We start from the raw sequence: 58,396 nt of genomic DNA, 5'->3' as shown, positions 1-58,396 counted from the left end.
AGTTGGGAACTGGAGGGTCACCGGTTCAAGTCCCAGTGCAGACCAAATATGGAAGTTGGTCTGGTAGCTGGAGAGGTGCCAGATCGCTTCCTGAGCACTGCCGAGGTGCCCTTGAGCAAGGCACCAAACCCCCTACCCACCACCAGCTCAGGAGCGCCTGTCAGGGGTGGCTCCGTCACTCTGACATCTCTCCATTTAGTGCATGTCCATAGGATCTTGTTTGTGCATGTGTGTTGCATGATTTACAGAGTGTAAAAACAGAATTTCCCCTTGCGGGATCAATAAAGTAAATCTTAATCTAAATTGAACTTTTAGGCATTTTCACAGTTCTTAGATCAAAACTGTTGAAATAAGCAAAGTATTCATCAAAGTAGCCTTTGCCTACTTGCAGATCTGAATATTTTTTTTAAATAGCTTTGCCTACTTGAAACGGTTGTAGTTGTATGTGTAGGCCTAAAAACTGCATTTCTGGGGAAAAAAATATAAAACTTTATTTTTTTAATAAAAATGCCAAGGCAGAAAACCACTACAAGATCTATTTTGACAATTCACCCTTTGAAAAATGTCGATTCTACATCTGGTGCTCATAAGGCGGAATTTCCCGGAGGCACTCGAACGCAACATCTGTAGCCTCCATCTGCACGCTCAGTGAACTCATCCCGCCAGCAGAGCGCGTCCCTGCGCCTCACGCTGCAAACGGGGGATGCCTCCTTCCTCTAGAGCTCAAACCCACTCCCCGTTTTCCGTAAAAACTGTGACAAGGAAAAGCCCTGTTGTATTTCTTTGAAACACTGTCACAAAGCTCATGCTCTGCGAGCTCTCTCCACCTCCTCCACCACTCACAGGACTCCTCCAGGATGCTGAAGAACAAGCCTTCTATCGGGCACAAAGTGGCAGGCTGCTGGATTTTCCTCTCGCTCTGTAAGTGCTCACTTTACTTTCTAATCTTCCAAGTCACGGCAGCTGCGTGTCGGGGGACAACCCAAACAGTAAACAGTTTGTGTCGTTTGTCAAAATGGGAAGCTTTGTGTGGAGAACGAAGCGACGGTGTTAGCGCCGAAAACAGTGGTTGGAAGAGAGGAACTGCGAGTGTGATTTTCAAGTGTTTGAGAAGTGCGGAGCCATGATTCCTCTCAACTTCCTGAGGAGTTGGACGGCGATTTGTAATTACTGCCTGCCATGTGAGTTTATGCAGACCAATGACTGTACGTTTGCAAGAGAGTGAGTCACGTTAAAGGGTTCTCAAGCTTCTATTTAGTGTTGAAATGTGTTTTGACGGCGTTAAGTCGCTTCATCCTGACACATCAGCGTTAAGGGGCAAGCCTGATGACAAATGCATGTAAAGCCGAACCTATACAGTATGCACAAAGACAGTCTCCTCTAGGTCTTTATGTGCACCGTGAATTTAGCAACACAAATAGAGGATTAAACGACAGCTACTGTAGCCTATTTGATATTGGTTATTACTTTGTTTTGTTGCCGGAGGGGGTAAAAAATAATTTACACACTGTTGCATGGCTGTTGAGAGTGTTATTGTAGCCTACTTTTGACATCAATCTGCTGAAGGGATATTACATTTTTCCTCCCATTCCTGAAGTTGGTGGCTCAATTTGACAAATGACTATAATTGAGTTTAACCTCAATCATTAAAGGCGAATTGAATTTCCCTCCAATAAGATCATAATATAGATAATATATAGATAATATATAGACTATATACAGTGGTCTCTGGTGCATGCTCATGGTGATGCTTTGCACAGTGCAAACACAGATTATATTCAGTGGTGTGTCACTTGTCCATGAACGGGTGTGCGGGCTCACAATTGTGTCTGCAGCTGTGGACAGAAAAACTGTCAGAGACGAATAATGCACAATCCCAGTTTAGCATGTGGACGTCCTCCTGAGCAGAATGAGAACAATTCACAGCGCAGGACACTCTGCCTGCCCTGACACGACTGAAAATTGTTCAATATCTGGAAGGAGAAAAAAAAAAGACCGGAGTGCACAAGTGTCTCAATTATTTTAGTATTGCTAGAAAGAGACTGGGTAAATGGAAATAAATAATAAAGCACTGATGGGTTTAAGACCACACGTAAAAATGTTAGAGGCTAACTATCTATGAATGTCAATGCTGCAAGAAGCTTCTGGTCACACTCATTTGTTTTTCATTAGACTGGACCTAGATAATCAGTCTCTCTCCTATTCATAGTTGCTTATTTACATTTATTTTCTACCTACCTCTGATCATGCTTACGGTGTGTAGAAAACAGCTTACTGATACAGACAAATATGTTTTCACATTGTACATCTTGCTCTCAATTTAGGACTACCTTCAGTCTTCTTTCATGGTTGCAAGATAACAAACAGAGGCTTGTCTTGGATTGGATAAGCTTGATGTGTTTTATTTAAATTAACCTTAAGAGGCAGCTTATTTGACATATACTTCAGGACTACTTCTCAAGGTGTCTGGGTAGTTTTTTTTTTTTTTTTTGCGGCCAGGGTCACTGCTGTAATCCAGTGGTAGATCCTGAGCATGGACGAGAGCTTTGTCTGAGTGTTTGGCTCAGAGTCAAGAACATTTAGTCAGGCTTCAGACTCTGACAAGGCTGCCTGTCTGCTCCCCCCCCCCTGTATGTAATATTCATGGACCTAACATCAAGGCTCAGCTGAGGTCTGGAGAGTGTCCAGTCTGGTGACATTAGGGAGCCACCTCCGCTGTTTTTCAATGATGTCGTCCATGAAGCTTCAACGGACTGTCACAGGAGCGGTTTGCAGTTCAGTCAGGGTGAGGAGCTTCACCTCCACGTTTCAGGCTGTACAGCTCTCTCTCTCTCTCTGTGCCCACAGAGGCTGAATTTCAATTGTGGCAGGTGTTTAAGTTAAGGTGTGCATTTGATTCGAAAAAGAGATACTACAATGATGTGAAACATTCTGGAGGGAGAAAGAGAGGAACTCTCTCAGGAAATGTGGAGTAGATTTGAACACTTACTGGTTAAAAAAAAATCGCATGCTGTTAGTATGTGGGAGTAAGTGAATTTCTAAAACACTGTCATTCTGGAATGGTAATTTAATGACATTTCAATGACATTTTTATTTTACAAAATAAACATCTCAAAGGTTTTTTCTGCTAATGAATTTTTGTATTATCTTTTTCGGCTTATGCTTTGATTTGGATCGGATAGAGTGACAGTCACTGGAGTAGCGGGGAGAGAGAGTAGGATTGACATGCACTAAACACCTGCGACGAGGACTGTAGTCTCTGAACGTGGGCTGCCTGCTCTGCCAACTGAGCCAAAACAGCACCCCTTGAAATTTTAATTTAAGCTGAGCAACAGTAACAAAGCACAAAATAAGCTTTCCCATCCCCCTCACCATGGTACTTAAATTCAGGTGACTGTGGTTGTCCTCCGTGGCTGCAAAAAGGACTGTGAGATTGATACGGGGGATGATAAGAAGAGAGCTCAGCCACAGATGTCTTTTTTTTTTTTCTGACTCTCAGCTGTGGTCTCGATTGGATGACCACTGAAGGAATGAGATCTCCACATGGAGTTTTTTTCTCTGCAGGCTGCACTGCTCTCGCCGCGGGTGAGAGTGCGAAAAGGTCTGTGAGAGGATTTCAGGTTCCAGCTGCTGCTTCGGAGGATCCCACATACTTAGAGGAGTGGGCTGAAGTGGATCAGGCACCTGGTAAAGATGCCATCATAAGAGGCCAAACCCCTTCAGATCCAGGATCTGATGCAGAGATTACTGAACATGTCTGGCTGCTCGGGGAGTTCTTAAAGGAAAGATGAGAAGACCTGCAGGGAGAAATTGTTCTTTACCGTACTGGATGAGCAGCTTTTGGCTGAAGGACTAATGAATGCAGGTCTTAGTCCTGATGAATCATAATAAAAACGTTATACAAGTACAGCAAACCCAAACCGCTTAAAGTCAACAAAGTTACATCAGCCAGTGTGATGCCAGTAAGTTCCCTTATTGATTTAAAAGGCTTTCGGTCTTAGAAGTGTCAACAGTTAATGAAAATATATTTCTTTAAGTTCTCAGAACCCAAGGTGACTTCTTTATTTCACATAATCACACGTTTCTGTAATTCTATTTCCATCATATAAGACAGAGAAAAACAGCCAATCACTTCTGTGCAGCTTAAGAAAATGTTCATTATTTGGATGAAGAGATTAAAATAAAATAAAAAAAAGTTGAAGTTGTTTTTAATTCGATTGGACAATTAAAAATCCTATCTTACTCTCACTGGTTTGTCCAAGGTAGCCAATCCCTGATTTAACAACATCAAGTTGTTTTATTAATATTTAATAAAACAGCACCTCTCCATACATCTGAGGGTGTTTCACATTAAGCTTCCTAAATTAAAGATATGATGTTAGACATATTTAATTAAAAAAATAGCACCAAGAGAGTTTAACCAGAGGCTTTAACAGGCTAAGCATTTCCAGTTTGGGTTATGGATGGCTGCTGGCTGTGCATGAGTTGGAACAGAAAGTTCAAATTTATTGTGACATTATGTCTGATGAAACCTGATTCTTTTTTTTTTTTTTTTTTTTTTTACTTTGAAACAGTTTTCTCGCAATCCTCAAAGGGGGAGTTACTCATGGGAAGAAGCAGACGGCATGGCAACACAAATTGATGTCAGAGCGGGTCTGCATGGGTTCAAAATGTTTCTCATTGAGATTGTATGACTTCAACTCTTGAACGCAATGTACCAGACAAAACCTGTGAGGGGTCATAACCGGATGAATTGGAGGTCTCGGTCAGTTTTTCTAGTGTCTGAGTCTGAGCTGTCGTCCTCTCAACAAACCACATTGCCTTACAAAAATGTCTACGTGAAACTATTTTAAATAACCCAGAATAAGTTCATTGACATTGTGTTTTTTCTTTCATTTAATACCTGAGTTTTAAAGAAAAGTCTTCCCTTTTTCATATATGCCAGGCCTGCACAACACACATGCATTCTATGATGGGTAATGACATTGTTTGGTAATGTGATGATGATCTAACATGCCAAAATGAAAAACAAGTAAATGATGTATACGAACTAAAAAGATATGTTTCCTATGTAATCTTGCTGATGACATGTTTTTACACAGTACTTGTGTTTGTAACATATTCATTCCAAATCACAAAAGTCCTGTTTGCTTTCACCACAAGGTCTTCAACAGAAATCATGCAAGCTAACATCGTCGCCAAACAATTTAAACCAATTAATCCGATGCAAAGCTCATGTTTCACGGTATTGACTGGATGGTTTGAATGGATAATCTGTTTATTCAGGGCTGGATCTGAATGTTACATTTATTTATTTTTATTTTCAAAGCCTCAGCCTTCAATGATGTGTTTCAAGGACATATTCATATTTCTACGACAAAGAATGTGATTTATCTCACGGTCGTGCTTTCCCACTTTTTCTCGTAACATTAGCAAAGGACTTATTTCATCCTACACAAACAAAATGAAATCAATCTCAGTTTGCTTTTTGGCTGCAGGCACAATCTACGCAAGAAAATGGTCAGTAAGCTGCAAGCTACTGCTAACCTCAGACTATTTTTCCTGCACCCAATTTGTGTAAATACAAGGATTTTACTTTACCTGATTTAAGTGCAGCAGACAGAGAGAAAACATGACAAACCCATGGCGTACCTGTTGAATTGAAGTCCCTTTTAACGTTCCCTTTATCTCTACTTTGATTTGCCAACTCTAGAGAAAACATTCAAGTCTCTTTGGCCTGCCGAATGTTTGACGAGTCCTTACCTGCCACTCTTCACCAATTTGTGCCATGCAGGTTGTGTTGTTTTTTTCGAACTGGAGCGCTGGGATTTTCAATCGGTGGCTTCTGAAGAGGTTGATGAGAGGTGAATCCAGGTTTAATGGCCCTTAGCGTGGGGATGTTTTTGTATTGGTCACAGAAGAGTTTCCTGGATGGCAGCCCAGCTATAAATATCAGCACTGTAAAGCTAATGTGGTTTCAGATTTTATTGTTTTTGCCAGATTAGATAACTTTGTTTTTGGGGACCAGCTGCAGTTTAAACCCTTCACTATTCAGCCTCTGTGGAGCCTTTTGCAGTCTCATTTTACTTAGAGCACTCTTGCATACACATGATGATTATCAGAGCTCTTTAGAGCTGACACAGACTGCTAATTAGCATTCAAGTTAATAATACACCTGCACACATAGCCGCCTTTGTTAGTGTGATTTACTCACTTCAAAGTACCTTCTTGTTTTTCTCTAGTTTCCTCTCACTTCCCGTGCAGCCATTGAAGGTAGATTGACATAGAAAGTAAAGACAGATATCAACCAGATGGCAAAAAGGGGAATAATGCTTCACTACTTTGAATCCATTAATATTATTTTAATTATACACAAGCAGTACGAAAAGAACCCTTAGCAGAGCCTTTTTGTGCTTCTTGTAAAGTTTCTTCTTTGTAGTCTGCTTCTTTGAATTCAGCTAAGACACCATCCTGATTCCCGTCTGTTGTTGCACAGTGTTTCCTGGCTAATTGGATTGGACGTCTGCTTTGATTACTATGACAATGTACATTTAGATGCTTGTTGAAAAGCTTTCAGCATGAAGAGTGATTTCCTTAGTCTCTGAAAATCAAAGAAAGCAAGTTCCCCTCAGTGCTGCTCAATTGAAAACATGGTTGGAAACAACAGACTTGATTATGCAGACAGAAGAAGTGATGAGATGAAGGTGCTCCCATCAGCACTCCTGACATAATGGAGGGAGTCGCTCCCCCCAACACACTCCCCTCCGTATGCCGCTGCCTTTCCCTCTCCAGGGTGAGCCATGAAAGGATGGTGGAGGTTTGAGCAGATGTAGCAGATGTAGCAGGAAGTATCTTGAACTTGAATTTATTCCTGAAGGAAGCTTGTTTCCAGCCAAATGTTGCATTTTTAATAACGACAGAAGCTAGGATGCCAGATGACAATGTAGTCACTCTGCTCGCTCCATGGAGCTCATGATTTTCTGGATGAGAAGATGTCGAGTATTTGAACTTCTTCACATGGCATTCAGGATTCAAGCACATGGGGTTATTTTATCAAAAAGGCATTGTATTGAGAATAATCTAATTTCCCACATTGTACTATTAAAGATTGCTCTTTTCTCTATCACCCAGCATGCTTCTCTTTGGTGTCATGTTGTTCTGCAGAATAGCTCTTTTCTCTCTCATTTACTTTCTGTTACTGGAAGGTTATTCTGGGCTGTCCCCGTCACACGAAAGTTCATAAACTGTAAATGGCACTAAACGGTGTCTTCTTCCAGCGAGACCAGAACTTTGAACCAAGGAAACGAAAATGGTGGTGAACAAACAACAACACAAACTCATGACATTTACCATCTAGACTACAGACGAACACGACCAGCCAACTAAAAGATTAAATATTGTCACCCTCGCTAGTCTGAGAAAATATTCCTATCAGGGGTAAAACACATTATTCTTGTTTGGCTAGTTAGAATGCAGCCACCCACCACTAGCTGGGCTGTTGCCATTGGCTGTGGCCCCAGCTATTGGGTCTTCTCTTCTGTCTCTACTGCCCAGATGTTAACATGCACAGTGAACAGATCGCATCTCGTTGCAGCAGTGCGGTTGGGATTAGTATTTTCATCATGAAAGTGGAGCTAAAGTTGTGTGAAAGCTGTGTCAGGTTGAAATGGTAAATTGACCAGAGCAATGTGTAACCAGCACAGGAGGAATTACAGACACTAACAAATTATTTGAATCATAAGATAAGAACCTGAGTCAGTTCTTAATTGTGTTTTTAGCTGCATGATTGTTCACACAGTTTCCAATTTCGAGGCAGTCGCTTGAAAACTGGCTTGCCTACTTTGTTTTTTATTGCTTTTATGATCAAATAATGAGGTTCATTATGTTGTTTCTTTTTTTCTCAGTTGAGGCTTCACTCCAGGCTTTACACACTGGAATGTGTTAAAGTTGGCTCAGATCTTTGAATAATTTAAGAAGAGACTTCCCCTGAAATGGATGGAATTCATATCTGACCATATTACTGCAGGTTCAGCCAGGAAAACAAAAACCCAGAGAGGGGCTCCATCAGATGAAATATATACCTGTTATATTGGACTTTTCACACTATATGGCATGAATTTGATCCGGCTTGTTCTAGAAATACATATGCTGCTTTTAGGTTTAATCAACACTCAGTGGCCTTTCAATGATTGCTGCAGAAGACGAAATGTAACCCTTTCTTGCTTCTTTCTCCCTAATACATTTAGTATTTTTTTAGCTGACTGATGCAGGAGGGCAGGTGGCCTGATTTAATTTGAATTATACATTTATTCTCAGCGACACTGCTGTTTTGATGTATTGATTTGAATTCCAGGGAATCTCTGTGTGAAGATTTTCTTGTCTCTGAATCGATGGCAAAGTAATTGGATAGGAGCTCTTCTGGCTCTAATTACGAACCCTGAATGATGAGTGGTGCTCTCAAAGATAAAATATAGACTGAGCCCAATGGAAAAAAGGCTCCATACAATATTGTCTTTTTTCTTTCCTTTCATATATAATAACTTGGAGAAGTTGTGTTTGTTGGCCTCACATGTGTATGACAGCTCTAAGAGTTGACCCAGCCAGAAGAAAAACAGTGATGGTTTATGTTTCAGTTGAACAGGATTCATTTCTGTTTGTGATCATTATCTAAATTAGTATCACTTTTCTCTTTCTTTTCTTACAGTCCATGTAAACTTCTCTGCCGGCAGCTCAGGAAAAGGCTCCCAGGTAAGAAAACAGTTCATATACATGTGTCTCTGTGTTTTATGTAAATGAGTCTAAACCCTTGTACTGCTGCTGGTTTCTTAACAGTTAGAACAAACTGTTCATTTCCCGGTCTCCTCACCTCCTAGCAAAGATTTAATTAGCTGTCCGGCTGAAAATAACAATCATGTTTACTCTGTTCATTGATTGTTGGCCTCCAGGTTGAAAAAGTTTAATTTGCTCTCCAGTACAAATCCATTAAGTGTTCACTCAAGTACAGTAAAGATTTTCTTGCCATTGCATTTTGTGAGTGTGCAGTTGCTGTGTGATAAATAATTAACATGTTCAGTTGCTCTACTTCTTGCTGGTGTGAGGAGATGTTGACAGTAAGGCTCCTGGCAGAGGTGCTTAGTATCACAGAAACTGGAAATTACTGTCACACTTGATCCTTGTGTCAACAGCTTTTTAGCCTGCAGGGGAAGTTTCGCCCCTTTGCTTTGACACATTTTTTATTTTCCTCCCGATTTCAGAAATTGTTATCGGATAAACCTCAATGAGGAAAACAAACAAGTCACATTTATCTTGAAACAATTGGTCCCCTGAGGCTTACACAGACATCGGCCTTTATTGAATGAAAGAAGTTTGCCTGAGTCTGGTTTTTTTTTAACTTAAATTAATTGTTCCACACTCAGTGCCCCTTTTAAGAAAAGACACTCAGTCAAAGCCTTTTTAACTGTTAAAAAACCATTAGGGACAGCTGCCTGTCGGAGTGATAAAGGACACATATAAATGAACTCCATTGAGGGGAGAACATTTCCCCACAACAATGGAAAAAATAATCAAGAGGAAAAAGTCACGTCTAATGTGCTGGGGAAAAAAAGACATTCTAAAAGCTTGGACAAGCTTTATGCAGTCTTTGTTTGTGGGAAATGTTACAATACATCTATTCTTAGACTTTAATCTCTCAGGAAAATATCTTTTTCTGTCCTCTCCTTATTCTTGACCCCGACATGGAGCTGCGTTTGAGAGCTCGTCAGGCGGTTCTGTCTTTGTTACGAGGGACGTTTGTCTCCTTGCTTTACACAAAATGCAATGTTGACTGGTGTCAAAGCCAGGGAGCACAGAGAAATGGGTTTTACACCTCGTACCATTTGTTCTTTTCAGTAATATTTGTTGTGCGTTGTCGTCGTCATAAAGCACACCTGCTCAGTGGAAACCAGGTTGCTGCCTCCTCTTTCGACCTCCTGAGCTTCAGAACAACATGAACAAATTAGAAAAGAATACTAATATGTAGGTCATGGAGTCGCTCCAGTTTAGTTATAGAAAGTCATGGAAGTCGTATAAGGGCTGTGGCAGAAGGGCTGGCAGACATTTACATACTGAATACAATCAATTGTAACACTGATGGTCATGAACACTGTTGATTCCTTCCCAAAAATCCTCATCAAAAACTGAAGCAAAACCAGCAAATAATCAATTATGCCTCTGTCTACAGATGATTACTGAAAAGTTGTGGTTTAATATTTGTGTGATTTTAGTTCATGTAACTTAAAACTGGTTTTTTTTTGTATTATTCAAACAATTCTAAGATTTTCTCAAGATCACAGTAAAATATTAAAGCTGCCAGCTCTGAGAGTTTCTATATTTTTTCCATGATATTTTGGTGCAGAATGTTTGTAAGATCTCTTTCTTGAACAAAAACTGAAAAAACAGACAGCTTTGGTTAAAGGAAAATCTTTGTAGGTTATTTTAAATGAAAGGGCTGACAGTCTGGCATGTAAGCCAGTGAAATCGTTATTTTAGATCCCTGTTTGATCAGAGCTCGTTCACAGGATACTTTTGGAGAGTGGTCAGAAGAAAAGATCTGAGTCTGGGAAAAAAATCAAAGGATTCCCCATCTGACCTCAAACAGCCGGGCTTATCCAGACACAATTGAAATCTGGTTTAATCTGCAGAATCTTCCATTGTGTTTGAAATATATTGTAACAAATCAATCTCAAATTGCAACTAGCAGCAGACAAATAGCATACATTTACAGTAGCATGTATATAATAGAATAGATGAATACATTTCCATTGTGAACCCGCACCTGACTTACACTGGAAGAAAGGTCTTTTTCTGCTTACATTTTCATGCTTGATTTGAAAAGTTATGACTCTGCTTTGATCAATATTGCAGCATGAAGCATTGCTGCAAAGGCTTATGATATGTAAAGTAGGAAACATTGTAGGAGTAAACATTAAAGGGTAATTTTCAATGGTCGGGTTTGCTTGTGAAACTAGTCTTAGTGTCTCCCTCCTCGTTTGTTTGAAGACGGCCTGAAGCCTCCGTTGACTGGCATCAATTTGAACTTAGAATGACTTTGAGAAGTTGGCGAAGGCAAGCACGGGAGCCGTGATTATATGCCGCTTCAGGGCTTCATAAACAGCCCAAACAACAAGTGTAGAACAAGTTTGCTAATGTAGGCAGAAGTCGCATGCACTCAGTGAGTGAGAGTGAGAGGATGCATGAGGAATACAGTGTGAGACATTTTTTACTACCTGTTCAGGGTCTTCCAAAGCCAATGAAAAACTTCTCAAGTGCAGACAATTCCTGTCACTTTCCGCCAACCAGGAAACTTCTCAAGTTTCACGAGGACACTTAAAAATAAATTACAGGGCCCAACTTTATTCTGAAAAGATGGGTTCACCTTCAGTTGTTGTTGCTGAAAGAGTCGTAGGACATTCACGAGAACGGCCCATCAGTACAGCAGAAGTAATCTCAAGTTCAGAGTCATTGACTTTGTTTTTAAGGCTAAATGATGTTTCACAATTTTACACAACACAAACACTTTGTCAGGTTAATCCTCAGTCTGTGCACAATAAAACAAGGTGTGCTCCAAAGAGTAACAGTAGTAAGTAGACTTGAATCCAAAATATGCCAACTTTGGGTGGTGTAATTACTGTACAGATTTAAATCTATCAAACTTTTAATCTAACATTTGATATATTTATATTGAGAAAAATTAAATCTCTAGTCTACAGTGTGTCTTTGTAAAATGTCCTTTTAAGAGACAAACACTTTGTGTCGCTTGACTCCTTCGTCCTTCCACGTCTGTCCCATTCTGGTAAATACAAAACCCTCATCTACGCTACAAGGAACTTTATTTCATCCATTTGATTTCATTCCATGTCTTAGGAGCCAATCTCCTCTCGTTCTACCTGGTTTACCTGTCCGTTCTGCTCTTGTGGAAGTTCTTTTGGCAATCACATGCTCTGCAGAGAAAAACCAGAGAGAGAAAGTACAAAAGTTTGGCATAATGTCTCTCCCGTAAATGAATGTGATGAGGCCTCCCCTGTTTAATTTAGGCCTTGAATATAATGTGATCTTTCTCTCTTGACCGGCAGGCAGAGACATAAAACCCAGAGGCAATAAATCAAGTTAGGATCTTAATTTAAACTCTCATCTGTAATGCATAAATGGTTCTCAGCACTGCCAAAAAGATGCTTCTCACTTTTGTCAGTATACTTGTTTGAAAAATCTCAAAAGAAGATTAGTGAGCGTGAGTGATGATGAAGGTCACTGCTTGACCTTCTCTGCAGCGTGAACCTGAAGGTCACATCACAATAGAACTGTCTAAGATTTTGAGACCTGGTACACATCATCAAATTTATTTTGTTTCAGGATCAATTTTTCAGCACAACCCTGTGATACTCGTTAATACCTGAGAAAAACATTGAGTGCATGGTAAAAAGATGATCTATCTATCATCATGGACAAATACCAAACCATATTTGTTTACTTGTGTAATTTAATTTTGTATTTAAATTTAACTTTTTTCTTAAGAAACAGCTTTTTAAGCAATGACTTCTATTACCACCTTGTTAACACTGCTGAACTGTGTGCTGAATAATTAACCTAACTTTCTTTAGTGTTTGTAAATATTTGTATTTATTTATATAAAACATGAATATGATACTGGTTTGGACTGCACATAGCACGTTGCAGCAAAAGAGCAATCCTTTGACTTCCCATTCAGAGTAGAAAGAGGCCATTTTTCCAAAGAGAAACTGTCCAGAAAGCAAGAGCTTTAGAGTGTTTTTTCCTGGTGTGACCAGTCTTTCCTTTTCAATGTGTCATGGCTGAAATCTTGACAAAAACATCTATCAGCCATCTCATGTAAAGGCCAGAGAGCTCGCTGTGGCCCTAAATAACTTGCACAGTAGGGCTTGACAGAAACGGTTGCCCTGTTGCCAGGGGCGACCAGATTTGGACCGCTGTCAACAATTTTGTTTGGTCTGGTCTGGCCGGTTGGCAAAGGTTTTCCCTGTGCTTAAAACAACTGAATCTGATTGGCTGCTGACTGAGCGAGGGTGCCCCTGATGAACTGTTCACTGTGTGAGAAAAGATAAAACTCATGATGGAAAATATGAAAGAGTAACTCAAACTTTGATGTTAACTTAGCAAACGAGGGAAAGGTAAAAAAAAGAAAAAAGTTGACCTGGGGAAAATTAAATCAGTTGTAAGCATACAATCACTGTTTTCTGTAAGCATGGTTTAAAGCATGTTTAGACTCACAGGACATACAAAAGAGAGCAACAGAAGCACATTAAAATAGAAAGAAATGCAGCAGCTGAAACCAAACAAAAACTAACCAAAACTGAAATTATTCCATTCTGAAGAAAATGTTTGTCAGAGTGCTCTCTGGTTTCAAACTGCTCTGGCCTGAGAGAAATGCTAAGCTGTAGATGAAAACAGGCTTGTAGGAGTTCATTATACAGCCTATTGTAATTTACCCTGCTAATTATATTGCATAGCAAATGTGAAATGTAAATGCAGTGACATTAGTAGCTTTCTCTTATTTACCGTCTGCATCATTAATGAAGCTGAGCCACTTGTTCTTAATCAAATCCTTTTTAATATATCTTCTTCTTTGTGAGTCTGTAACACAAAGGGGCACGCGACATAACCGCCAAATGCTATCCGGCACCCCATTCTGACAGCAGTTTTATGCCTGTTGCTTCCAGTTAGATCAGCCTTTAAAGTAACCTTTACCAGATGTAATGCTTTACTGCATGTTCAAAAAATACAGTTAGCCTAGCCATTGTTAAAGTTGTTGTGTTGCTTCTCTACATTTTACTGACTTTAAGACCTCTTCAGAGATTTCAGGCAGACTCAGAGAGAACGCTATTTAAAGGCTTTATGTGCGATTTTTCACACTTACATGTAATAGAACTCAAGTATATCCTCTGAAAATAACTGTGAGCCATGACTGTCTACAATGAGTGTAACACCCGAGTCCAACTGTCTGTGATGCTTTCAGAGTTTTCAGAGTCCTATCTTCACTTTGTTTACATCGCCGGGACGGCCAGCCGACTCCTCCCATTGCATATAAAAGTTGTTTAATTGAGGGACTAGAGAAAAGAAGAATAACATACTGTACTCACTGATTAACTGTGTTTCTAGATCACGCTCATTTCAGGTAAATTTACATGCAGTGTGAAGATACGAGCATAATAAAGATCGCTAGCATTAGCATGCTAGCACAACAATGCAGCGCAAGTTGTTTTGGTTTCATGCTGGTGCTCAAGGGCAACATCTGCTGGATCAAAAAAATCGCATATAAAGCCTTTTAAAGAAAATTGTCGATATTTCTCTGTCAATAACTGTTTACACTATCATTATTTCCCATGGTTGTGCTTTATTCTGATTTTTAACAAGTTTACGTCTCGATGTTTGCACGGAACATGAGAGACATCCTTATTTATATCCCTCTATGACCAGATTTTTGGTGATCTGTGGTAGTTGTGTATTCTCTTCGAACTACATAAACAAGGTCCGGACTAAATAGAGGTGGGGGAAAAATCGATACAGCATAGTATCGCGATATTTTGTGTGCCAATATTATATCGTCAAATGGCAGACAAGTATCGATATTTTAAATTTGGTATTTTTTTTATGTGCTTTTTACATTTGTAGCTGCTGAAGGGGTTGCACATTTCACTTTGAACAAGTTGCATAGTAAATCATTCATGTTCAAGTTGGATTGGACTGAAACACCAACAGTTCAGATTGTGAGGTGCAACAGACTAAGATTTTTTTCTTATTTGACAAACCAGTTATTGATTCAGTTTAGTGTAGTGGACATAATATGCAGTATACGTATTGTATCGCAAATCTCAGCAAATCGCAAAATGTTTAAAATAGCAATAGAATCGTATCGTGTCTCGACTCTGGTGATATCCACCCCTAGGACTGAATGTTGGACTCAGTTTCATCTTAGCAGTTTAGGAGAGAAGCAGCAGATAAACTGTATGCATGTTGTTGAGATTCAGCTGGTTTTTGTTCACCTGCATCTCAGATCTAAGAACTGTTGTTTTGAAAGTTACCGAGGAAAACCTGCCACATGAATCTTTGTAAATATAGTAGGTAACACACAACAACTCGACAGGCTAATCAACAAGTTATTTATATGGACGTGGCTTATACGATCAGAAACAGAGGTCCAAAGGTAAACAAAATCTGAGGGGTAATGTGTTTTCACGAGGCTCTCAATCACTTCATAAAAGCAACATCACCGCCATGGGAAAATTGTTGGTATCATGAAAGGGAAGTTAATAGTTTAACCTGTCTGTTTTGAGTCTTTATACCCTGCAGGCTGACTGTTATCAACAGGTTTTCTTCTCCTAACCTCTAATTAAAGTCAACAAAACCTGACAAGAGCAGCCTGTCGATGTTCTTAGGCAGCAGACGTTTGAAGTCATTAAGTCATACACTTCAAGAGCTCTAGTTTGTGGGAGGAAAATAACTAAGAATGACGTGTTAATCTGTCACTACCTTTGGCACACTGAGGATTACAAAAGGCTCTTTAATTTTAAGAGCAGACAATTAATCTGAAAGCAGTGTCAATGTGAGGCTCACAATTTGCTCTTAACCGAGAAATGATGGTATTCTTTAGTCAATGTGAATTAAAAGTGAATACACGTGTAAGAGTGATGAAATTCTCAGGTGTTTAAGGTGCAGCATCCTTGTAGTCAGACATTTCCTGCAAACATCACACATCTAAAAATCCACAAAATCTCCAACCTTGAATCGCTCTTTCCATCAGTGAACGGACGGCTAATGTGAGCAGACGGGTCACACACATCAGTGGAGCATCTGTGCCCTCGGGGATGCAGAGCTGGAGCAGGGGGCAGGAGCTCTGCGGTGGATTTATGTGAAGCTCTTCCAAATCAAGAAGGGCAGGGATCATGGAGTTGTGGGTGTCCTCCATTACATAACGATCGCATTTAGACGGTTGAGCCTAGTTTTCAGAGAGTTTTAACCTCAGCCAGCTGTGCTTTCTGCTGTTGTTCTGAGGTTAAACTACACCAGATACAATCTTCCTGTCCTTCTGCATCATTGCTGTGCTGCTGCAGATCAAAAGCACTCGTGGGTTTCTGAAGCGAAGCCGTTCAGATGGACAGTGTGCACTCATAGCTTTCCTTTTTAACACCTATGGGTGCATGATTTCAGCTCCAAATGGTTGACAGCCTGCTGTCAGGTGGGATTAAGATCGTTACCTGCCTGCAGAAGCCTAGAAGGCCAAAAACCAGCCGGGTTCTGTGAGCTGAGAATAATGAATCTCTCCATAATGACGAAGACGATCTTAGAACTGATCTGAGTTCACTCTACCATAGAATACGAGATCATTTACTAGAGAAAGATTTGCAGCCTTGGTGCCAATCAACAGCAGGTTTTTTTTTTTTAATTGGAGCTGGTTCAGGTTTTAAAAAGATAAGAATCTCTTACTTCACGAATCTTAGTCTCACTTTGACCCAAAAATACCCCAAGGTGACAAAGATTTTGCATTTCAAAGGACAACACTAAAATAAAGTGCAATTGGCATTTTTATTTTAAACAATTAATTGTATACGAAATATGTTGAGGAATTGATTTTTTTCCTCCTACCAACAAAAAAGCTCTTTGTATGTACTGCACTGTCATCCATTTACAAACAAACCAGAAAACTAAAACAAAAAAAGTCTACTAGTTTTTGGAGATTGAGTTAGATTTAAATTGATTTAAGATGAATTAAATGTTTTCTTTAGATTTTTCATGTCAACTTGATTATTTTAAATGGAGAGTCCTTCTCTACAATAAAGCAGGGGTAATTACTACAACCAGGTAGCTGAAAGGTTACAATTTGAAAATAACATTGCATTAAAGAGGGGTGGTGTGATGTTCAGGAGCAGGTAAGCGGAAGCCTTTTGATTCAACATGTCCAGGTTTAGTTTAACACCTACAAACTTGAGGGCTAATAAGACAACAAACACATACGCAGATGTGTGTTCTAGAATAGGAACACTTATTTTGTCCTTAACATTAATAAGTCGTCTACAGTACCAAAATAAAAAGTGCACCTGCATGTAATATGAGAGGATGTTGTGGAAATATTCAGTCTGGTTGTACCTTTTTTTTTTTTGCCCCGTGTTTTCTGCAAGAGTAAAAAAAAAGGGGGGGTCGGGGACTGTGTTGCTACCCCTGCAGTGCAAACCAGCAGTCTAATTAAAATGAATGAAGGGAGTCTGTACAACAACAACTCTTACAAAAGACCTTGTGAAATACACTGAACATTACAAATTGATGCCTGACAGTGCTGGAGTATTTACACTTGAAGTGCATTTACAGATTTCTCATTAGAGCCTCATTAAGTCTTGAAGCATTAGGTCTCTTTTGAGGTCATGTAAAATCACGTAGCAGACACGCATGCACACATTACAAACAGTTCTCACACACAATCAATTTAATGAGCAACATTTCACCGTCCATTTAGCTCATTACACAGGAGGTTTTGATTTATTTTGTTTGACAGTGTCAGTGCAGTGATTTTCTGTTTCCTGTCTGCTGAGACTTGAGTTGTTGCCGGAGGAGACGGAGCGAAAAAACTTTGCACCTGCCAATCGTCCTACACAGTGCCTGTTTTCATCTGCGGGAGCTCCTACAGATGATTATTTGTGTTCTCCCTTTTGACGAGTTTCCACTTTATACTAACCTATTTTTATATAATCTACCTTTTCAAAGATTCCATATGAGTAATTATCTGATATCGAGTCAGATTCTCCTGGGTTGAGAGATGCATGTTTTTTTTCCTCCTGGAGGTGCTTTCTGTCTTCAGCTACGGAAATGATTTGAGAGGAGTCGTGTGTGATAAGATGCGACAGAAACCTTTTGGGCATGACTAATGCTACTGAGTCCAATTAAGCTGATGTCTTGTACCCACTGAATTAAATCACCCTGATATGATCTTGTCTGCCTGTGCATATATTTGCCTCCAACTCTGATCACCTGAAAAATAGAAGAAGACAGAGAGCTTCAGATATCCAGAAGCGAACGCTCTGCATCTCGTTACAATCGTGGAAACTGTCTGCTATTATTTCTGCATCTGAAGATGTGTTGTTGTCAGAATGCTGGAATCAGGATTTGATGAATAAAATAAGAAAGATGGAAAAAGCAGGAAATGTGCCCTACAAAAAAATAATTGATGTGTAGTTGTGACAGCAGCAGGAAACTGTTCGCTTGCTGGAATTGTACCAAATTAAAAATTTGTTCTCTTTTTATGGAAATCCCTCTAAATGTGCAGATATAGATGGTTACGTAGAGACTGGTTCAAACAAACTGACGCCAAACTACGACGAGTCCCTGTCACCACTGCACCACGCCCACTGAGACTGAATTTATGACTTAGTTAAGCTCTTTGAAGGCTGCAACAGCTTGCCAGTAAAATGATTGTTACTCTTAGCGGAAGTCATACATCAAAACAGGCCTGGCTTTGTCATTATCTATTAATACTCTGCTGCTCTGGTGCCCTGGAAACAGCCACAACTCGCACATCCTCGCCTCCTCCCGAGACTGAAAGATTCCCCGTGGAAGATGGAGGTAAAAGGCAGCTCTTCAAAGTTTGCTCAGCTTGCGATTGATTTACTCATCCCTCCGTGGTCTGCCGCGCGCTCTGACAGCTCTGGAGGTGGAACAGTGTTGAACGCCTTAATTGAGCCGAAATGTGCTGAGCTTTAGATGCTGCAGGCACAAAACCCACACAATTAGGAAGGACTAATGACGTGGGGTATCACCCATTATTTCTCCAAATACCCTGCAGGGCTTTCCATATTTAGCATCACTAAGTCTTAATCAGCCATAAGGAAGAGGAAATGGAGTATTTGACAGAAAGTGGGCATCTTCACACGTGCCATTCTTTGACAGATTCTTCATCATTTGTTAAGACACAAAGAGTGGATGTAGAGTATGTAGGTCATACTTAAAGACGTGTTTGAACATTTTCTTTGTTTCTGTAATTATTTAAACTTTTCTCTGTCTTTCCAGAGCCAAGATGATATGCACGTCATCCACAACAATCAACTGGGTAAGTCTTTAATATTAAGTCTTCATTTACAATACAGCCCAAGTAAGAAAAAAATAACTAAGAAAAAAAGCCCCATTCAGTGGGAATAACCTGTGTGCTTGAGTTGATGAAGAAACACTGAATCAAGAGGTAATAGGTGGAGCCCCCCCTCCCCTCCCCTTTCAGGATGTAATCTAAAAAGACTCTTCTCTTTGACATCTGTAGTCATATCTGTTGTATCTGCTGCTTGTACCTGTTTTCAAAGCTGCCTTGTAGTGTGTCTCATGGTTTGTACTCATGTTGTTTGATTCTTCTTCATCTGTTTCACTGGAACTAATTAGAAATGTTGGACGACATTCAACCAGCTGAACTATTACTGAGTATTTTACAGTTAAGACGAAGTGTAGGCTCGAGGGTTTGAGATCCATTATCCCTCGATGAAATCATCAATATTACATTTGAAAAAAAAAAAGAGAAAAATGTCAGACTGTGTGAAACTATTTAGTATGATGACTATAATAAAAGGAATTTAGTCCGAGGTCTGCCTCGGAAATTGAATCTTCAGAGTGGCTTGGACCTTTTCATAAATATGGTATCATCTCTATATCGATTTGACAGCAACCAGGAATTTCATGAGTGGAGCAAATAAGAAGATCTCGTGCATGCCTTTCACGCTTCAGAGCGCTCACACAATCACCGACTGAGAGTGATTTTTTTTTTTTTTTTTTTTTTTCGGGAGCCTGCAGAGGAGTTTGGAGCCTGTTTTCTGGACCTCTGCCTGTTGTTCATTCAACTGGGTCACCGTGGACACAAAGACACACAAAAGCAACTTCATAATGCTCTCATTTGGCACCTCAGCACAGAGAGGAAATACAAACAGACAGCTATCTGAAAAATAGAGCCTCGCTATCTGGCACCAACACAGTGTTTCCCTTTGTGACACCAGAGACGCTGCTCCCTCCTGCAGAGAGTGTTGTTTGTGGGCACGAACTCAAAGGATGAACAGAGGAAAGTCAGACTAATGTTGTTTTAACAATACAGCAGACATGAAACGGTGTTACTGGTTTGTTTTTAAAGTGCTGGTGCCCTTTTGAGAAACTATTGCAAGTGATCTCCACTGTGTGTCTTTAGAGGGGAATAAAGAACGTCTAAATACAATGACGTCTCACTGAAGGCTGAATGAAATGAGACATTTCACATTTAAAAACAAATACCAGCATGATTCCTCCGGCTGTTGTGCTGCATGTAGCGTTTTTAAAATGCAACATCTCTGAACCAGTTTGAGAAAAGCCTCAGGAGAGGAACACATTAATACCGGCCTTATTTCAAATAAACATATACTGAGTTTTTTACATGATGAATTAAAAAAAAATATGTGCAGATGAAAATGTTCTTCATCAGCTCAGGGCCACATGTTTCTTGGAATAAAAAACAACAACACAACATTGCACCTACGTTCATAGAAATATGTTTGAGTGAGATTCTACATAAATTAACTTTTTGATATTCAAGCACAAAATGTCTCCGTATTCTTCTGTCACTTCTTACTCCCTTTCAAGCTTCTGCTACTTCCTGTGATTCTTCTTCTGCTGCTTCTTTCTTGTTCCTCTTGTAAAGCTTCTTTTACCTCCTTTGTACCTTCTCCTTTATTCCCTACAACAGATTCTTCTCCTTCCTCTTGTATAGCTACGTTTACTCTCCTCTCCTCCTTTTTCTTATTTTTATTTTTTTCTTCTCCTTCTCCTTCTTCTTTTTCCTCTTCCTCTTCTTCTTGGCACCTTATTCAAGGATTCTAAACATCCTTATATTCTGCATTATCAATGAAGAAAATGAAAATAACAATATTAAGCTTGTAAGATATTTTGTTGTGGTTCAATCAGTTTAGTCAGTTCACTTCATTTTCAGACTCTCGGTCTTAAGTATAAAAATGATTGCAAAGATGATGTTTAATATGCACGGTGTAACAGTGGAGGAGTAACCCCAATGAATGATAATGCATGAAAAAAAAATGTAATCCCAACAAGTTTAGAAATAAAAGAAGGTTCAAGTTCTAACTCTCTTCTCCTGCTTTAGGTTTCACATGCTGTACATGCATGTGCAATATATCCAAGTGATGCATTTGGAAAAGAGTAGCCCTTAATAAATTGGAAACTGTCTATAAAGTATTACGCTTAGTGACACTTTATGATGTCTTGTCTGCCAAGCTCAGCTTTTTTTGCATTCATAATGTTCTTATGTAATGTTTGAAAGAGGCAGGATTAAATAAAGTCCAGTTGGCCGTTCACCCCCGAGCTCACTCATGGATTACTTATTTTATTATTATGCAGGTTTTATGTAGTGCGTACCTTTTAAATCAATTCAGCCTATTTAACAGACTTTTACTTTTTTAACAGTCAGTGTAGGCAGGTTTCTATCTGACAGTAACAGTCAGCTGCTTCTTTAGTTCTTAATCTGAGTTTTTCTATCATGGTTTAAAGTCTTGTATTAGTCAGATTGTGAATGAGGTAAACCAAATGTTAAAATCAGAGTCTAATGCGACTTAATTGTCTGCATCTTATTCATGTAGATTCATGTGAACGGCTGCTACTTGCAGGTATGGGTGAACATGAATCTTCATTAAGAGATTTTAAAGAATGATTTAAAATCTCATGGCTTGATATCCAAAGTTTAATGAGAATAACACCTTTTGCTGCATTACATAGGGGTGTAGTTCTGCTTTTGCCTCTTTTTTTTCTGCAGTTTCTTTTGGTCATTGCAGTACCTATCTTCATTTCTTATGACTATTGATTTTTTTTGCTCAAATGGAGGAGTTAAAAACCTTTCCTCTTTGACTTCAGGAGACTAGCACCCAGATGTTTATCTTTGATATAGTTGAACAATAAATAACCTGGAAGTTTAGCTCTCTTTCAGGGGAAGAAGAAGAAAAATGTTCTGGCTAATGTTGCCAAAACCTGTTTCTGTTATAAAGTTGAATTTTCCTTTTCAATAGATGTTGTGTAAAAGTTGAGGGTCAAGGGCAACTCGGTAACACAAACGCTGAACCAAAATGCTTGAGATCAGAAAAGTTGTGCCAAAATTGTAATCAGCCTATCTGAATTTTGAAGCACAGCACTGCAGCTCCACTGTCTCCTCTGCAGATGTATTATATTCATGCAGTGGCTCCGAGCCAGCGTTTTCAGACCAGAGGGGACATGCTTTGTATCTTCAAGGAGGAACATTGTTCAGGAGATGCTGCCTGAACTCCTCTAACATTCCCTGTGTATTTATTTTCTTCCTTTTATTTTTATTTTACCGTCTCACGTGCTTGGCTGCATGCCGACTCCATTGTCTCTGCCTTTTCTTCTTCTTCTTCTGTTTATTATTCTGCACAGGGCTGATGACTTTACAACGCACATCAATCCTCCAAAATTTCATAAATGTTGCTTGGGTTTATTGCTGTATTGGGGTGTGGAATCATGCAAATTTTTTCAAAAGTTCTGCTTTTCAGAAATTATGGAGGAAAAAAAGGGATTATCAAATGATGTCTCGTTCATGTTTTAGAGTACTATTATGGATAATGAATGGGTTTCATAAGCAAAACCAGGACTACATCCTGCGTTAATTGCCTTAGCTTCCTGAATTATTGATGCTAAGTGAGGTTTAAGAGTTGAGTTTGGCACTCATTAGTCCTCAGCGGAGTGTCCGCAGAGTCGTGAACTCCAGAGAACCTTTTAATGAGTGTGATTATCGCAGGTTGGAGACCCTTTTTTTCCCCAACCTTTAGGCCGTAGGATTGTTTTGTATGAGGGCTTTTGCTTCATTACTTTGAGAGAATTCTAATTAACAAAATGTTAAAAGAACAGAAGGGTTACTTTCTGTCTGGTGGCTATTCCCCTTGTTCCCACCTCTCTTTCTCACACTCACTTCTTTCTTTTTTTTGCAACTGTGGTGCATCTCCCTCTCTCTCTTTGTGTTTTCTTCCTATTTTTCTCTTTCTTACCTCGTCTATTTCCCTTTGTGTTGTACTGTGAGATATTTACGACACTGACCTTTTCAGCCGTAAGCTGAAAGTTAAATACACCAGGCTCTTGATTGATCTTGTGTGAGGCAATTAAAAGTTTGTATTAATATGAAAAGAAGGCAGAAAATCGATTTCACTTTCTGCATGACACATAGTCCTGTGATGATTGCCTAGGGAAGGTAGATTATTTTTATACAGCTAAATCGAACTCTCAACAGCCTCAAAAGTTGGCTATATATTGAATTTTGGCTCCCAGATTGAATATCTCCGGCTATCTGCGGATTGGCTATTAAATCCTGGCGCTGTGTGGTGTGACGGTCATGGTTAGTTTGGTTGGGAAACTGCAACCAATTCTCTCTGGTGCAGTGTGTCTCTCCGACGCTCAGATTTGGATGCTAAGGAAGAGAGAGATGGAGGGGAATTTTTAGGAGACGGGTGATTCTGTGCCATCTCGTCTCGGGGACTCCAATGATGTGAGTCACTGGAGTGTGGAAGGTTTTACACGAGCACAATCAGCTGCTGGATGGGGAGTTAGGCAGGCCGACGTTGGAAATGAGCTATTGACATCCTCTGTCATCTCTGAATATGTGCTGGCAATGAAGAGCTCGGGATCCGTGGTGACAGTTTCATTGTTTCCACAACTGCCCCTAATGGTTGCTCTTGCAGAGTCTTTTCCCTCTTGGCGTTTGCAGACATTTGTCATTGAAATTGGACTATTGATCTAATCCTTTAGCGTATTCTTTTTCTTTCAGAATTTTGAGCTAGATTTTAAGCCGTGCTCTCAAAAACTTTCCCCAAGCCTGCAGTTGTGATCTGTCCGTTGCTCTGCTCTGGATGTGTGTTTATTTATAACTGAGGGGCAGCGGGTACTCTGGGCTTAAATGAGGCGTTCCTGTGACAGCTCTGGTGACGACACACACCTGCTCTGTGACACTGATGGAGATGACAGAGCTGCAGGAGTGCCTACAGGTCAGTGTGCTCTCAGAGCCTCTGCCACTTGGCAACGTCTGCCTTCCTGCTCCAAGGAAGTGTCACTATTGATTTGTGTCAATGAGCTGACAAGGCTGCAGGGCCCGGCCACTACGAGAGAGAGCACACAATCTATATTCAAGAGCAGATATTTAATTCATCCTGTTGTATCCATGCACTCACCTAGAAGTCAAGATGTACTGATACCATTTTTTTTTAATTCCAAAGAAGGATTCTGATATCAAGACTTAGGTTTAAGCAGATACATTGTACCCATAAGACCAGTGCAAAAATATATATTTGAATAGTTTTAATATGTAATCCATACAGGGTTATCACTCTAAAGCAGGGGTGTCCAAACTTTTTTTCTTGCGTGCCAAAATTGTCATGTTAGAATCGCTCCCGGGCCACAGGTTGTTTTTTTTATTAAATATAGTTTTAAAAATAGTAAGGCTTTGTAGATCAGAATCAAAAGGCTCGCTAAAGAAACCCTTTAATAAAAGGAAATCAAATATTTTGATTTCTTCGTTCTACTTTATTTGTTTTGTTCTCAGAATCAAGCCTGGTGGTTCATGTTTTTGGAAAAGCTTTCTGCATTTAGCTCAGGTCATTAAATGGTTAAACAACAGTCCGCTAGTTTGTAAAAACTTTACATACGTTTTTTTTCATAGTCTACAAAATAATGTGGAAAATAGTAAAAGCTGTAGATTTAAAAAAAAAAAAAAAAACAACAACATACATGTTACTGAACATTTTCTATTTTAGGAATATTGTTCAGCCCTTGTTAACATGAAAAATAAAAATAAGATAATGTGCCGATCTTAATCAAGACCTCAAAATCTTCTGATTCTTCATTTGAAGTCAAAATCCCCTCAAGGGCCGCAAATGGCCCTCGGGCCGCACTTTGGACACCCCTGCTCTAAAGCTATGTTTGTTGAACAGACTGACTCACTCCTGGTCCTTATTCAGTTTGCTTTTACACTACACTTCGTCAAGCACACTAAAACCTGTCAAATGTTATGCACTGTAGCATTGGTTTACTTCTCTTGTTTGGTTTGGATACCATTCTCAAATACGGCAAACCGAACTCTCAAGCGGACCAGAGTTTGGTTCTTTGGTCAGCACCAGAGTTCCTTGAACCTTCAAACCACTTTAAACCAAACAAACTATCCGACAAAGCGCTCCAGAGTTAGCTTCAAATGGACCGAACAGCTCAGGTGTGGTCGAGCCTAAGAAACAAGCTAAGCTAACATTAGTCTGTCGCTGCGGCCCACCAGGTAAGACATGGCTTCTACCGCTGCAAGCTACGGAGAAGTTGCTGGTCTCAGTTCCCACCTATGTGTGTTTTAATCAGCTTTAAGACCAGTGAATCCAACCTGAGAAAGAAAGAAAAACCCAGAGAGGAGGAGATGGTGGATAAATGCTTTTAGAAGAGCCGCTGTCCTTTGAGAGAACAAAAGAACGGACTTCTCTTTGTCCTGCCATAATATAATCCTGTTAACTTAAGCAGAATATTACAGCATTTTATATTACATTACTGCCTAAGAACACTGACTGAAAGTGACAGCTGATTCTGAAGCTCTTCATCCTCTATTCTTTAATCAGACTGATCCTCTGATCTTTAAATGCAGAGAGGAAGAAGAAGTGAGTTCACACAACACTCAAAGCCTTCATAAAGAGTTTGCTCTTAGACCAGATGGGGTTATCCTTTTAAAAGAGTTTCTCCATGCATTGAGGAGAGCATCAGATCAGAGGAAAAAGGAGGCACAATTCTCCTGTGTCTCATTTCATCCAATATCTTTCAAGGCCTTCTTCTTCTTCTTCTTCTTTTTTTCTTCGTGGTGGTCTCTGTGGAATACTGAACGAGTGAAGAAAGATAAACGGATACCAGTCTCATGCTTTCTAGTTGTTCCATCAGCCTGGCAAAATAAAAATCATCTGCTCCGAGGTGACCGGGTCTTTGCCTTCATCTCCCCTGGAACTTTCAATCTATTTCATTCATAACTTATTATTATGAGTAGAGAGGCCTCCTTGGATAATTTCACTTAACCACTAAAAAAAAAAAAAACGCTTTCTGCCATCTTTGGCACCAGGGTGCTGCTTCACATCTCTGCCCTGCTATTAAATAGATAAAGTGATTGCACCCTTTCACCTCTGGGAGAACTGGTAATAAGTTGAGTTACTACTGCTGGTACTTATAGGCCCTATTCTGTTTCTAGGCGTGATATTTACACCACTGTGATGTTTGGCCTTCAACCTGAATGTCACTGTGACGTAATGGGGGGGGGGGAATGAAGTGATCCCTCTGCTGTCGAGGTGTTACAGAGGCTAGACAGTATCAACGGAGCCAGCGGGGGAGCGCAGGGTTGTGTGTGTGCATTTCCTGCTGGGCCATGCTTCCACAACGCCGAAATGCAATTTGAATTCACAGACTGGCACAAGAATATTACTGCATTGCAGAATCGGTATGAATTTACGAAGAGGTAATGATGGCTGAGCTTGGTTACAGCCCTTTTTTACGGAAATCAGTCTGAAAAGGGCTATAGTAGTCTCTGTGAAAACAGCTAAGCAAACATTAAAGCTGCTACAGTTAAAGTAGTTTTGAGTGGTATTTGAATAGTCTCAATTTAAAACTGATGCCTCTATATTACCTGCAAAAGTAAACAAGACCATCAGCAAGAAGTTTGCCTTTTTCTATGTAATTATGATTTATTTTATTATAGAGGTAACAGGTGGATACAATTGAAGAACCGTGTAAGTGAGAAGCTGGTTTAGCTTTGTGGTTAGAGTTGCCGCCCCATGTATAGAGGATATAGTCCTCGTCACAGCGGCTGTAGGTTTGAATCCAACCTCGGCCTTTTGCTGCATGTCTACTCCCTCTCCTCCCAATATTTCCCATCTCTCTTCAGCTGTCCTATCCGATAAAGACACAAATGGCCCCAACAAAAAACAAGTAATAGGTCAACAGAACAACGGAACAGCAAACGCAAACGTCAGGTTGACAAAAAGGAAAAGACAGTGACGTAACAAAAGGGGGGAAAAAAATTGTGTACTTGGTTTTGGCTCTTAGTCAGATGACATTAACAAATACACTTAACAGGAGTTACTGTATGCCCAAGCACCACTCAGCATAGCAACTAAGAAGCAATCATCTTTACCTCTTGGAACATCCACTCACCCAAATAAACTTTAATGTCCAAGCAATGTGAGTATAATCTGCATCCAAAACTAACCCATCGACTTAAAAGCACAGTCGGAGCTGTTTTAAATATTCAACCCGCAGCATGAAGTACAGCTAGATTCATTGATGCTCGTCCAGTGTTGGCTGCCTTGCTTGTCATGTGAGTGGACAAAGGGGATTTTAACCTGAAAGGAGAAGGACACAGGAATGATAGCGGTGAAGAAGGGCGCTATAACAAGACTTTTCCGTTTCCCCTTTTCTCCCCGTTGTTTGATGATTAATCGAAACCCATTAGCGCGGAGCCTAGACCAGTGAATTCAGTCTTAATTAGTTTCTTTTTTTACCCCTCATTCTCCTCTGCTTTGACATAGGGTACACATTATCTACACAATGAGGGATTGGCAAACTGCTTATCTGATTGTGCCGTACGTCTCATGCAGCTGCTATTATTGCTGTACTGTGCAGTATCAGGAGAACGTTGCCTCACCTGGGGCTTGAAAGTGCACTGCTTAATGTGAAACCAGATGCACACACACGCACTTGTTCATTTAGCAAACTCAGCAGAAGGACGTTTAGAGGTGGTGTAGTGGTATTTGTGCTCAAAGCTTAGCTCTCAGCGGAGCTTATATCTGCTGGGAGGTGGGCACGCTGATATTTTCCAAGTTAATCCCCCCCCTCACCGGTCCTCCTCCACGATCAATGGGGATCTCTGTTATGAGCCAAAAAGAGCGACACACCCACCTACACTTAATTAAAAAGACTTGACATAGATACTGTACTAGGATATTGTGTCTACCCCTGACCCCTCAGCTAATATCTGAACCCGGGGGGGGGGGATCAAGTCATGTAATCGAGGAGGAGGCAATCCATCTAATCCTGCCATTGTCAGCACTCGCCCTGCCCCTTTTTTTTGCTGTATTGCTTCTGCACAACTACTCCAATGGGAAGATTATAGACCTGTCAGCAGTGGCTCGTTCTTATTTACGTTTTGAAACACAAAAACATACTGAGTCAGCAAGACTCCATGGGGGAAAAAACTCCTCCTGGTAATCATAATTTATGACATGGTACACCCCTTTATGACTATATTCCCTGCAAATACTTGAGGAGCTAATTAAAGTGTCTAAGGCAAGTGTGAGTTATTGGCTCCAAGCCCGTTAGGTTTGTTTCAGCTCAAATTAAGAGGAAAAAAACGTCCCTCACTTCTTATCACTGTTGAGTTTCTGAGCAGCCTGATGGCAGGAAAAACTCTGGCATGTCTTCCGCTTTCCTTCTTACATCCCACCTACGTGTTGGTTCCCGACTCTCAACTCTAAATCCTTGAAAAACCTTTTTTTGATGTCTCAGTGGTTCGAGCCAGGTGCTGCAGACTTGATTTTGTTGCGAGGGGCAGCTTACAGGATTTAGGGGATGTCGAATGTAATTGTACTGAGGCAAAGACAAAATGACAAGAGTTATTTTTTTAACTCCCTTCCCCTCTGGTCCTTTGGTCTAGTGTTGATTGTGCTGGTCGTGAGAGCCACAGGCTTTATGTGGACTTGTTTGTGCAGCCAATGTCATTCTTCACTGAGCTGTGTCACTATTGCTGCCCTGTAAATGGATTTCACATGAAGAATAACTGCAGCAGGCCGGTTCAATGGCAGAATTTGGTATCCAGACCTTAGACTGTATAGATGAAGGATGCAGACATTGCACCTTCACTTGTGGATTTGCTGACTGCCTGCATCCTTGAGGTTTGCATACTGGAACCCACCATAGTGGTATCCTGGAGCTGGAATGGGAACACACTGTATTTGGATGACAGTGCTGTGCTGGAGAGGAGCTTCAAGTTTTCAGAACTTTTCATTTTACACACTTTTGGCTAATTCATTAGCGGATGAATTTTGCCATCTCACTTCTCGCATAATAACATTCTACTGCAGTTGTATATTTATCACACTAAAGAAGCTGAGAGAGCTCGTGGGATGAAGAAGACTTGTAGCATGTGAATGGCATGTGCGGTTTAACTTTTTGTTATGATGCGCCAAAGTCTCTACAAGGCCAGTAAAACTGCTCACAACGGGGTTAGATGGCCTAGAGGCTGTCGTCCTCCAAGCGGGTGGCCCAGGTTTAAGTCCAACCCGCGGCTCCTTTTCCTCCATGTCATCACCACTCTCTGTCTCTCCATGATTACAGACTCTATCTGATGTCCTGTCAAATAAGGCATAGAACCCCGGTAATATACTGAATATCTTCTTTTTTTTTTCTTTTTTTTAAATGACACAGACGAACAAACAAAAATACATGTTTTATAAACAGTTGATGCGATAAGTTACTAACGGGAAAGCAGACCTAATTTAATGCTACAGCACAGACTTCTTGGGCGGCCAGTCAGTGCCATAAAACTGTACAGAAAATCATATTGTTTGACTGATTTTTGCATGAAAGATCCCCAAAGGCACCAAAAACACAAAGACAGCAGTGAGGTTAAGTTCAGTAACTGAATCAGATCAGATGATATCAAGCCGACAGCCTGCAGTATCCACCTGTCACTCAAAGGGGACCACCCCCCAATTATGCATCACTTTAAGGCTTCATATGACTTGGAGAGACGATGCATAAATATTTACCCTCTGTTGTAATTGATTTAAAGAAATTTAGTCCCAAAGTGTTTTGCACCACTCCACACTGTTAATATTTCTTATTAATCGAAACCCATTATTAGTTTATTTCTGATTTAAAGTTTGACATTTCCATTTTGCCTGATCAAGTTGAGCTGTCTTTGCAGCCAGCCTCAAGTGGACACTCAAGGAACTGCAGTTAATGGCTCTTCCCAGGTGACTTAATTCCGCAGCCCCTTGTTCCAGACATGTCAGCATTAAAGTGGTGACATTATCAGTTTCTAAACTGACATTTTGGAGCAAGTAGCTCCATTTTAACCTTGGCCTTAATATGCAACATTACTGCGTTTTACTGACAATGCAGCTCAGGCAGAAGTGAACATCTGGTTTGTGTCAACCTTTCTGCAGATTTTTACCTGAGAGGGCAACTTCTCTGACTGCTAATCTTTTATTAAGTAACACAGTCTGGGATTTGACATTTACATACTCTCCCCGAGCATATTAAGCTCTTTATGTGCTGATTATTATCTCCAGGCCAATAATGGAGATTAGCAGAAAAAAAAAAAAACACCTCAGTTATTCTGACTGTGTCTCTTATCTCATCCTGCTCTTAGAAGGTCATCGATTGTTATGATCCCTTTTCTCTCCCACAAACACAAACACACACGCGTACACACTCACACTCGCACACAATCATATACACACTCATGTCTCTGTCCTTTGTGTCTTCCACCAGACCTGCGGGAGATAGTGTTCGTCCTCCAGAGTCAAAGCAACTCCTTCCATGACAGGCAGGCAGAGAGACGGAGAGCTGATTTACTGAAGCAGGCACACAGTCTCACCGAGGTAAGATAATTAGCACATTTCACTCATGAACACATGCTCTACTTTTGGCATTCAGAGTGAGACACTTTGATTTTTTTTGGGGGCCCAGAGAGATATTTTCTATTTTTCCGTTGTATTTTCTATTCTTGCTTTTTCCTCTTGTCCTGAAATGACCACACATTTTCTCGAAACCCAGAAACATTGGAAGACCCTTCAAATTTTTAGAAGGCATTGTGCTTCTTACGATAATCACTAGGGGAAAAAAGTTTCTAAATATCAGTTGATGTTGGCTGTGTATGTTGCTGTATGGTGTCAGCGCTGATGATTTTTGAGATCAACCCACAACTTTAACATTTTTTAATTTGGACATATATTGAGAAGGGGGTACACATTACAAGATTTGAATACACCGAAAACAACATTTCAACATGTTTGCCATTTGTTCCACTATTACTCAAGTCTCATCATTTAAAATATTGAATGATGGTGTGAAGAATTATTCATGTTACCCTCCAGATTCAACCTCTTCAGCACATTAAAGTCCAAAATATGAAAGTTTAAAATATGCAACATTCTCATCTCCTTGTGACAGCCAATCATGTTCTCACTGAAAACTTTGTGAAATGTGTACAGCTTTGATGTTTACATATATATGACTCCTCTCTGCAGATCATCCTTCATTTGGCCTCTTGTTGGTACATTTTTAATGAGAAGTGATGATTATCCGAAGGCATCTTATAATATTCATGTTGATGAGTATCACGATTTGTGTTTATCACACAAATATTCCAGATACTCCAAAAGGCTGCAGGAAAGAAGAGTGTGTGTTTTCTGCTTGGACATAAGCTCAGAGCTTTCAGTTAGCATGTGTTCATAATGTTAGAGTTAGAAAACATTTGCACGTCAAAATGTTGTGTCTGCATCATTCATGTTCATTAAATCTCTGAAGTGGCCGATGAAATGTAGTGTAATGTATGAGCAATATTCTGTTAAAATGTAAAAGTAAACTAGCTTCTAAAAATGTTCCAGTTCAGATGAAGACAGTGTGCTCTGTGTTTTCATTCTCAAGAGGCCAATTTGGATCTCTTATTTGGACTTATATTTCTGCACTCATGGGTTAGTTACTGTTGTTGCTGGCTCACTTTCCTTAATTGCCAGATGTCAAAGACCTTTAAACTACCGAATCAACGAACTGGACAAGAGTTCTTTACATCCTGTGAAATTTTTTCACTTGATATCATGCACTGCATTTAAGAAAAGTATTGTCAGAAATAAGAATCATGTAGCAGCTCAGTTCCTCATTTTTTTATTACTGACATCCAACAGGTCAAAAAGTCACAAGTTAGGAGAGACAGTTTCATGTGAAGTGTTATTAACAGTGACCTGAATCAGTGCTCGTAGATATTCTTAGTCATGATTTGAGATGTGGCTACTCTACTAGAGTGGATCAGAGCAGACGGACTTTATGAATACAACTTCATGTTGTTTGAAGAACTCAGATGTTCAACGTTTTAGTATCTCAACATGCAATGACACAGGCTGAGTAATTTGAGATTTTTAATTGTCTTTTTACAATTCTATAATTCACTTAGCAGACGCTTTTACATACATCAGAGAGTAAGTGCAACACGAGCAAGGATCTAGAAAAGAGGAAACAATGTCAGTAAGAGCAAACGATCAGCTTTGAGAGTCTGATTGGACACTCAGGTTCTGACGGGCATTGCACAAAGGCAAAGCTTTTAAAGAGCAAGTAAAAGTTTGAAAGTTTTCAAAAAGATGTAAGACCCCCAAAAAGTTTGGATCAAAAAGAGACGCTAATACAATCAGAGTGAAAGTGCTTTTAGTCTAACATATTCTCAGAGAGAACAATCTGTTCACCCCCAAGGCTCAGAGTCATTAAATAGTTTTTTTGTGTAGTTTTAAAGTTGTGTTTTGATTTAATTTAAATTTAATCAGGAATAAAACAATATCTCTTAGAGCTTAAATAAAACAGAGGGATGGAAATAGCATATTTATATTTTACATTTCTTTTACAGAATATACTTGGAGGTAAATTTAAACCTTTCAGTTTTTGCTTTGAGATTTACAAATTATATTTTAATAATAATAATTAATTTCATTTTCCATTTCTTTTGCCACAAGACATCATTTATTAATCATTTGTTTCTCCAAATTCCTTTTGAAGTTTTCTTTTTTTCTCTCAGCTTTTTATTCTTTGCTTGATTATCATACTCAGTATTAAGTTTTCGACCGTCTCCCATCCAGGTGTACGAGCTTTTTATGAATGTCCCAATCTGCTGTCATGCACTGATAACCAATTAATGATCCTGCCTGCTGAATGTCCTGATGTTTTTATCAACTGTTCCTTGAAATCTGTTCTCAGAGGTCCTCACAAAAATCAGACCATAACTGTCGTTACACATGATCCTAACAATGTAGCTTTAAAGACTTGTTACCAGCCTCTGTGAAAACAGCCTGATGTAGTGCACACTACAGAATAAAAAATGCAACAACAAAAACAAACGCTTATCCTTTAATAATATTGGAGTGTAAAGCTAAAATTAAACTCTCCCACTGATCATATTTACAGCCACCCACTCCCTCCTCTTCTGAACACGAGTTAGGAGCAGCCGTCCACCGCTTCACTCCCACCTCCAAGGCACAACACACGCAGGCTCATATTCAGCTGTTTCAAAGGAGGGTGATCCTGAGATACACAAGGAAAGATCAAAGACGTTTAATGCAGAGATTAGCTTAGTTTGTAGCTGTAAAACACATTTGTTGTACAGTTTGTTGGGCTACAAAGCTTTGCAGAAAACCCTGTAATATCCGGAAATATCTTAAAACAGTTTCAAAACAAAAAAAACAGCAGAAACACAAGAGAACTGATATAACCTTGGATATCTCATCAGGTTCAGGTTTGGTTTAACCGTCTTCCTCCGGGCCTGTGCTCAGAAGTGTTGTAGAACCTAAATGATTCATTTAAAGATCTGTAAATGATTTAAGGATCACTTCTTGTCACATTCTTGAAATGTTAGGAAAACGTCAGTGAAAGGTTGATGATTTCTGACCTGATCCAAACTCATGTACTGTCAGTATTTGATCTCTGAGGTGGGTTCTGTGGTATCTGCATCTTATTGTGGATGGTTTGGTGATATCCACAGATTTACAGAGACAACCTGTGAATCCCTTCTGACAGGAATTCAAGTTTCACATTTTGATTTATATAGGATCATGCTCATAGCTACAGAGACGCATATCTACAGCTGAAAGAGATTTATTTAAGGGTTCACAACTATTTGCTACGTCATCATCATCCTGATATGAGCATTTGGAATAAACACATGCAAAAGTTTGAATTTATCACATGAAATAAAGAGAAAAGATTAAATGTAAACAATCAACGCTCTCTCACTCAGTATGTTTACATTAGTTGGATGGAGGCAGTGATGTAATGACCATGCTTTAACGCCATTTTAATGCAGTCAGGGGAAGCTGAAGCTAGTATCTGACAATTCAGGAGAGACTTGTTTCAAACGGTATGGTGTTAAATATGGAGCATAAAACTGTGATATATTGCAAATATGCATACTTAAGTTTTGTTTATTCTTCACACTTCCCATTATTATCGCAATGTTGAACAATGCTATTACACATCACATATTTTTCTCATACCCTGCAGGCCTAATTTAAATCTGACGCCTTGACCAGCAATAGTAAAATCCTGTGTGTATGTGCTTGCTTCACCTGTATTGCCAGTTCTTGCTGTTATGAACATATTGTATTGACCATAAAAGAAAAGGTAATTTCCATCTGCTGATCATAACTGGAGGTAGAGCAGCTGCCTGTCAAAACCACTTAAGCCTCCCCTCAGGCCCCTCCTACAGTTCCTTTCCCTCCACTGCATCCAGGTCTCAGTGACCCCCATCCTCCTCCAAGTCACCAAGCAGTCAGGATCCTGTTTGCTGCAAGCGTTACCATGTGAGAAGCTGCTCTTTTCTGTTGATTATAGGTCTACAGCTTGCACACAATTGCCATAGAAGATTTCGCCTCTTCTTCTTGAATGCCTCCTTCATCACAGGAATGTCAATAGCTCCTCGAAGCAAAAATCTTGTTTTTCAGATTGCATTATTGTCCGAACAGTATGCTCCTTTTATTCAGCAAGTGAAAGTCTGTTTACTACAGCCATGGTGTAAATGTCCAGAATAAAGTGGTTCAAAAAAATGCTTGGTGTTTTTATACTATTAGATACAGCTCAGATACGATGAGCGCTAACAAACCTCAGTGACTAACAGGGTTAAATTAGTGTAAACAGTGTCAGGCGTGTCACCTAAAGCTAACAGGCTGCTGGTAGAGCCAAAGCCTGGGAGCAGACTGTTCCCCCTGACTTCCTGCATGATGAGTGGACCGTGCAGTAATGAACCACAGGCTCACACGCACTGCTGCTTTGTTTTTCTCTCGGTGTGCAGCTTTGGCTGGCTCAAACAGTCCTCACACACCTTCTACGCTCTGCCTGCACTACAGAGAATTCAGATGAAGCAGAGCTCTCTTATTGAGAGAGTGATTGTGTGCACCGTGCATGTGCTAAAATATCCTGAGCTTCTTTCCACTGATATATCTTCTTTACCATCAGTGTATTTCCTGGTGTCAGGATGAACAAGAGCAGGCATGCCTGAAGGCAATATTGGTTTTGAAGGATGACACCAGTGTATAAAAAATATATTGAAGGGATAGGGCTTGTATTATCTGACTCTCTTGTTGTTAACCATCCAAAACCCACAATATGAGGCAGAGTTGTGATTTTAGGTTTCGTATATAAAAAACACTTTAACCTAAAAAGCGTATTCGATTCACTGACTTCTCATTTTATCTTCTGGGCTGAGTCACGATGATAGGCATGCAGCACAACATTTGAGATACCTCTTGTCTACCCAGCATGCAGCAGTATGTTTCCATTTGTTCTGACATCAGCACATAGGTAAAAAATAAAGGAATTACATTTGATGACTTAGTTACATATTTGATTTATACAAAGATAATCACTGAGAAACTCGCCTTCGTGCACTACCAGCTTGAAAATATTTTTGGGCAGTCTGAAATGTAAAATACTAAAAAAAGAAGACCCTGAAATCCCACATTAAACCAGAATGATAAAACATTTCACTTTGTACATACATGAATAGAGAGCAGCATGGCTTTGTAGAGTGGTGGAAAGATATGAATGTTGTATGAAATACAGCAGCCAGGGCAGCAAAGGTGTTATTTCTAAGGCAGGGTTTATGTGATAAATATTTAAAAGGCTTAACGTGCAGGACCATGAGTCCTGTAAGTAAAGCTGTGAGACGGGCTAAATCCAAGAGCGGCTCATTAGCATTGATCAAACCATTGACCTTCCTGTTAGAGGACAGTCTTTGTAAACACCAGGCCACCCTGGGGTCCTTTGTTGCAGAAAAGTTCTTTTGATTGTCTTCCGCTATGTTCAGCCATTGTAGGGTAATTAAAGTTCACTGTCTTGGTGTTTTGTTTTGTTTTGTTGTATCTTTCAGAAACCGCCGGTGCTTTTGCTTCTTCACACTTTATCAGATAATGAGGGAGATTGGAGTATGCTCCCTCTGCTGCCTTAGTAAGTATCCCTGAGCTCACACCATTGAATGAGCCTGTGATAAACCAAAGATTTATGTTTTGTAAAGGAGATAACGTTTGAGACACTCCGTCTTCCTGCTGTTGAGACTCTATAGGTTATGTTTTGGTTTTAAGGACATTTAGTCAGCCTCATTTGAAGGCTTCAGATTGCTTTGACGCGCCTTCTCAGACAATTACTGTGATTGATTGCTTCACATTATGATAAATACCCTCCTAATGTGTCCATAACTGTGACAATAAGCCAATTACTGCAGTTATGCAGTCGTCTGAATGGCACCGTAATGACATTAGCTTCAGTCATCTACATGATGAGCCTTCTTGAAGCTCCACTATGTGTTCGATAAATTGTTATGTGAAGACGTGAAATAACATTTCAAACTTTTTTCTTCCTCCATCATAAAGATTTAGGACTCAGATCAGAAAAAGAAGCCATAGTCCTTATCGAGTGAAAGCCTGTGTGCTTGTGATGTTTTTTTTTTTTTTTTTGGTCTTCCTGCCCTCAGGGGAAAAACTGTGTGTGTGTGTGCTTGATCTGACTGGGTCAGGAGCCTCAGTGAGAGAGTTCCTCAGACAACTGAAAAGGGGAAAAAAAAGGCTCTTTGTAGAGTTTGTCTGTGTATGGTGATGTTCCACTTATTCTTATTCTATTATTTAAGTGCAGTTTTGATGTGTGTCCTCAGCTTATCACACTCTTTTGGGAAAAACTCATCCTGGATCGTGTTTCTTGAGGAGGAAACAAATGTGAAGATGACTAAACTTGTTCAAGTCCTTGCAAAATATGACAAAAATAAAGTAAGTACGAGATATGTATTTTAAACCATCCCTCTCTCTGTCTCTCTTTTTTTCCCCTCTCTTTTTCTCTCTCAGCCAAATTCTTCAGTGGTACGTGAGCTTCCTGTTTGGAGCTCCGGTTTAGTCGCTCACCGGTTCAGTCAGGAGACGCAGGATATCATTTTGGCTTCTGCAGCTGCTGAGCTCTGCCAGCTCTCAGAGTAGCCTGTCACACGCGACACTCCTGTCTCTCCTGTATACTTATTTTAAGGCCTGTTTCTTCACTCATATTTTTCTTTCAGAGTTAGTGCATCAGATCGAATACAAATATCTGATAAACTCAGCAGTCACGGGATCATACGCTGGAGGTTGAAATGAAAAGATGTTTTTCCTAAGCTTTGAAACATATTTTTCCGCATCAATAATTTGTTTCTGCATCGTAATCTGAATAATCTGCATGTTTTGATGCATTATGTGGGTGAGTCATTGCTCTCTGTACTTGTTGACAAGCCTCCACAACATGACTTATAGCTGTTTTTTTATGAGCCAGAGGGCCATTTGCCAAATGTTGTTGGATAAAGCATGCAGGGTTAGCTGTGGAAGTTTTGTTTTGTTTGTTTGTTTTAACAACAAACACTGAAGTTTGATTTGGTCTATACTGAAACCTTTTCACTTTCAGTATAGACTACTTAGACCCTGCAGCCTGATATTTCATTTCTAAGCCAGCGATGGAAATTCATTTTTGTGTGAATGACTTATGAACCTTATCCTGAGGAGGAGGAGACAATGGATACATCACCTTCTGAGTTGATTCATTACAACATGCCCTAAAGCAAAGACTTCTCTCTCAGGTGTTGTCACACAGTGTGGCTGGCTGTGTTTTGTTATTACTGAGAAAAAAAAATGGGTTTCATTCTTTTCAGAATGTTTTAAGTGATTGCTTTTTACAAAACCAACTTCCACTTTGAAATTACCTTTCACCAATTAGACACCGAGGCAGCAGTTACACAACGTTGTAATACTTATAATACTGTCAAAGAGAATGAGTCAGAGCTTGTGTCTTTTATCCATTTGAAACGGGTGAAAGTAAAAACTCTACGCGGCATTTCTCTCAGGGGGGAATTCACAATGATCGTGCATTACTCGCATTCACTATCTGTCCAGTGCCAAGGAAAACTAAGATTGATAATACAGTAAAATCAGGGGTTAGTTAGTAATTATTGTTTTATCCTGCATAGCAATAGCAGCTTAAATAGCAATGTGTATCTTAGGACTATTTATTCAAGAGCGCTGCTGGCTGCCGATTCATCCCCCTGGTGACATCATTGCTGCCATCATCTTTGGCAAGTGCATGTGTGTAAATGCACTTCAGTTAACCCAGCTCTCTGAAAGACAACGGCTCTCACTTTAAGCGTCGCCATGTGTGCCTTTTTGTGAATTTGTGGGAAAAGAAATGTGTGAAATGTTGCACTAGAAGTACGAATGTGACCTTATTTTATCACTCGCGCTGGTGAATGGAGATATCAATAACCTGGCAGCACAGTCAGTTATTTGTTCACATTGTTTAAGAAAATGATTTGGCAATAATCTAGGTTAGAGACAATACAACTTGACAGCACCTTACTTCATTACAGATGTATTAAAAATAAAAAGTACAACATTTAGGGGGAAACCTGCAGCCAGCTGTCTCCTCTTTACTGTTCACACATGAGATTGGTATCAGTCTATTAATCCAAATCAAGCTATTAATAAATCTCATTATTTTCTTGGCGGGTGTCAAACTCAGTCACCACAAAGAGTTTCAAAGGTTTCCTGACAGGTGCTGTGTAAATATTCTCAAGTGACACCAGATGACGGAGTGTTTCCTTTCATGAAACTTCACAGTGAAATGTTAAAATGTGTAAATGTGAAGAGATGTACCCTGTACTCATGCTGACATCCTGTCACGTACTCCTCATTTGTCAGGAGTGGTTTCTTGGTAAGCCCCTCCACGATGCAGAGTCGACCATCATCCATCACTACGCCTTCGCAGAGAATCCCTCTGTCTTTAAATATCCAGACTTCACTGCTGCCTGGGCCTTAAGCATCCCGCTCGTTGTTCGGTGAGGACGTGCACTAAATCTGTTTCCTGTTTTTAGAGGCTATATTTTGTCTTTAGTGCATGTTTTTGACAAATAAAATCTCTCAATTTCTTTACAGGCTCGCCAATAAAGTGAAAGATGAGCCACTTAAATCTGACTTCACCATTGACCTGAAACATGAGGTAAGATAACACTCAAGTCAGTCTGTTTTCAAAGTGATGATGAGGATCGTGTTTTTTCTTCCATTTTTACAACAGTTTTCTTATTTGTCACACTCAAACCAAGGAGGACCAACTGTAATATATTTTCACAAGAACTGGAGGCAGGGAATCCATCTAACCTGGAAGCTAAATCTCATTACTTTGGAGAATTGTCGTGGCCCGGAATTGAGGCTCTTATTTTTATCACTGAAATCCAGTCAGGGAGGCGTCGAGGGGTTTGTGTTGGGTAAACACAGCAGCAGAGATATCAGGATCAGCCTGGAAAAGGTGCTTCTGTTCCAATTGGCATGAGCTGAGTCCTAGAGAATCTACTTTAAATCTGTATAAAATTTAAATGTATGAAAAGTCGACGAGGTACTGATGAGGTTTAAATGGAAAGAAGTTGTAATTTTGCAGATTCATTGGCATTAAAACACCACGTTGCAAACATAATTCTTAATTTAAGTGGAAAGAAGGATATTTCAAGTACATGTGGATATTCGGTTAATCCTAATGAGACAATCTCCCACTCCAAGTCAGCAAAACATCACGTCTCACAGTTTCTGTTTTCCCTAATTCTTTGAGACAGTTTCCAATATTAAGAAGTCACTGATTGTACCGTCCTCATTACTTATTCTTTACTGTTACGTCTGGAGCTTCCCCTGAAGAATACTTAAACTAATCCTAGATTTTATTTAGCTCTTCTTCACAAAAAGTCGCTCACCAGCTCGAAATGACTCCCTCTTAACCTCCCCTGTTTATCTCCTATGTAACTTCTTTTTTATAGTGAACGTGTTGTGTTGTGTTGTGAGAGCAAAGTAGTCCCATTGTCGACATTTCACCTTTCCCCTCTTCTATGTTTACAATAAAGCAGCAGTGTATGACGGATCGTATCTCGTCTTCACTTGTGAACTTGGAAAGATCTGACTGTGATCTGTGTTATTGTAGGTTGCCTTGTATATCTGGGACAACGGGAACGGCCCACATCTCACTGCAGTCCCTGAGCTGTGCACGGAGCCAGAGGACTCCCCTCAGACCAGCCACTGTGCCACCACACTGAGTGGGCCTCCGTTGTGTGTGAGTATCTATTCCGTCTGCAGATCTGTCTGTTCTCAGCTTTCATTATGAGATTTGGCCTTTCAGCAGCAGCGAAAACAACCTTGAATGTTGTAACTTCTCTCACTCCATTCAGTAGAATATTGTGCATTTAGCTAAAAGATGTCTTAAAGTTTTAAAGTGTAAACAAAGGAGGAAGAGGAGCTCTGTTTTTTGGGGGCTAATCATGTTCTCTTAGTTTAATCACATGCAAATGTTTGTCATCCACAGCTGATGACTAACCAGCTCTCATTTCATCCTCGTTATCTCCTTACACACTCGCTCATCACTATCACAGAAGTTTATTGTCATTCATCCCACATATTTTCTTCTGAGTTTAAAGTAAAGCGTACGTTGCTTAAGGTTATGTGTTGCATGTGAATGTGTGTTGTTTCTTTGTTGCCAAGTCAACGGTTTGTATACAGCACCATTACAGACAACAAGCGTAGCCTCGATGCTTCAGGCAGAGATCCTTCATGACAAACACGTATGAGAAAAGAAGGTATTACAAACACTTTCTCATGCCTCCTCTTGGTATGTTTTTCTTCTTTTCGTTAAAGTTAAATACAGTAAAGATGAAATAACTTAAGGATTATTCAAACGTAAAAAACGTGTGTGATAAATAGAAAAGGTGAGGTATTAAATGATTAAAAACTAAGAAAACAACAAACAAATAAGTAGGCTCAACAAATATAAAAACATGTGTCATCAGATGGAAAAGGTGAGCAAGTTTAAAATATAAGAAACAAGTATGTTCTGCAAACATTAAAATATGTATGATGTTAATGACTTTACACACCACAAGCTGATTTTGATATATGAGTCAGATGCAGGAATCCTTTTCTGTATGATAACTGGATCTTTGAGGAGACACTAAACTAAGAGGAGTAATACAGCTCAGATAGAGAGCAACTGATGCTACACTGATGTATAACCACTCATTTAATATCTCTCATCTCTCATATCGGAGTAAAGGCTTTACTACAAAATGAGTATTGATCTTTCGTAAATGATCCCGCATGTCATTTCATATTTACTAGGTAATCCAGAGAAAAGGTAGAACAGTAGGTTTTAAGTTTAAGTGAGGAATGTCCATGAGGCGGGCGCTTTCTTAGAATAGTCTCTCAAGAAATAATTGGCAGTTTTCTGAAGGCTACACTGGAGCAGTGTTTATCTGAGTGGGAGGAAAAACAACATGAAAAAGTCTAAAAGTAAGTAACAGTCAGTGTAGTCTTCTATTGTGCATCCTGTCCTCCACTATATTCGGTAGATGTATTGAATGAACAGAAGCTCTGCTCCAGATCGATTGACAGATTTAGCGTTATATCTGCTCTCTCTCTGAAATACGTTTGTGAACAGATCAAAAGGTCAGATAACATTTAGCCAGAAGTTACTGACCTGACATGCAACTCACAATCATCAATAAGGTTTGAGAGAAATAAGACTGGTAGCCTGGATGTTAATGTTTTTGCTCGCAGGCAAAGCAAGACGAGTTTGCGATGCCAGAGCTGAAGCTGAAAGTGTCTCAACTTAGATTTTTAGATTTGGCAAACTAAATCCAGTCGGGATGTTTTGATGTGTGATTCACATACTGCATGTTCATGTTGTATTAATGAAGATGTCTGTTGTAGTCGGAACAGTCAGATTTATATTCATGTAGCTTCCCTCTGTCCCATGTCCCATGTCCTTAGAAAACAGAACAAACACTGTAGCAGCCTGTGTGGAGGCATGAAGGTCACAGTTTACTAAGTATTCAGGGAGAGGTTCCCATTCACACAAAACAAGAGGGGACGTATCGTAATCAGCCAGAGAGGGAAACAGTCGCACAACAAATTGCCCATTGGGCCACCACAGCCCTAAGGCCCCAGAGTCCACAAAGAATGGAGAGCCTTGAGGGGCGGATTGAAGGAGGTGAAGGAGGACAATATAGGAAGTAGTCAGAGCAGCAAAACATGGCCAGTAGCAATAAACTGTTGTTCCCGCTCTGTATGCTGCACATTTCAGCATTTCAGGCTTCTTCAGTTTGTATCAGACACGAGTCTGTCTTTCAAAAATGTAAAAAGTTTTAGTTAAAACGAAAAGACAGGAAGAGTGGTCACGGCAAGAAGCAAAGTGATAAGAATGAGTTTTATATTATTGTGCAGTCAGTACATCAGTGCAGTCTGACGTCCTGGAAGTTTCCATTCGAGGGATGACTTGTGCTGACAGATATATGTTGAGCAATTATTAACTTTGAAATATTATTATTATTCATTGTATTGTTTTTTTTTGGTCAGAAGAGCTAACAAGCTAACCAAACTAAGTGTGATGAAGAATCATTTTTGTGTTTTGAAATGTTGTTTAGATGAAGTCACTTTGACCTTCAGTCTGTGTGGCTGTGAACTCTTTTTTTCCATCTGTTTTAAATGTACTGATTTCATGGACTCATATTTTGATCACCTGAATTTATTAAATGTCAATGAAAAGAAGGATTATCGCCTCATCAGCAGCAGCTTGACCTTTTTACTAATTGCACAGTAAGTTTCAGGTCATTGTTTAGCTGTGTGGCTGCAACCTTTACTCTTTAATTATCTCGAACCGCTCACATATTTTTGCTGTTTGGCCTCATCAGGCGGATGATTTCAGCTAAGAAGCTCCAAAATCACACTATTTGCGCCACACCATCCAGTAGACATTCACAGTAGGCGTCCAGCTGCTGAACATCAGGAAGCGTTAGCAGCTAAAGAACTGACATTTCCCTCAGTCCTTTTTTGGAGACCAGGCGTTATAAGAGATAATATTTAGGGGCACCTAGCCTAGCTGGCTTATTGTGATCCCCATGTGAAGAGGCTGAAGTCCTTGAAGTGAGCGGCCCAGGTTCGATTCTGACCTTCTGACCTTCTGCACTTTGCCACATGTCAAGCCCAACTCTCACCATGGTTTGCTTCTCTTTCTACTGTCCCCCTCTACATTAAAGACAGAAAAGACTCCCACAAAAGAGTGAATATTGGACAAAGGTCCACCAGCATGGCTGCTAAAATGACTCCCATTGAAAGATAATGTTGCTGTGTAACTATCGGATGTTTAACTTAGCACTTTTTTATGTTTAGTGCAACATTTAAACTTCAATAATGTATAACAGTGTGAAGCACCAAAACAGGCAAAACATGAATTGAAGATTAAAAAAATGAACGATATTGAAAATAATCATAAGCTTACATCGCTCAATGTAATGTAAAAGTCTGTGATGTTCAGGCTTGATCATTATACCAGGAGATTGTGACTTTACCGCTCATCTATTACACGTGTGCTTTTTAGAAAATGAATGGTTAGTGCAGCAGCTGATGACATTTTAATGTAGCATCTATCTTTAATGCATTCTGTCTCTGTCTCTGATTTATTGAATCTTTATGATGACTGTTTTGGCCAAAGAGAAGAAAACCTCTTTGTCTGAATTTTGGAACAAAAGACTCACAGATGCAAGAAGAGCAGTTCCATTTGGTTTATTTCTATCATTTGATAGAGAAGAAAGCTGATTTTTAAGAACAGTAAGAACAAGCTAGACTTTGGACGTGTCTAACAACGAGGATTGTTAAAGCCACAAGAACATGTAAAGCCACATTTTTACAGGAGAGGCGCATTGGAGCAGGTCATTGTCCATGTTAACTGTGTTCATCTTTCTCTTTCATTCCAGTGTAACAACTAAACTAACTTTAGTTTAGACTGTGGTCAGATTGTGTGCAGTTGGGCAAGTAGCCTACATACAGTATATCTATAGGCGGACATGTGTGTCATACAATCGTTCTTTCAGCAATAAGTCTGTCCAATCAGTTAATTCAGTCTGAATTGGTTGAATTGACTCATTACAGTCCTGCGACCGCACAAACCCCTAATTTAATTTGTACTTGTTTCCAATTAATTAGATTTTATTGATCGCAGTTGTTGTGTGAAAAGAGTTTAATCAAATGTGTCAAAAATGTCATTGGAAATCGTTTTCATAATCCATCTTTCTAATTATTTTAATCTCTCTCAGTCTTACTAATGTTTGTTTTTTTATTCCAAAGGGAATAATCTAATATTTTAAATGTAGTTCTGATATTTTTTAATGGGATTCAGAGTTATCAGCTGTCTTTTAATAGGAAGAGCCAAAGACGACCAGAGGGCAAAATGACCTCAGCACATTAACAGAAATATTCACTTCTAACTTCCCTTTGGAGAAAACTCCCCCCGCTGATCGCTCTGACCGTTCATATCGCCGGGAAAACTTCTTTCTAACCATTCTGCTGCATGTAATATTGATTCAGCTGTAATTAAATGTAATTTATGCTGTTTATTCCTGCAAGCACTTCACTGATTTATGTCCTCTATTTTATTCATCAAAGGGGGAGCCTGTAAATAAAGAAGATCTATTTGTTGCTGTGAAAACGTGTAGGAAGTTTCACAGTGAACGAGGTGAGTCACGCGCCCACATTTACAGAATCAAACAGAGATGCTCATTTTCTCTCAAAACGGCATGCTTGTGTACTTTGTTTTCTTTTCATGGATTTGTTTTACCTTTGACACGTGTGACCGAATAAGAGGTTTATCTCATTACCATCACAAAAGCTTTCACTCCATAATTTCACCGTCGTGTCTGAAAAGATTGAACAGTATTGAAGCTACAAAAACACGTTGACCTGCTAAATGATGTCCCCTCCTTGATGCACGAGACGTACTATCATCCAACCACCCTGCAGCTGTTTCACAATCACTTATGGATGTTTAGCCGTTTATTTGCAAGCTCTACCTGGCATCAAGCCGCTTCTCTTTGAACCTTAAAAACGTAGCGGGTTCATTTCAGAGAGATCAGACAAATTGTTCACGACTCTCAAAGGATATCTCACAAAGTGATCGCACTAATTACCTTAATTACCGTTTCCTCTGCCAAGCTGCCATTGTCGGTTTCAAAGGTAGACAAGATGAAAATGAATATTAGATTGATGTATCAAAGGTTAGCTTAGATCAATACACATTAGACTTGACAGAGCATCACATTTCATTTACAATGGCACTCAGTGTAAAGCTGTTTTAATCTCCTCTATCTGGAGTTATTATAGAGAACAAAATGCTCAGTCATCCAAATCCTTGTTGATACAGAAACAAGTTAAACACTCTTAAGTTGCTACAGTTAGAGATGTGTAATTTGCATGTCTGCTTTCTAACCCTAGACTCTATAAACCTAAAAACCTGACCTGCATGTTGTTTCTATTTTGATTTCATTTGACAGAACTTGAAGTCTGGAGCGTAGGTTTCCATGCTGTTCATCATCAGTTTAGTCGCTGGTTGGCCTTTAAAGACACTAAAAGCTTCCCATTTTAACTTTTTTTTTTTTTTTGGTTTGATTTCTCAGGATTCAATTTGCCACACCCACTCTGTTTTGTTTATCTATGAGGGTTGAATACAGCTTCCATCTGCTGCTGCACATTTCTGATTATTCTACGTTTCTTGACGTCTCGTTTGTCAGATTTAAATCTCGTCTGAAAGAAAAGCTTAAACGTTGATGGCTGGAATTAGATCAGAGACAGATGATTAAAAATGTATTTTTAAAAAAAGAGAGTGTGTGTAAAGAGAAGAAAAAGCTCGGACAGATCCAGTGATCTGCTGTGTTCCTGTTTTGTAAAGAGCAGAAAAGGTCAGAAGGCTGCAGGTCCTGTGTGCATGTGTTACACTGCATCAAGTACAAGCTGACAGAAACTAAAACTTACATATTTATTTTCCTGAATACCCAAACACTCACAGTTCTGAAATATAACTGCTCAAAGTGTAAAGAGTGTTTCTGCTTAAACTCTATTAATTATTTTCTGTCATATATGCTTGGTTTAACAGTTTACTCAAACTCTGACACATGTGGGTCCATGCCTTGTGTCATCACAGAATGCCTGAAAGACCGAGATGTACTTTTTTATCTGATTCTGTTCTGTTTGAAAACTATGTGTCTATTCACCCTCCACTTGTGCGTATATATAAACGATGTCCGGTGTTATTAGTAAAGTGTTCTACTAAAAATAGATTGTAAATCAGAAGTCTGCTTGTTCAAACTCGGTGAACATATGGTTGTTTTTTCTGTCCTTTGTTCCAGTTCCAGTGATAAAGAAGACCTGGGAAAAACATGCCTTACATTTAGAGTACTACAGTGACCATGCGGATCCTTTAATACCAACCATCGATTTAGGAGTGCCAAATACTGAGAGAGGTAAGTGTTTCTGTCGCAGCCTCAACTCCTTCAGCCTTAGTTTCAGCAGCAGTTCCTCGGGTAATGGTGCAGGGTCAAGCTGCATATCTGGAGGTACATGAAAAATGAAATGACAAACTAAAGGTGAAACGTCCCCAGCCTAACGCCTTGTGAGGGGGATGGGGACAGTAAGTCAACACAATTTTACAGGAGAATAGGAACAAAGGCGAGTAGGGTATAGTATAGTAGCTGAGTCAGCGGTGAAATCCATCTTTTTGTCTCAAAGTGTTTACTCCACAAAATGACACAATGGCAATACAATGTGTGTCATTCAATCCTCTGTGGAGGGAGCTGTTTTTTATCAGCTCTGATTTGAGTTTTCAGGTAATTGGTAAAAAAAAAAAATTCTCTAAAAACTCCCAGGCTTTAAATGTTCCTGCACTATTTTTGTTTCTTAAATCTGAGGCACTTTTCTCTGACTGAGAAGCACAAACTTCACCTTTACTCACCTGGAGCTCAGCCAACCTCACCTGCTGAGCTGCACACACTGCAGGTCTGTCTAGATTCAATCAATGAAATGTTTTCCCCAGAGCTGAAAATTATCTGGCACAAGTTCAGTCACCACTTGTTAAAAGTTTGTTCATAACCACCAGACGCCTTAACCTTTTGAACTTTGCCGGACTAACTGTCCGTTTCGTCTTTAAAAACTCTTCAAATGCAGCCAGACGATGCTTTAAAGAATACTTTTCCGAACCTCGCCTCTACGCTCCCATGGCAAAAGTTGTATGTGAAGACCGATACAAGGTGTAGCTTAAAGACCTAAAACATGTAGAAAGCGTTGGCCTGACCTGTCTAAAGGTAACACAATGTGCCTGAGGCCTCTAAGGTAGACTGGTTTTATGTGGGAGGAATGTTCTGAACCAGGTCCAGTGACCTCCTGTCCAGGAAATCACTGCTCCTGGACAAAGAATTTTACAGAATGCAATCCTCACATATTTCTTTCTATCAGACACAAAAGTTCAGACTCAGTATCCATACAAAACAATGTCTGATCATGTATACTTTATACGTGGACAGAGACCGGCTAGCTGTTTATCCTTTTTTATTTTTCTAGGGATAAATATTTATTACATTTTTCATTTAAGTTTCTGCAACAAAGCCAATCAGCATAAACCCTAAAATGTGAAACCACTCTTTCAACCCCGCTGTTATTTATTGGTCTGTTTTTCGTATTACTGTAAACCTGTATCAAACCGTCTTTCATGACGTGGGCATGTGGGGATGGGCAGGTGTTGAGGGCTGTGTTGTTTGTTGTAGAAAGAAAAAACGAAATGGACGTTTTTTTTTTTTCCCTTAATTGAACATTTAATGCCTTCCATATGTCCTTCATTAAAATATATTGGAAACAAAAAAGATATCAGGATCACATTTTGAGGAGATGCACAAACATGGCTTGGATAAAGATATAATGTGAAACAAGTGTCTGAGATATTATGAGTGTTCAAAGCAACCCATGTTCTTTTGTGGAGACAGCAGCAGCGCTCTGCTTCAGCCTCCTGGTTGCCTGAGCCAGAGGCCATTTGGGCACAAATTATTTTACAGTCTGATGGCTGTTGGCACAAAACTGCACCTTAGACCTTCTTGTAGCAGCTTAATAGGATGATGTATGGGCTGTAGCCACTGTCTGCCCACTGTAAGAGTGCTTAGGGTTGTTGTTGGAAAGGCTTTTGAACAAGGTTGGCTCTCAAGCCGCCTTTCACTAGCTGTCCCCTCGGCGGTTTGTTGTTTAACAAGGACGTCTTCTGCAACCTCTTTGCATTTATGCAGTGAGGGATGCAAACTGCCGCCGGCTACATGCTCGAACATGTGGGATCTTCTCCTCAACAATAAAAGTCGACCTTACTCTGTTATCAGTCCAGTTTGTTGTTGATATGCAACCCTCGTTCTTGAATGCCGCTTCCTTGTTGTTGATAGTGACACAACTCATTGCCTTCTCTGTCTCTCTCTCTCTCTCTCCCCTCTCTCTCTAACACATCCACAACAAGCTCATTTGCCCTCCTGACGCTTAAGTACATATAGTTTTTCTTCCACCATCTATCAATGCTCTCATACTGTATTTTAATTAGAGGAATTTTCCTAGAAGGAAACAATTCTAATCTGATCTTTAGAATAGAAAATCAATCTGGAATCTCAATCAGGACGTTGGTGTTTATTTGTTTGTTAATTTGTTGATTCAGAGCTGACGTCATAATGATGATTGTTTGCAGGCTTCTGTGCATTTTAACAAACCGTTTGCTTGATGTAGGTCTAGTACCGACACGTTGCCATAAAAGTTTGTTTGCAAGTTAGACAGTGTGCAGGAGTTTACCTTTAAGTCTAATGTTTAGAAAATTTGATTAAAAAAAAAAAAAAAATGTATCAAGGTTCTGAATATGTATCTCCAGCTGCACTAGTGGTAATCATGTCACATGCAGAAGACAGTAATCCCTGTCATCATAGAAAGCCGTAGTGATGGAGGAGCCTTTAACTGTGACTAAAGACTGCTGGTTTGTCAAGGGCTTCACATACAACATGCATCTTTTGCTGAAGGTTAATTGGCACCATTAACTGCAAATATCCGTAATCACAACAACCACACATCTGTGTATATATCCTGAAGTCAGTGATGCATTTCACAAAGATTAAGTCATTACTGTATAACTCCCTGAGATGCCATAGCTGATGTGAAATTGGTTGTTCTGGTGAGTGAAGAGTAAGAGGAAGGCGGCAGTATAATCCCCCAGGTCACCTCGGTACTCTGCAGCTTATAATGCATCTCCGATGTTAAAGTCAAACCCTGTTTGGCTGTAACCAGACATGTTTGTGAATTGACATCTTAAAAAGCCTCTAACTTTAAGTGTTAAATCTCTAAAACTGTTTCTCGTATTGTGGTGACAGTGTTTTTCTGACTCACTGATTTTCATCTCATTAGTGGTTCAGTCCACCTGCAGGCATGCACTGAATATAGGAAACTTTTCTGAATAAAAGTTTTCAATATTTCATCTAAAACCCCAAAAAATATCCATAAATTCAACCGTGACAAAGTTTTAAAAAAGGACAATAACCTTGACTATTTCAATGGCAGAGCTTGTTTTATGTATTTAATGAAAGGTAAATGAAGAGTTAACAGGGCTGCAGCCATGTAATGTTTTCATTATATGTTCTTAACTGTTTCATTAATGTTCTATAAAATGGGGTTACTCAGGAAATTCATGGATTATCTTTTTTTTACTTGATCAACAGTACAAAACCCAAAGATTTTAAGTTTTCTTTGATATGTATTGAGGGAAAACATCCAATCTTCTTATCCGATGGTCGACCAAATAAGTAAAGGTTCTCCCTGAATCATTAATAGATTCATTCACTTACTGTTGCAACTCTAACAGGTCTGTAAAAAGATTGACTTTTTGCAGACTTAAATGTTTTCCTGTTGTGAGCTTGTTAAACGGTTTCAGAGCAGGCATTTTAAGCTGATATTTGTGATGAGATTTGCCCCTCCTCACAGACTCTGGGGTCGGGGCAGGAGATGATGTGCGCATCTGTTCACATTTAGCACATTGCCCGGCTGGCAGCTGGTTATGGCATGAAAAAAATCAAGTTGAATTTTTCTGGCTGCTCAAACTTGCTCATTTGAATAACTAGACACACTCTGTAAAGCGGGGTACCCAGATCTGGTGTGGCTGTGGTGAAAGTTTGATGTCTTATTCTGGAAAAGCTGGAGCTCTGTTCCACTCAGACAATGAATTCTATGTGTATTTTTTTGAAGCCAGAGTTGGATGAGTGTGTCTCATAGATCATCCAGGAAATGTCTCTTTCTCTTTAATTATACCTTCCGCTGCGTGTCAGAATTTAAAACTTTCTGGAGAGAGCAAACAAGAATTGGAGCTTTGGCAGAAATCCACAGTCCATCATTAAGACAGCAGGATTTTCTCTAGTTTGAAGAAGCCCAACACCAAATCTTCTCTCAGTTTACTTTAACTGTCAATCGAACAGATCCCTCATGATGCCTCTTACATCCCACAGAAGATTGGATTTACATGAATAGACATGATTGGATTGCATGATTAGTGTAATCAATAACACCATGACAACAGAACATAAGATGAGTATTATACTGTATCTTTAAACTGAAATACGTTCTGGAGTCCCAGTCATTTAGGGACACACATTAAAGCACAGCGACTGCATTCATCAGATAGGTGTGCACTGCAATGATTGAGGTCAAATGAAAATAAGTATTTTATCTTTTCCTCAGTGCCTTAAACCCACATGCTGAATAAGTTACCGGATTAAAATGGAGCGAAAATCAGCACATACATTCTTTTTTTTCTTTTTGGTTAATCTCCCTCTGCTCCTTTCCAAGAACTCGAGGTTTATGCTGATGACGTCTGAGTACGACCTCAGAGATCATTAACAGTCAAGCAGCATCAATATGTCAGGAATATATCACCACCATTAGACTTTATTCTTTCACCTTCGACTGACTTCGTTGATTCATGAACCACCATTCAAAGCTTTGAGAGCCATTTGTTAAATAACAGACATCACTTACATGCATGTATTTAATGTTTGTATTTATTGAAAAGAGTCCAGAATGTCAAGTTTCTCATTACTTCACGTTTCCCTTTCAAAAGAGCAACAACTGTTAGTGGAGAACTGTTGCTAACTTTGCTATTAAAGTAGCCCTAAGTTTGTAATTCTTATGGAAATTTGACATGAAGGTTTGACAGATAGATGGATGGTTTCATAAGTTTTATCTAAAACAGTGTTGGATAGATCCAAAAAGGTGATCTTAAAACTTTGAAAACATGAAATGACATTACTGAATATGAAAAATAAGCTTTGTTCAAACTGCCCAATTGTTATGCTGCTTGTATCTTAAGTCTCTAAGTAACCTTGTAAAAACATAACAGCCTTACTGTATATTGTTATAAAATGAAGAATATAATCTCACCGGTAGCTGGTTATACATATTAGATTCCTGAGAAGGTGAGGGCAAGGTTGATGCAAGAATTGAATCTTTGTATTAAAGTACTCAAGCTATTCATGGTCAAGTTTTGTACTCCTGCAATATTTCAGAGAATGAAGACCTGATCATAGAAAACACTTAAGAGGCTATTTGTGGCATGATCTCTTTGTGTCTGTCTGTACGAGAAGGTGAAGGTGGAAATTACTAACTCTTTCTGGGACCCTGAACATCACTCACTTGCCTCCTCCTACCAGGCTTCTACAAAAAGTCTGTTGTTGGATTTTATTCCTGTCAGTGGTTCAAGGTGTCCTTACTTATTCTATATTCAGATACCAAGAAAAAACACCTTGGGTTCCTTATAAATAAAACAGCAGGGCCTCAGTATTCTTTGAGATGCTTGCCACCTGGGATTTCTGCGTCTCCGCTCTCAGCCGTGATGCTGTGCAGATATTTGGATTCTGATGAGTATATATCCTTGGGTTCCTCTTATTTGTTCTGTACTAAAGCGTCACTGTTTTTGTTTTTCGGGAGCTGGCAGAACATTTTGTTCCATCTGGCAGTCATGTCAAACGCGCCGCGGTGGAAGTTTGATCTCCCTGGCCCGTCATGCCAAACATACCTTATTATTTGTTTGAGATGTCAGAATTTTAGACAACACCTGTCCGTCCGTCCGTCCGCTCACAAAGCTCCAGAGGACACACTCTGGCATCGGAAAGATGAAAAGATTAACTCTGTGCAATGCAAACCTTATGAATGATTGCAGGGTCATTTTGTTGTGCATCTTTTCACTTTAAGATCAGTCATGTGTCCGCCTCCAGCTCAGGTGTGCTACCTTCACACGTTGTAACTTTAGAGGCTTATAGTGCTGAAATCTAAATGAAAACAGCAAATGTTAGATATGGACAATATAGTGACAATTTTTTTTATATTTATTTTTGTGTTTTTTATGCTTTTATGTGATGGGACATGAAGGGGTGGATACATGGGGCGCCACTTCACAGCTGCTGTAGATTCTTAATGCCATCTAAAAGGCTCGTATCAAGAGGGTGTAATGAATAAAAGTTGTGTGAAATCATTTTATATGGTTTATTTTAAACATCACAGGCCTTTTCTAATGAGTCTCTTATCAGTTGGAGTATGATGATAATGTTTCCAAAAGAGCCATTCATGCTGAAAACATTCATTCATTGAACTGAATGGCGCTGTGGCATCTAAGTTGCAGCATCATTAAGGAGGCTTACTCTAACGTCTTCTCTTGGTTAAATTTAACTGTGTTTGTAGTTATATCTTGTGACCGTTCGTTAGCCTTGCTTGCCTTTTTTTAAATCCTTTAACATTTGCATAATTTATGACTGTGGAGTTGTCTTTTAGCCACACAGCTGCTGTCCTGTTTATGCATGTGTGTATCCAGACGTGTGTGCGCATGGAAAAACCTGCTAATGCCAAGTGTGTTTTTCTTCCTGTAACAGAGTCATTTATCTTTGTCAATTAGAAAACAGCATAAAGTCAATATGTGATCAAGTCCTACAGGCCCATCTAATTGATAGCACGACTCTATTTGCAGGACACTGTGGGAAAACATTCGCCATACTGAAAAGATTTCTGAGCAGCTCTGTCCCAAACACCCGGTGGCTCGTTGTTGTGGACGATGACACGCTGATCAGGTACATTATCATGACCTGGAAACAGGTTTTCATCAATGTCTCTATATAAGTGGTGAACTTGTGTGTGGTGTTTGCTAGAGAGGAAAGGCTCTCTAACCTCAGGATCTCTCTTTGATTGACCACCTTCTCTTCTCATAAACACAGAGTAACACGATTGTCTGCTTCAGCTACTCTGAAAACAAAAAAAAAAACAATTACACCAAATAAGTCAGCTTAGTTTCATGAAACTTTGAGCTAGCAGCAATCATTTTTTTCAGTGCCAGTTCTATAAAATAAATGTATTATCAGGTCGGGACAGACCCAGATTCTTATTCTGTGAAATAAGAATCTGATACATGAGGGGATAGTTTAGGATTACAAATGAGCTAAAAGGAGAAAAACACACATGTCCCCCACAGGGGTATCGTAAGAAAGCGGGGAGGAATTCAAAGAAATAACCACAGAAGAAGAAAGATTGAAGGGGGGGCTCTAAGAACTGAAGTTCTGTGTTCATCCCCGTTAAATAACAGCTATAAGAGGTTTTTTTTTTGTTGTAATTGGAACAAATGGGTGAGATATGAAACTCCATATGACCCTGTTACACTTCCAGTGTTCCCTCAGTTTGACTTACATTTATTCACTACTTTAACCCAGAGATTCTAACAGCTTTAAAAGTATTCAGGGAAAAGGAGTCTCAGAGATATTACCATCCTATTGAACATCTAAGAAGAAGCCCAGTACATAAATTAAAGTCCAGCTGGCTTCACTTCATAAATGTGAGGTTGAACTTCATTTTGAGTCCTCCTGATGTGTGATAGTGCCGCAGGGAGAGCAGTTTTTGCCAGCCTCTAAACGGGCAGGTTCTTATGTGTGTGTGTGAGTGCAGGCATGTCTGTGTGAAGGTGATGGTGATGATGAGAGTGTGATGAGTTTGATCTTTTCTCTCTGCAGCCTTCCCCGACTGCAGATGCTGCTGAGCTGTTACGACCCCTCTGAACCCGTGTGTTTAGGAGAGAGGTACGGATACGGCCTGAGCCAAGGCGGCTACAGCTACATCACAGGAGGCGGAGGGTGAGTTTCAGCTCTCGGATGCTTGGGGAATAATGATAAAAGATACAGACGCAGCAGTGGGAGTAAGAAATCTGTAATGGAAAACCTGAAATCTGTAATTTACAGATAAACAATTTCCATTCAGCTTAAAAATGTGTGTCCCCTCTGAGGGAAATGTTGGTTTGTAGACTATGTGACGGTGAAGAGAGAAAATAAATGTGGAATGAAACACCAGAAAATACAGCAGACAGACAGCATCAGCTGATAAGAAAAGGATGGGAGTCCTTAATACACACCCTGCATGAAAACATTTATAAAAGTAATGCACCTCCACAGGATACATATTTTGAAAGCTCTCTTATTGAATGCAAGTAAAAGTGGGCAAGAAAGCAAAATGTCAGCTGTCAGTGCAGGAGGAAAGCTGCACTAAAGATAAATCTGTGACTGAGCCATGTGTGAGAAACTATTTAGGGACCCTTCAATTTCTGTGACACTTAACAGCACTGCAACTGTCAGTTCTCTCAAAAGGGATATCTTCTAAAAACTGTTCTGAGTGGCAATAAACGATTTCTTTTGGCAGCTTAGGTTTTTTTTCAAGTGTAATTGCGTCCCTCTCAAAGAGTTTTCACATCATTGTTGTTTGGGGCTGATCACAGAAAACAACGTCTCCCTCTCAGCGTTATTTGCAGTCGCACTCTACTCCGAGTTAATAAGATAAGCATGAACTTAAAGACGACAGACGAAAGAAGAACATTTGATTTTCTGGTCACTTCTCACATTTGCGTCTGAATTTCATCTAAATCAGCGGGTGTCATGTATCTCTTCAGTGTGTTTGTGATATGTGTCTGTGTTGTTGCTGCAGGATGGTGTTCAGCAGGGAGGCAGTGGTTCGTCTTCTTGACAGCGGGTGTAAGTGCTACAGCGACGATGCTCCGGATGACATGGTGCTGGGAATGTGCCTCAATGCTCTGGGACTCCCTGTCACACACAGTCCGCTCTTCCACCAGGTTGGATTCACACTACATCCCTTTTGTGTCCTCTCTCTCTCTCTCTGAGCTTATTTGTCTTTGATCTTTTTACCTTTTGAATTCTTTCTCGACAAAAAATACTGAAAAATGAATTTCTTGGGCGGCGGGGGCCGAGTAGTTGGGTTTGTGCGCCCCATGTACAGCCTCTAATAAATCTAAAAAAAACAGGATTTCATTCGGTGAAAAATCATGAAGCTAATCGTACAGATCAGCTAGTCCATAAAACAGTTTGGACCATCTGATGTCAAGAGATCCTGCACACTAGGGCTGGCGAGTTATTCACAATTTCTTTGTTATCGTGATATGAGCATATGCAAAAAAAAAAAAAAACAGCAACAACACAAAGGTAAGAATTTAATGCGATAAATATGGAAAATGATTGTATGAACTCAAGCAATGCTTCTCACTCAGCATCGGTATATTTTACCTTTTAGATGCAGGCCTGGCTATAACGGCCATGCTTTCACACCACTTTGATGCAGTCAGATGAAGCTCAAGCTATCATCAGTCGCTCTGTTGCATTTTTTTCAATCTTTTCATTTTGGATTCTGGAGAAACATGTTGCTAACTGTTATTGTGTTAAATCTGAAGAACAGCATGTAGACATGAAAACTGTGAGTTATAGCTCATATGCACTCAAATTTTGTTCATTTATCCAACTTCATATCCTAACCCAGCAAAGAGAATGTTATTTCATATTTCTCACATCATGCAGACACAAATGTGCAGGCAGCTTCTATGGCATACGTTAGATTTCATAATATGAAGCTGCTGAGTTGGAAACGCCAATTATATCCGAGCATGTATTCAGTCCGAGGTAATTGTAATTTCCTGACTGTCACATAATGTCTCCGATAGCGAAAAGACCTACATGGGGGAAAATTGACTGCAAACTGAGTGTATCAGGAGGTATTTTCTGCTGACATGATGTAATGCACCATCGTGTCACATTCACGTCATACTGAATGGATCCCGACAGTTTTATAGTAACGGATGGTCATGACTATTCCCATTGGTGTAACATGATGGTCATGAAATTGAACAACCAAAGATGGTGACGGAGCTGGTTTTGTGAAGGTCAGAAATGCTCTACGGTGACATCATAGCACTCAATCAATGAAACACGGGCTTAATTACCCTGAACAGTGGATTTGGCGTTCATGTATATCTGAGCTTTCTGGGAAGTAATTATAACTCAGATGTTCAGGTGATCAGTATTCAAGGTCAGAAACTGGAGTTTATAGTAACTTAAACATGACTGTAGCATTTCCTTTAGGCTGACAGTGGGCTGATCTGTACCACGTATCAAGAAAGGTCACCAAACTCTACCAATCACTTTCTCTTGCAATTACTATTTATTTTTTCTTTGACCTCTAACATTAAGAATGGCTTTGTTGTATGCAAGTGTTGCAGTAAGTGATGACATTAATTCCCACTATTAATGCAAATCTGATACAAGTCATCTATAAACTAGGACCCTTGTCTGTTTTTGTTATGAGAAAAAAAACTGTTAGACGATTTGCATTTCTAAGTAAACAGTTTGACATTTTACAAGAATGTGTAATACCAAAAGACAGAAACTGAAGGAGCAATTATTTACAGCTGAGCTTCTCGTACTCTCACATGTCACAATGCCTCCTGTGAAAGAGGTTTGAATGTATTCCATCCTACCGAAGATTGAGTTGGATGCCAATCATACGAGGGGTCTAACGAGGAGAAGTGAGAGAGTGCAACATGAGAGTGCAGGACCTTTAATCAGACACTCATTTTACAGCCATTTGACAAACGAACCGATGTGTCAAAAGTGTTTCCAGACACAAAGTGTTGTGACATATCAGTGACTGTGGTGTGGCTGAAGATAATTTCTCAAACATAATAGATTCAGGGGCTCGGTTACTGCTGTGCCATATCGAATGCAATGTAAACACAAGTTTTCAAACCTTCACGCTCGCTCTTTGCAACACTTGCACGCAGTCTACTGTGACTACTTCTAAATGTAAATTACTGTACTTCATCTTACCTTTCAGGCCCGCCCTGAGGACTATTCCAGAGACTTCTTAGCTCACCAGGTGCCCATTTCTTTCCATAAACACTGGAACATCGACCCGGTCGCTGTTTTCAACAAATGGCTGAAGGATGACTCGGTGGCGAAAACTTCAGATGGACTCAATAAGAGCGTCAAAACGGAGTTATAGGATTTTTAAGCACATGAAAGCCTGTATGAACATCTATGTATGTAGAGAGCTTGTGTGTGAGAGAGTGAGTGTACAGTATGTGTGCGTGTATTATGGAGTCAAGGAACTGTCCTTCATAGCTGTAAATGTTGTTGTATTGTTGATGTTGAACTGTTATTAAGACGAACGATGTGTGTGTGTAAGTCCATGACTTACAATGTGAGAGATTTCATGACTGAATTGCATGTTGAGGTTGTGTTTCTTTAGAAAATAAGGGTGTAATATATGTATATTTATAACATGTGAATAATGTAAACCTTGGAGGAGAGGTACTGTATCTTTCAAAAAGCATCACTTATGCTGTACAATGTGCTCTTTTTTTTGACATAAAAGGATTAATATCTGAGAATGTCTTGCTTTTCTTCTTCATCGGCGGCCTATTAATGGGATTTAGCTTGAATCAGTCATGTATAAATTATGAATTAGTTAAAGGTTAATTGAGGGTGAAACTACAGTATGAACACAGAGAGCTTGGAGGAGCTAAAAGGCAGCATTAGAGCTCTCTAGAGGCTGCTGAAGGTTTGCACTAAAATGTTACCAATATGGAGTCTTTTATTGGCTCCGCAGCTGCTCATGCAAAAAAAAAAAAAAAAAAAGTCCTACATCTATTTTAAGTCATTTCATAACATTTCTTGCCATCTGTTTTTAAGGCTCACTTTAAATTCAGCCGGACAAATTGATCTCATTTCATGGACTTGTTTCCCGTCAAACATTAGCTGATATCCTGAGGTATAGTAGATCTCATTTTTACTTTTTACTTTTTTTTCATCAGATAATTAAATGTCAGACTTGAT

General features: G+C 39.6%; 1 protein-coding gene across 2 annotated transcripts; it reads left to right on the top strand.

The window, feature by feature from the left end:
* Positions 1 to 670: 670 nt before the first annotated feature.
* b3glcta (beta 3-glucosyltransferase a) lies at positions 671 to 57,951 on the top strand. Of its 2 annotated transcripts, XM_061047023.1 has the most exons (15): positions 671 to 921; positions 8,705 to 8,748; positions 19,066 to 19,105; positions 30,571 to 30,680; positions 36,206 to 36,282; positions 36,983 to 37,094; positions 39,039 to 39,175; positions 39,273 to 39,336; positions 40,303 to 40,431; positions 44,811 to 44,880; positions 46,547 to 46,660; positions 53,212 to 53,311; positions 54,242 to 54,361; positions 55,203 to 55,347; positions 57,396 to 57,951. In XM_061047023.1, exons 1-15 carry the CDS (start codon positions 858 to 860, stop codon positions 57,561 to 57,563), a joined length of 1,494 nt encoding a protein of 497 aa, XP_060903006.1. In that variant the 5' UTR covers positions 671 to 857; the 3' UTR covers positions 57,564 to 57,951. The 2 variants fall into 2 exon arrangements, with proteins under 2 accessions (XP_060903006.1, XP_060903007.1); XM_061047024.1 differs by lacking the exon at positions 8,705 to 8,748.
* Positions 57,952 to 58,396: the final 445 nt, after the last annotated feature.

The sequence above is a fragment of the Labrus mixtus genome, chromosome 9 (assembly GCF_963584025.1).
Source record: "Labrus mixtus chromosome 9, fLabMix1.1, whole genome shotgun sequence".
Classification (NCBI taxonomy): Eukaryota; Metazoa; Chordata; class Actinopteri; order Labriformes; family Labridae; genus Labrus; species Labrus mixtus.
The sequence above is the reverse complement of the archived record's forward strand: the minus strand, read 5'-3'. Positions and strand labels throughout refer to the sequence as shown.

Excerpts from the sequence above, each read along its gene's own strand:
- b3glcta (XM_061047023.1), top strand. The coding sequence starts at position 858 with ATGCTGAAGAACAAGCCTTCTATCGGGCACAAAGTGGCAGGCTGCTGG. Across the intron at positions 19,106-30,570 it reads CATCCACAACAATCAACTGG|ACCTGCGGGAGATAGTGTTC; the intron begins GTAAGTCTTTAA and ends GTCTTCCACCAG. Across the intron at positions 39,176-39,272 it reads AGCATCCCGCTCGTTGTTCG|GCTCGCCAATAAAGTGAAAG; the intron begins GTGAGGACGTGC and ends ATTTCTTTACAG.